Source organism: Macadamia integrifolia, chromosome 11, assembly GCF_013358625.1.
Source record: "Macadamia integrifolia cultivar HAES 741 chromosome 11, SCU_Mint_v3, whole genome shotgun sequence".
Taxonomy (NCBI): Eukaryota; Viridiplantae; Streptophyta; class Magnoliopsida; order Proteales; family Proteaceae; genus Macadamia; species Macadamia integrifolia.
This window is the reverse complement of record NC_056567.1, coordinates 6,631,447-6,703,535: the sequence shown is the minus strand read 5'-3', so window position 1 is coordinate 6,703,535 and position 72,089 is coordinate 6,631,447. Positions and strand designations below refer to the sequence as shown.

The 72,089-nt window shown below is 38.8% G+C and overlaps 2 protein-coding genes, 1 long non-coding RNA gene and 2 pseudogenes across 59 annotated transcripts in view; 1 reads left to right on the top strand and 4 right to left on the bottom strand.

The window, feature by feature from the left end:
• Nucleotides 1-3,936, bottom strand: part of LOC122092832 — a 12,726-nt gene extending 8,790 nt beyond the window's left edge. The window contains exons 1-2 of the long non-coding RNA XR_006144324.1: nucleotides 3,744-3,936; nucleotides 3,017-3,116 (exon numbers count right to left, since the gene is read on the bottom strand). This is a non-coding gene — a long non-coding RNA (uncharacterized LOC122092832). The remainder of the gene's footprint in view (nucleotides 1-3,016; nucleotides 3,117-3,743) is intronic.
• A 3,536-nt stretch (nucleotides 3,937-7,472) lies between these two features.
• On the bottom strand, nucleotides 7,473-21,853 carry LOC122092743 (protein RST1-like). Of its 42 annotated transcripts, none has more exons than XM_042663004.1 (9): nucleotides 21,391-21,845; nucleotides 21,024-21,306; nucleotides 20,790-20,893; nucleotides 19,066-20,656; nucleotides 18,859-18,938; nucleotides 17,094-17,304; nucleotides 16,874-16,939; nucleotides 13,799-13,981; nucleotides 7,473-7,642 (listed from the first exon to the last, which is right to left on the bottom strand). In XM_042663004.1, exons 6-9 carry the CDS (start codon nucleotides 17,199-17,201, stop codon nucleotides 7,556-7,558), a joined length of 444 nt encoding a protein of 147 aa, XP_042518938.1. In that variant the 5' UTR covers nucleotides 17,202-17,304; nucleotides 18,859-18,938; nucleotides 19,066-20,656; nucleotides 20,790-20,893; nucleotides 21,024-21,306; nucleotides 21,391-21,845; the 3' UTR covers nucleotides 7,473-7,555. The 42 variants fall into 42 exon arrangements, 31 of the variants coding, with proteins under 31 accessions (XP_042518938.1, XP_042518939.1, XP_042518940.1 ...); XM_042663005.1 differs by having other exon boundaries at nucleotides 18,885-18,938; XM_042663006.1 differs by having other exon boundaries at nucleotides 18,893-18,938.
• Nucleotides 8,366-9,396, top strand: LOC122092742 (annotated as a pseudogene).
• An 11,762-nt stretch (nucleotides 21,854-33,615) lies between the features above and the next one.
• Nucleotides 33,616-59,864, bottom strand: LOC122094175. Of its 16 annotated transcripts, none has more exons than XR_006144673.1 (6): nucleotides 55,728-56,521; nucleotides 55,609-55,640; nucleotides 55,338-55,477; nucleotides 45,404-45,570; nucleotides 45,257-45,297; nucleotides 33,627-33,876 (listed from the first exon to the last, which is right to left on the bottom strand). XR_006144673.1 is itself a non-coding variant. In XM_042664895.1 (3 exons), the coding sequence occupies exons 1-3, from the start codon at nucleotides 59,350-59,352 to the stop codon at nucleotides 52,932-52,934; spliced, it is 336 nt and encodes a 111-aa protein (XP_042520829.1). In that variant the 5' UTR covers nucleotides 59,353-59,864; the 3' UTR covers nucleotides 52,585-52,931. The 16 variants fall into 16 exon arrangements, 1 of the variants encoding a protein (XP_042520829.1); XR_006144669.1 differs by having other exon boundaries at nucleotides 33,628-33,888; nucleotides 55,728-56,520; XR_006144671.1 differs by lacking the exon at nucleotides 33,627-33,876 and adding an exon at nucleotides 42,383-42,525.
• A 966-nt stretch (nucleotides 59,865-60,830) lies between these two features.
• On the bottom strand, nucleotides 60,831-60,949 carry LOC122094465 (annotated as a pseudogene).
• Nucleotides 60,950-72,089: the final 11,140 nt, after the last annotated feature.

Sequence of the window (72,089 nt, the reverse complement as noted above, 5' to 3'; positions counted from 1 at the left end):
TGAGGCAACTTAAAAATACCAAACCAATAGATGTAGCAAGATTGAAGGACAAATCTGATCAATTCTAGGTGATTGGCATAAAAAAGAAACTTGCCCTTCCAGAGTTGGAGCCTCTTGCGTATGAGATCTAAAATATGAGGGTAGAGTCAAATGGCTCAAGCTAGTGATTCCAACGCTAGTTATTTCCATAACCCACAAGAACATGAACTAATGTCAACTCCATTTCCATTCTCCTTGCTAGAGACAACTCCACCTTTTTAGGGGCGGAAGATATCAAGAGAGAAATTGTGGACTAATTTGTGAAAATATTCAGACCTTCTCCCCTCCCCTCTTTTGAAGCTATCCCCAAGCTGTGTTTGGTAGCCAAGAGAAGAAAAGAAAAGAAAAAAGTACACTTTTTGTCTATCTCAGAAAAAGTACTTTTTTCTTTGGGTTAAGAATTTTTCTTTGCACTTGGTATGTCTTCACCCAAGAGAAGATTCTCCTTTTCAAATTCAAAATTCCTCTTGGGAATTGTGAAATTTTCTTTTGCTCCCCCAAAAATTTTCTTGCCAAAAACACAAGAAAACATGAGAAAATATGAAACATAATAAGGCAAAAAATGAATGATTATATAATGATTTCCTATGTGTCTCTCTCTCTTAAAATTCAAAATTTTTTGAATTTTTTTCTTTTCTTTTCTTTTCTTCTCTTGGTAACCAAACATACATTCTTTTTATTTTCTCACCATTTCTTCTTTTTTCTTTTCTTTTCTTTTCTAGATTCCTTTTTCTTTTCTTTTCTTCTGTTGGCTACCAAACATAGCCTAAGCACCTCCCCAACAACTTCCTCCCCCAATCCTTTCATGGATCCCTTCAGGCTCTCTCCTCTAAGGAAGAGATTCTCGCTACCATCCACTCTCTCATAATGCTAGAAGAGCCTTTGGTCGATATGGCTTCAATATAGTTTTCTTCTCCTCAACCTAGAGCATCATCAAAGGCGACCTCATCAAAGCTCTGCTTAGTTTTTTCTACAATCTCAGTCAGATAGAAGGTTAATCACATTTCACTTTATTTCCAAGAAAGAATGTGCTAATAGGCTAAAATTAGTGGTTGACTTAGTGACAACCAGTCTGCATTTATCCTAGATAGAAACACATTTCAAATAAAATCTCAGAGAACCAATTTGGATTTATGCCAAGTAAATCCACGACAGAGGCTAATGGAAAGTTATAGAGCCTACAAGAAAGTTCTGCACATGGCCTTTATTGACCTAGAAAAAGCATATGAGAGAATTCCTAGAGATCTAATATGGGATGTAGTAAAGAAAGAGGTGTCGAGTACGTATTCAAAGATAATTAAGGATATGTATGAGGGTGTGGTGACTAGCATGAGATCTGTAGGAGGTTAAGGCATAGAATTCTCAATTAGGATTGGGCTACATCAAAGATCAACCTTAAGCCCCTATCTATTTGCCCTTATCATGGATGAGGTTCCCTGGTGCATGCACTTTGCTAATGATATGGTTTTAGTGGATGAGACTAAAACAGGGATCAACACTAAGTTGGAATTATGGAGATCTACCTTGGAAACAAGAGGTTTAAAGATTAGTAGATCAAAGATGGAGTATATGAGGTGTAATTTCAGTCACTCTACGATAGATAATGAAATGATGAAAATCGAAGAGACAGAGATTCCATATAGGTGACTATTTTAGATATCTAGAGTCAACTAAAAGTAAAGAAGGTGAACTAGAGGATGAGTGGAGAGGGGCTTCTGGAGTGCTATGTCATTGTATCTATGTACACCACCAATTTTCTCTTTCCCCTAACTTACTTACTCTGCCCCTTTTATCCCAAATCTCTCTACCCCTCATGATTCTCTCCCTACCTCGATCTCTCTTACTACTCACATCATCTATCTACTGTCTAAATGCCAATAGACCTTCCCATTTTCAGAAATTTGTGTACAAGGCAATCACTATAAAAGGGACCAACATGAGAAAACTAAATACATATTTGAATCTTATATTCAGAATACATATGGAGTACATAATAAAATAGAGAACTCCATATTTGCAAGCTTCTACAATGACAAAAACTAAAGAATTGGAATAATCATCGTGAGTGAGTGAGAGAGAGAGAGAGAGAGAGAGCCTACAAAGTAGAAATTATGGCATTCTAAATTGGCATAAGCAAGCATAACTAGATCCATTATGGCATCCCGAGAGCTCATCAAAATATTATAGTAAATTGACATAAGCAAGCATAACTAGATCCATTGAATTCTTTGAGGCATGAAGCGCTATTTAGGAAAACAACATAGCAATTATTAGCTGCCACCACTCATGTTTGTGGAGAAATATAGATCTATATGTGGTATTCCTCATAAAAAGTGTGAATTCAATGCACGAGGCTCCCACCACTATGGGATCTTAGATCATAATGTATACAGCTTTAGGTCGCAATGGAGCAACCTTACCATTGCAATGTGGCCCACCCCCCTCTATAAGGTTATGAAGTATTTTTCATATAGAAACTTATCAGTCATATCTAATATTAGTATCACTATGAGCTCAGTTATCTAAACTCAACGATAAGTCACATCTAATATTTGTATCACTAGGAGCTCAGGTATCAAAATTCAACGACCAAGGTTTAGAAGAACTGTGCAAAGATGAAAACCTTGCATATGCATATATGGTACTTGGGAACTTATGTTAGAAATCACTGCCTCATTAGAATTGTGCCCTGTTAGAAGGGGAAATCTTAAAAAGGCTGATACAGGAAAGGCACACTGTACTGCGGTTATAGAATTTCTTGATTGAACATGGATTTGGGCCTTCATAGATTCTTTTTAATGTACTCTGATTCACTCCATTAAAGGCAGAAGCAAATTAATGCTTCTAATAGAGTTGGAATGGAAATTAGATATAAAACTATTCCCGCCAGTGTTCACATTTCCATCTTGGTGACTCTTAATTAAAAATACATGCATGCAAAAAAATGCATTTAGTAGAACTAGAGTGAGAATATTACCTATACTCAGACCATATTTCAGTTACAGAACTTCGGGCACAAACAATGATGTCACAATCTCAAAATGTTGTTGGCATTCAATCTCCACCCTCTTCCAGACCTGTATTCCTGTACATATGAAAATAAAAAAAAATAGATATGCTTGAAAAAAAGTTTCATGAGCAAAGAAAAACCATAAAGGAAAATGAAAGAGAAAAGATAAAGATCTCATTGTGATTCTAGTGTACAACAAATCTAGGAAACCCAATTGTAAGTGACGCACTTTGCTAGGACAAACTGAGTGTCAAACTGTCAATAATTGTGAGTCTGTGAGACAAATACACATTAACCAATAATTTATTCAGTAAATAAATGATATATGTTAGAATGCATCTCCATGTGAAGATATCCTGCTTTAAATGCATAAAACTGCACAAATATTTCACAGTAAAAGAATGTCAAATCTGATTGTTCCACACAATACAGCACATCAACGCAACTTTTGTGCATGTGAATTAGGAAACCTACATTTAACTTTTTAAGAATTTGAAGCAAAAGTATGAAACATTAAAAAATGACTTATTTTTTAATGTCTACCTTGTGAAATTTGAATAACATATTTCACCTAACCCCTCCGAATAGAAGTTAATGCAATTGTGATTTAGCTCAAGGTCCAGTAGTAAAAGAAACATAGAAGACAGATTGAGATGTATCTACAATAATATATTAAATAAAACTTTCATCCTACCTGCATAAAGGTTGTTCATGATATGTGAAAATGTCATTTTAGCCATCATGAAACTGCAATTAAGGATGGGGAGGCCAGAAATAAGTACACAATGATCGGTAGAGCCAGCATGAATCCAATCCACACAAAATCAACCCAGATAATGGTAAGCTTTCAGAGGGGGAAAAATAAGATGTTAATAGAAAAATAATTTTCTAGAATTGGACTTATTCATCAGTCAAACAGAATAGCACCACAGTTGTCATGGCGTCAAATCGATCCAAGGCGGTCGAGGGGTGGCTAATCGATTTGGCAATGAATCGTCCATTATGGCGTTGCCATGGCGGCCAAATCGCCCATTATCATTTTTTATTTTCCCTATTTTCTAAAGTTATTTAGTATGCTGTTTTTTTATTTCCCCTATTCTCTAAAGTTATTTAGCATGCTACAAACCTACAATATATACCCTATAACATATCAAACCAACATTAAGCAATATCAAATCATCAAAAATCAACATAGCCCTATCAAAATCACCCTATATTTTATAAAAAATCGACCGCCATTTGTGAGTCACATAAATCGTAGCACTGTCATGAACTTCTTTTTCCGCCAGGAAACCAAATCGCCGTCGTGGTGACGCCTAGGCCATTCAGCAACTATTCAAGCAAGCAAAGTACACAATTAGAAACAAAACCTACTCTAGAAAAATTGTATACACCCCATTTAGACTAAAGACCACATGCCAAATCCCTTCAAAAGCCTCAGATGGGGGGGGGGGGAAGGCATAGATACAAGGGACTGCAACTTGCCGACTCTCACCACACTATGTATCAAACTTCAATCCAATAAAAACAGCAAATTGTGTAAAATACTAGTGACTGATTTGGCTATGAAGTCCTAAATAATAATGGGCCCAATAACACTTCTGGTAACAAGTTTGAACCATGTACAAACTGAAAGCAAACTAATAGAAGAGGGTGGATCTCCTCTTCGTTTTAAACTCTGCAGTTAAAACCCCAAACCAAAGACAATAACGAGAGACGGAGAGAGAGAATTGTACCGCAAAGGTCAGATCTCCTCATTTGTTAGTTTAGCTTTTGCTGCTCTCTGTCAAGCTTCACCTCGCGTCTTCTCAACGGATTTGGTTGTGAAGTCCTAAATAGCAATGGGCCCAATAACACTTCTGCTAACAGTTTGAACCATGTACAACTGAAAGCAAACTAATAGAAGAATAAGAGAAATAGAAGAGGGAAGATCTCCTCCGCATTTTAAACTCTACAACCAAAACCCCAAACCAAAGACAATAACGAGAGAGGGAGAGAGAGAATTGTACCGCAAAGGTCGGATCTCCTCAGTTAGTTTACCTTTTGCTGCTCTCTGTCAAGCTTCACCTCGCGTCTTCTCAACGGATTTGGCTGTGAAGTCCTAAATAGCAACGGGCCCAACAACACTTCTGCTAACAGCTTGAACCATGTACAAACTGAAAACAAACTAATAGAAGAAGAAGAAGAGAAATAGAAGAGGGCGGATCTCCTCTACTTTTTAAACTCTGTGACTAAAACCCCAAACCAAAGACAACAATGAGAGAGGGAGAGATAATTGTACCGCAAAGGTCAGATCTCCTCCTCTGTTATTTACCTTTTATTGTTCTGTGTCAACCTTCCTTCACTTTCGTTATTTCCCTTTTGCTGCTCTCTGTCAACCTTCTCCTCGCGTCTTCTCAATGGTCGAAAAACGAGTATAGAGAATGAAAGGGAAGGGAAGTGAAGAGGGTTATGTACTTAAGCTCAAAACTTTAATTTGAAACTTCGATTACCCTCTTTTTTGTGCCGTTATAAACACGTATTCATTTTTAAAGAACACGTGATCATAAATAGATACCATGTGGTCGTTAACTTAAGTTTTTTTAAGCTTTTTCACGAAATTACTTTATTACCCTCGTTTTTTAGCCGTTAAGAAATATTCAATGGCTTTCTATTTTATTATACTATTGAGTACGTTTGGGATAATCTATGAGCTTCTAGAAGCCAGATTCTTAGGGGCTGAGAGGCAAATCCAACCAAATATGTTGGTTTAGGATCTTTCAAACCTACAGCTTGAGAAACCCATAATCCCACCCCAACTTCTTAGCTTCTGAAATTCAAGGTTAATAAAGATTCTAAACTGATATTTTTCATTGGTCTCACCTCTCCTGAAATAAACTTAAAAGTATGAACTCTATAACATACACTTTGGTTTTGGTTTTGGGGAGACTAGCACATCAACTCACCGCCACAGTCTCCATTGAAATCGAAGATGCACAGATGGGGAATCGAACCTGGGACCGTGCACCTTATCCACACCAATCCCCAATTCACCCTAACCATCTGGGCAACCCACAGATGGGTACCAAATTCTCAAAAGAAATAATCATATTTTATTTTTAATGTTTTAGTCAACAATATGAATGGTAAGTTATATTATTTTTTTATGTTTGAAAGGAAAAAAATGATGGATTTTGGCCCTAACAAAAGGGTTTAACTTCGCCCAAATCGAAAATGAATAAAAATCAAACCAAAACAGGACCAAGTCCATAAAATTCGAGTTTTGAAAAATAATCTTCAATTTTAGTTTGATTCTTATTTTCACACGTATTTTGAATCAAATCGAGTCGAGTGAAAAAAAAATAAATTGAAACCAAATCAATTGACACCCTTGCGTGGAATGTTCTATCTTCACCATAGGTGAAAAAGAAACTAGATCATCTAAGATGGTTTTATAAGAGATTGTATATTCGGACCATAGAAAGAAACTAAGAATATTTTTCTAAAAAGTCAATTGAGTGGAAGTGTCTTGAGAAAGGTTTAACAAAAAAAGGAAGTGCCTTGAGAGGGGGCACGCGTAATAACAATTGGCAGAGATTTTCCTTCACCATGTCATCCATGTCTGTCGTGGAATTTAGAATAAAAACAAAGGAATTTAAACTTCTTCATCGCCATGTCATCCATGTCTGTCGGAGATTCTCAACCTCTTAAATGGTAGAGATGGAGATGCCGAGAGGGAACTCGGTGCGAAGCGCCGACTTCGATAGATGCTTCTCCTTCATGGAGATTAACATCAAACCAGGGAAATCTCTTAAGGAATTGGACATTGAAAAAATGAAAACAGAGATCAAGAAATGGACTAAAGGTGTAGTCCGTTATACTCGTCAAGTTAGTGGTCATCTTAGAGGCACTCGTGGCTAATCAGACTCTCTCTCTCACTTCTCTTTCTCCATTTACGATGTAGCCAAGAATTCAAAGTACGGTTATTGAAGATTGAATGATAACCAGATGTTTCGGACTTTTTTGTTAACTTCAACTCTCAAAGGACGAATGTACAGAGCGGGTGATGCTGAATTGGAATAGTTATAAGCTATCTCCATTGTTGGTTTCCTTCACTCAACTTATCAATTTTGTATATATTAATCTTTAATCAGGCATTGTAGTCTTCTTTCATTTTAGATGACGCCTTTAACAAGACTTTGTCTACATCCTTCCATTCTAAAGATCATGTAGTAGTTGTGGAAGTAACCTAAGAAACCAAAGTTTTGTCTTCCTCCTTTCCCACTTTACCTCTCTCTTTGGAAGTATGTTTATTCTTTTTATACTTAGCTTCTGAAATCAAGTACACTAGCTTTGGTTTCTCAGACAAAGGCTTGAAGTGATAAAAGGTAAGACAATTTTTCCCATGAAATTGAATAAGGGAGAAGAGAATCCCTATCAATCATTGCCAGAAATTACTACTCTTTCTATTTCGAAAAAATTATGAGAAACCCTAAAACAATACACCCGCAAATTCAAGACTAAAAATCACAATAAACATACTAGCTTCTCCACAGTGATCAATGATTCAGACCCATGGCTTCTATTTCCTACAACGATTTCATCCCCATCAGCCTGCACAACTCACCGAAGCTATAAGTGAACCCATGATATATCCTTTCTTCTTCTGCGAAAATATCAATTTTTCTTCCCTAATCTCTTCTCCCTTCTTTGTTTCAAATTGAGAGATGGGATCTAAGAGAGGTAGGTGAGTCTGGCTCCTTCCCTAATCTCTTCTCAAGTTTTTTTCGTTCAAGTTTTTCTCCTTCTTCTTCGTTTTAGGCTATGTTTGGTAGCCAAGAGAAGAAAATAAAAAAAAAAAAAAAAAAAAAGAATCTAGAAAGAAAGGGAAAAAAAAAAGAAGAAAAAAATGAAATGGTGAAAAAATAAAAAAAGTAATGTATGTTTAGTTACCATTAGAAGAGAAAAAGAGAAAAGTTTTTATATTTTCTCATGTTTTCTTGTGTTTTTGGCAAGATTCTTTTTTGGGGAGCAAAAGAAAACTTCACAATTCCCAAGGGAAATTTTAAAATTCAAAAACTAAATCCTCTCTTAAATTAAGACATGCCAAGCACAAAGAGAAATTCTCAAAACATTTGTACTCTTTTCTTTTCTTCTCTTCTCTTCTCTTCTCTTCTCTTGGTTACCAAACACACCTTAGGTTGGGAGACAAAGATGATGGACCTCCTCTTATCGGGTCAGATCTGGAGGAAAAAAAGGGTTTGAATAACCATAGCAATCCACAGCCAGCCATTAGAATATAATGGAACACATGTAATGACTCATAAGTAGAGAAAAGAGAATTGGAGATGAGTCAAATCCGAAAAATCCCAGATATCCTCCCTAGTCTCAAAGGAAAATTCCTGGAAGACATACGGACTCCATAAAAGTAACCCTAACGCGTTTCCCACAGGTCGAAAGCGAAATCCTCCTAGAAGATTGCAAAATTGAATTGGATTTGGGAGCTATATAAGACCATGATCACGAGACGAGAAAGAGAAACTAGCAATTGCAGGCAAAGACTGAAATCGAGAGAAGGGCCAAGTCGTGAATCGTGAACCATAGCAATGGGAAACACCGAAAAGCTAATGAATCAGATCATGGAACTCAAATTCACTTCCAAGACTCTACAACGCCAATCCCACAAATGCAAGATGAGAAGGCCGAGAAGCTCAAGGTCAAGAGAGCAATCGAGAAGGGTAACATGGATGGTACTTGGATCTACGCAGAGAATGCAATTCATAAGCGCAACGAACAGATGAATTACCTACGTTTAGCCTCTAGTCTCGATGCTATTGCCGCTCGCCTTGACACCCAGGCCAAAATGACCACCATCAACGAGTCCATGGGTTCCATTGTCAAAGCCCTTGAATCCTCTCTTACCTTCTGGAATCTGCAGAAGATGTCAGAAACCATTGACTAGTTCAAGAAGCAGTTCATTAACATGGAGGTTCAGGCCGAATTCATGGACAGTTCCATGGTTGGAAGCACTTCGCTTTCTATGCCGGAAGGCGAGGTCAATAGCCTAATGCAGCTGCTGATGATTATGGTTTGGAGGTCTAACGCCTCGAGGAGCTCAAGTCTAGAGGGCTGGTCTGTAGGATTGAGTTAATCCTTGGCCTGGGGATAAGTTTTGGTGTTTCTGTCATGTAATATTGGCGGAATTGTAGAATTCTGTCGTGACAACATCTGTGTAAATAATTGACTAATTTGCACTTTATAATTATGTTCCTATATTTCATCTTATGAATAGTTTATTCCTGGTGTATATACCCACTATGTTGTCTCTTCACTGTTGAATCAATTCGAATCTATATTTTTTTGTCTCCTGTGATTATTTTTCTGATATCCGGTTATGCTTAATTTTGTGCATGTTAATGTTGGTTGATCTGTCAAGAAGCACTTACCCTTGATTGTTCATATTCATATTACTAGAATTTTTTATTGCTGCTAAATTTACAATTTTGTTCTGCATCATCACATTCTGGGGTTTAGCTCAGTTGTAGCCATCTTAGAAAATGTAACAAAGTTTCTTATTGTACTTTAAGAACATCAAGTTATTCCTTTTTTCAATAAATCCAAATTTTTATTGAGAGGGATTTAAAGTTCCTAAGAAAAAGGGCCAGTGGCACTATATGGTTCCTAGTTATAGGGTTCTGGGTTCTGGGTTCTGGGTTCTGGGCTTTGGGTTATGGCCTTTGTGTCTGGGTTCTTTGTTCATGTGTCAGGGATAGGGGTACTGGGTTCTTTGTTCATGTGTCGAGGATTGGGGTACTGGGTTCTTGTTTCTGGTTTTAGGGTTCCTGGTTCTTGGTTCCAGTTTCAGGCTTCTGGATTCTTCATTCTGGTTTCAGCGTTCTGATTCCTGGGCTAAGTAGACCAAGGTTCTGGGCTCCTTTTTTCAATTTCAAGGTTCTCGGTTTCAGTTTCTTCGTTATGGTTTCGGAGTTCTTAGATCTGGGTTATTGGTTCACTTTTCTGGATTCTGTGTTCTGGTCTCTTGTTTTAGGGTTCTAGGCTTTGGGTTCTAGGTTCATGGATTGGGGTCCTAGGTTCTAGTTTCAAGGTTTTGGGTTCCTAGTTTTGGATTTATGGTTCTGATTTCAGGGTTCTAGGTTTTGGGTTCTAGGTTTAGGCATTGGGGTTATGGATTCTTGTTTCTGGTTTCAAGTTCTGGGTTTTGGGTTCTTCATTCGAGTTTCAAGGTTCTTTGATGTAGATAAGTCACTTGGGCTTATTTTATTGCAAATAAGCCTTGGGTTGTGTTATGTATGTGTTGGGCCTTTGATCCCATGGGTTTTCTTTGAAATGGGCCACTTTAATAGGCCTAAAATATGGGGTAGAAGGTAGGAAAACGGAATTTTATTCATTAGTTTAATTAGTTGCTATTTAATTTAATAAAGCCCCATTAAGCCATTAGTTGGTTGTAAAGTCCTATATGGACTATTAGTTTGTTAGTCCTACTCCATGTTGGAGTCATAAAGTCAAGTCCTAGTCCTATTTTGAATTCCTAGTTGTAGTAGAAGTGTCTAGTCCTATTAGGAAACTATCTCCTAGTATTAGTATGATTGTAAACTTCCCCTTTATAAATAGAGAGGCATATGTCCCATTATTGGGGAGATTTGAATGAAAAAAAGTTTGCATTTATTAAAGAAAGTTTACAACTAAATGCTTAGAGCTGCTGAGATAGCTGTGGGTGAGAAGCCCAGGCTGAGATAGCCACTTCCTTTATTCTCTTTCACCCTTCTCAACCCCCATCCATTTTATTCTTCTTTTTTTATTTTATTTGTTGTAACATTCAAGAGGTAAAATTCAGATTCTGATAAAAGTCTACAGAAATTAGAACCGATCAACAATCCTAGTGGGAATAGAGAGAGATCGATCTCCTCTCTTTCTCTCTTCGGTACTCTGTTTAGTCAGGTCTTCAATTAGGGTATTACAGGCCTCATAAGGGTCCCACGATCCTTACCTAGTCGCTGTTGGAAGCATTCAGCTGCTGTTCTTAAAGGTTCTTCTCAGTTTTCTCTCCTAGGTCAGAAAATCAAAAAAGCTTGAAACTTCACAACCAGCCGTCAAAATCCTCTCAACTTTGGGGGTTTTTATACCCTCCCTAGGGACTATCTACACCCAAAAATGCAGCTCAATCGGACTCTCACAAATCTGGCCGCACCTTTCTCTCTCCAACTATATAGAAGGTTTTTCTCTCTCCTATCGGGTTGGGTTTTGGGCTGGTTTTGCTCCTATATGGGTATTGTATCCTTGAGGATTTATTTGATGGTATTATTTTTTTGTTTCTTACTCCTATTTGTATTGTTTGGGGTTATAAACTATGGAATTAGTTACTTGTAATCTACTCCTACATTATTCTTGCTTCTAGGTTTAGGGATCTCGGTTCTGATCTGGGTTCCTGGTTCTTTGTATTGGGTTCAAGGATCTAGGTTCTAAGTTCTGGGTTCTGGGTTCTGGGTTCAGGCTTCAGGCATTGGGGTTATGGGTTCTTATTTCTAGTTTCAAGGTTCCAGGTTCAAGGTTCAGGGATCCCTGTTCTGACTTCCAGGTTCTTGGTTTTGGTTTCAATGTTATTGGTTCTGGGTTCAAGAATCTCAATTCTGAGTACTGGGTTCAAATTTCAGGTTCTAGGTTTGGGTCCTGGGTCTTGGGTCCTGGGTCCTAGGTTTTGGATTTTGGGTTTAGCGGGTTCTTGGTTCTTGGTTCTTGGTTCTTGGTTCTTGGTTCTTGGTTATTGGTTATTGGTTCTGGGTTCTTGATTCTATTTTCTAGGTTTACGCTTTTGGTTTTTGGTTCTGACTTTTACAGTTTGGGTTCTTAGTTATGTTTTCATGTTTCTAGGTTCTTAGTCCGGTTTCAGGGTTCTGGTTTCAAGGTTTCGGGTTCTGGGCTCTAGGTTACGGCTTTGGGGTTCTGGATTCTTTGTTCTGGTTTCAGGGATTGTGGGTCTGGGTTCATGGATCAGGTTACTGGGTTCTAGTTTCTGGTTTTAGGGTTCTAGGTTCTTGAATCTGGCTTTAGGGTTCTGGGTTCTTCGTTCTGGTTTCAGGTTTTGGGTTCAAGGATCAGAGTTCTTGGTTGTTTAGAGTTTCAGGGTTCTGGTTCTGGCTTCTTCGTAATGGTTTCAGGGTTCTTGGTTCTCATTTCTGGGTTCTGTGTTCAGGGTTTTTGTTTCAAGGTTCTAGATTTTGGGTGCTAGGTTTATGGATTGGCATTCTAGGTCCTAAGTTAAATGTTTCAGGCAGGGGTTCTTGGTTTTGGATTCATGGTTCTGGGTTCTAGGTTCAGGGATCTCGGTTTTGATCTGGGTTCCTGGTTCTTGTTTTAAGGTTCTTGGTACTGGGTTCAGGGATCTCGATTCTAAGTTCTGGGTTCAGGATTCAGGCATTGGCGTTATGGGTTCTTGTTTCTGGTTTCATGATCTTAGTTCTGGGTTCTGGGTTCTGGGTTCAGGGTTCAAGGTTCAGGGATTTCAGTTCTGACTTCCGGGATCTTGGTTCTAGTTACGGCTTTTGGGTTCTGGATTCTTTGTTCTGGGTTCAATGTTCTTGGTACTGGGTTCAGGGATCCCGATTCTAAGTTCTGGGTTCTAGGTTCAGGCCTTGGGTTTATGAGTTCTTGTTTCTGGTTTCGTGATCATATTATGGGTTCTTGGCTCTGGAAACTAGGAATTTGGCCAGCAAGACAGCAAGAGGAGCTCGATTTGAGAAGTTCTTGAAGGCATTGAGTTATTTCCTTTTTAGTTTATTCCTTTTGTAATCAGTTGCTTGTCTTTACAAGCAAATTGGTTTCCTTTTCTTCCTTGTTTCCTATTTCCTATTTCCTATTCCTAGTTTCCTTCTTTATGGCAAGCATTCTTGCTTATAAATTGCAACTAACCTCTACAAAGTCCCACATCAGGGTGAGAGGCACAACTTCATATCCCTCTTCTCCCCCTTCCATCGATTCTTTTCTTTCCTCTCTTTGTTCTATATTTTTTGAGTGAGGGAAAAATGGTCTGAAGAAAAAGTGGCATCATCACCAAATGTGAAGCGAGGGAAGAACTTGAAGAGGTTTTATCTACAAAATAAATGGTACAATATTAAGATGAAAATAGGAGGAAAACAAGAAAAAAAGGAAAAGGAAAGTAATTTGCAATATATATTCTGCGCTAAGTACAGAATCAAACAACTGGACAATGACAGCTTACCGGAATTTCACAGGAGCTACTCTTATTATTGTAGAAAACTTTATTATAAAAAATAATGACTGGCAACAACAGGATGATGTTGATTTTTAAAATTTTTTTTTACAAACATGCTTATAAATTATCCCATGTTTTGTTTATAACAACAGTATGTTGATTTTTTTTTTTTTTGACAAAAATGCTTATAAATTATCCCATGGTTTCTTTATTATGTGTTGGTTTGTATATAATGGTCATTACTAACATAATTATAACATAATGCATTGATATGGCTTCGATGTTGCATATAAGCATAACAATATAAAGTTATCCCTGATATCTTACATATTCATACATGTGTAAAAAACTATGCTTGTTGGGCCCAAAGCAACCTAATTAGACTTGTTTCGGAACCCGGAGTTGCATTCCTTAGGCATTCATGCTTCGTTCACCTAAACAAGAACTTAATTTAGCAATTCTTTCCAATAGTCGTTAATGCCTCCAGCAAACCATTTGCAAGAATGTTACATAGAGAATTGCTGCAGAACTCTATGTACCTCAAGAAGTCCAGCAATGATCTGAAATTTTGGCCTGCAATCAATTGCATATAAACAACGAGAGACCAACCCTAATGCAATTGCAGCAGGCCATTGCCTGTATTCATGTTCATACTGAAACAACCACTTCAGTAGGAATTTTGATGCAGTCGCTGTTATTTCATGAGCAGATGGAGGCAAAACCTGGAAATAACAAAAGGAATTAATTAATTGAGAGCATGAAGAAGCAGCAGATTGCAAGATCAAAATGAAAATTAGCAGTAGCTGTTGTTGCAAGGGAAGAACATGATGACCCCTGAGAAGGTATGCACTTCCAACATTCATAATTAGCAGCATACATAAGAGCTGGGACCCATGTTTGGATCACTAGCAAAAACAAAGACGCCCCATGTTAAATATCAGCCTGATAGACAGTCACTACATTAACCCTGTAATCATTAGTTATAAATTTGGACATCCACCACTTATTTCCGTTGTCAAGACAATATTACATACATCCTGGGAGATCTCTACAACGGAAAAAAAAAAAAAAGAAGTAATAGATGTGCAGCATACATAGTGACTGTCTATACCATACATCATGTGCACCATGTTTACACAATATGTATGGTATAGGATAGTAAGTGGAAATACTTAATCACCAACGAACATGTTGGGGCTTAACTACTTAGATTCAATGTCGACCATGCAATTTATGATTGTACCTGCCCCGGGGGGGACCAGTGGAAATAAAAAGGAATTAACAAATAACTTGTGAAAGTCAGGGAAGACTTCAATCATTTCACTCTGAATCTTGTCCTTGGTTTGGATTTGGACATTTGAGTACATCTATTATGAGACAAATGTCTTCAAAACAGAAGCATAAATATCCAAATCCACCTAGTTCCACAAATATTTTGGTCGACCATGGACCCACACTAATGGGCTGAGTCAAATTCTGATGACTGGGTGCAAAAGCACTGAAGTAAAAATTTGGAGTTCAAAATAAGTTCTACCCAGATCTGACCTGTTTTTCCAGAATGCAACAACTTCAGTGACCAAAATAAAGTAGTTTCACCTGCAAACCCAATGGGGAGAGGGAAAAATCAAGCAGTGTCTAGTAGGTTTTGGATCACGAAGCATTGAAATCTACACAATTTAGAAGTTTTTTCTGGGATCATCTCTACCGGCAGCCTTTCTCATGGAACTAAATCTCTGTCAATTCTGACCCAAATCTCCATGTTGTCTCAGTTTCAGGCCTGGCCGGAACGAAACCCAGGGTAGAAACCTCAAAACGAGATCTGGCATGTCTCAGATCCTTGGCCTTTCTAATAGTGAATGTATAACATAGTAAAGACAGAAATCCACACACAAACTAGCTTCCACCACTGCATATCCTATAACATCTAGAACCTAGTAAGTCCAAAACATTAATATGTTCCACTATAATTTAAGTTCTTAAGATACTATTCTATTAAAAAAAGGTCAATGTTTTATGACCTAGCCAACAGACATGTTGTTGTCAATTAAGTAACCCCACATTTGAAAAATAAATAAATAAATAACAAAAAAGAAGGGCAAGAGAGAATGAGAGGAAATAAGTTGACCTAGTTTCAATAATTAAAAGAAAATAAAAAAAAAGTGTGACAAAAAAAAGTGTGACATATTCCCATACTTTTCATTTTGTGCCAGGACTAAATTTCCACGGAATAAATAAGCATACTATCTACTTCAAAACATGTATTTGAAAGCCCTTTTGGCAGGAAATTGTAAAGGAAGTTCCTCACCCCCTAATAGAAGGAAATATACGGAAACATAATATCCTTTTCTAAGCTGCAAATCAAAAGCTACTACCTCAAATAACTAGTAAATATTATATGAACCATCACTGCTAGTTATCGGAACAACTCCAGTAAGTCTAGCTATAGCTGCAAATTTACCAGCCTTACCTGACCCACATTTGGAGGCCAAGGGTAGAAGGTCTATGCTGTTTAACCCAAACAGGGACGGTATGGGTTAGTTTTATAATATTTAGCTAAAATGGTAGGGTATAGGTAAGGGTGTTCTACACTCCCTGTTTACCTGTTTATCCATAAAAAATTAAAAAATTAAAAAATTAAAAAAAATAAAAATTAAAAAAAAAGAACATATTGCTAAAGTTGTGGACTCGTAGGATAGTGCTGCTTACTACCCGTGGTGACAGTTAACTATTTATGGTGGTATTTATTATATATGGTGTTGTTTAAGTTATTAGATTAAGTAGTCAACTGTAGGGGGTCACCGTCTTTTCATCATTTTAGGTTTTATTAATCTATTACCCTAGTATATATTACTTTCCTAGGCTCATGGTAGATAGATACAAACAACCATGAGCTATGTTTTCCTAGTTCTCTCTTCCATCTTCTCAATCTCTTCTTCTTATCCTCTGTTTTCTACATCGTCATTCCATACGCAGGTGTTGCCACACATAACACATACAAAAATTGAATATATGAATTATAATAAACATTTTTAGTTTTTGGTTATTTTATAGTTGTTTATGGAGTTTTATGAGGGAATAATGTATTATAGATTTATAGTATTACATATGCAGGATTATATATACTAATGGTTAGGACTTAAGAAAAAAATTGGACATTTTATTAAACACAGGTTTCCCCACCTTAGCCGTCTACCCTCCAGATAATGTGAATTTCTAATACAGTGTATAGAGTTTTTTTTTTTTTTTTTTTGGGGTGGGGTGGGGGTTGGGGGTGTGTGGGGGGTGCTAGAAATACAGCCTATAAAGTAAGGATGAGAAATTATTTCAACCAGGAAGGCATGTATCATTACCCAACCCCATCCAACATGTTTATAGCCCAAGGACTACTTGCACACATCCACCAAAGAGTATACCAGTCAAGGCAACACACAAGATTAGGGTACAATTTTCTAGTGTCATAGATAAATTCATGTTTCCAAACAAATGACAGCATGAAACTGTGTGAAGCTTCACATTCGCAATTCATGTTTCCGCTCAAATGATAGCATGAAACCGTGTTTCACATTTCCATGTAAAAAATATATATATATATAGAAAAATACAAAGACTCTTACCATACAAAATGCCCTAATGGCTAGTGCAATATTCTCCGCACATCGAGGAATGATTCTTCTGCAATTCTGCACATTTTAGTGGCATTGCATTAACCTGCCAAAAGCTACACCAAATAAAGAAAAAAGAAGCCTCAAGTGCAATCTGTGAGTACAGTAATCTACTTGATATTTACAAGAACAAAGCTATTATTCCATGCATCAACCAAATAAGATGACAAACCTTCAGGATATCATTCGCAATCTTCGAAGTTTTATCCAGCGCTGTGGATGGCAATTTAGCATCAACACAAAGACTGCTCTCATCCAATGCTGCATGAATAGTTTCCATGATTGTAGTAGAGAAGTGCAACCAGAATATTTCTTGAGAGCTGCAAAGACTCAGCTACTTCCACTAGAGCATTTTCATATGTTGTGTGCAAGTTTAACAGCTCCTGACCCAATTCAAATCTATAAGAAAATCTCCAAAAAAACCATTTAAGTATAAAACATTGTGGTTAAAATGCACCAATGGTGTCCGTTGATTATGTACAGTTTTAGAAGTGACAAAAAGTAACAGAAGAGCTGCACCAGGAAAATTTCTATTGTAATCCATTCCTGCTTACAAAAAGCAAATAATGACTACGGGAACAAGGATATATGGAAATATACAAATAAACATAACAAATATAAAAATCAGAGAAATTAGTAATTATTGATTCACTGAACCAAAAATACTAACATATTTTAACATCAATCAGCCAAATAAAAGACAATAAATTGTGAGTATAATACCCATAGCAGGTTTCTATTCAGATGAAATCATGAAAAGGGAAACATATATCTTCTATTACATAGCCTTCAATATTTGTAATAGTATATATAGAAACTCGTAAGAAAACATTGAATATTTCAGTCCAAATTACAGCATAATATTTTATCTAGAGTTATGAGTAAATGCACTCATCAGCCAACATAAAACATCCTTTCAACAACTATAAATTAAGAAAATAAAAGGAAAAACTACACAGTATCCATGGATGATAGAATACAGAAATTTCGACCAAAAAGATCTATTGATAGTAATTTATTATCTTCCTCTACCCCATCCACAACAGTACCAACTTACACCCCCATCACTTCTGCCCAATACTAAGGCCTGCTCGGCTGTCCAGATATTAAAGTAGAGGAAAGCTAGATCAGAAAGTGAAGGAAAGGAAAGTAAAATAAAATAAAACAAAACTCATTTTTGCAATGCTGTTTTGTTGGGAAGGAAAGTAAAAGAAAGAGGCAAAGTTTGAAGGATTTTTGTCCTATTTTAAGGTTGGAATGAATTGGAAACGCTGTCCAGGCTCAGGAACAACCCAGGAATTAAAAGCTCTCTTTCCAAAAAATCAAGCTTCTCAAATTTGTGAAAACCCTTCCCATATCACCCTTCACTTTTGGTCCTTTCCTCATTCTCCATACAATCAAATATAGGATTGGCGTTATTAAGTTATAATCTGGAAAAAAAATAATTCAACAAGTCCATGTTGCATGACTACTTGACTCAAACCCATCAGCATGTCTCACCTGCGTTATATGTGGCTTGCATTTTGAAAGATGATACAAATGAGGGAGAACTTCCACTCCACATTAATGATTTGAGGACTTATCTTCAGATCCCTACCAGTCCACCCTAAGTCAAGTTGCAAGCATACCCTTTTTTTTTTTTTTTGAGCGGTCAGGATTTACTCGAGGATACCAAATACCAACTTCTAAAGCCTCCATCCGTCGTCTTATATTATAAAATATTGCAAAAACAATGAGAAGATCAAGGAAGCCCATACCACTGAAGAAAGCTGTTAAGAAGGCACCAATACAATAAAGTAATAAATGACAAAATCAAGGTGCCAAATGACACACCAACCTCCCGAGTAATGTAGGAAAAGATGGTTTTTCTACCTATTTAATTATGAATAAAGATTAAACAAATTCCAAAACTTCCTGATACCCGAGTGGACAATAACCTAAGGAAAGATATCAAGCAACTAACTTTTCAACCTTATTCCCCGCAGTTCTTTTCTCCTTCAACAGTCGGCGTCGATTGCTGGGTCAATTGAGAAGAGTTTATCAGTACTGTCACCTTGTCATATTCTTTAAGCTGAGACAGAAATAATAAGCAGACATATTCCTAACATGTACTCAAATGTTATAATATTGACTTCAAATTTCACCATGGCTCTCAATACATCAGATTATCTTCGGATATAAGCAAGTCTACGTTCCTTTTCTGGAAATCAGGAATCCTTTTCTGAATGTTATCTACCTGGAAAACATAGTACAGCCTAGGAGTAAAAGCCCTACAAAGATAACCAAATAAAAATCTAATATAAAATGGGAGTAGTTAAGAAGGGGGGAAGCAAGAGAAAAGAAGTACCCAGACTTTACGGACATTTAAATTGAGGAAGGCATCAAAGAAATGGAGAATGTAAAATTTGTTACAAGTTCAACAATACCCAGAATACTCTATTCACTGCACAGTTTTCTGATAACAGTGTCTTAGTCTTTCACAAACATGTAGAAACAACTAAGGAAGCAAAATAAAAACAACAATGAAACAAAATCATTTTGTTTTTCCTTAGACAAGCACATCTAGAGAGGTATCTTTTGACAAGAATGTGGTCCTCCTATACAAAGGATTGATATGACCAATCTAAAATGTTTCCTAAGGCCTAGAGAGGGGGGAATTTTTTTTTTAACAAAAAGCATAATAGCATCACAGCATAATTCTTCATATATTGATACAGCACCCACTGCCATGGCAAAGGAAGTATCTATGCTATACTGACACAACAAAGGATGGGAATTTTTTAAGCACACAAACTACGAGACTGGCAAAAGCACAGTATTACAAGCACATGACTAGGTGAGTTCTGTCTAAAAGAGTAAATTTAAACTTGAAAAAAATAAAAAAGAAGTTCCCCACAACACCAAGGTACTATTTACCTCACACAAGGTTTTTTATTGTTTTCTCTCATGCTCTGACCATATGGGTCCCATGTGGATGATACCGTTCTCCGCACCAGCATTGGTGTTGCGTGCAGATTCCTCCCCAAACTAGCACCATGAGGAATTCTCTCCTTTAAACTTTCAGTCAATCAAAAAGTCAACCAGTCCATAGCCAAGCTGGCAAAGTAACGTGGCATGACTTAATTGTGATTATTGCCACTAATGAAATTCTCTAAAATAAAACCATGAGCAGGATTTTCTAATAATTGTCCAGCAATGTAACCAAGACAGTTTTAACCAGAAAAAGAAATTAATAAAGCTCTGTAATCTACGGTTTAATAAATTCAGAAGCCTATTGATAGAAATCAATTTTCTATTTCTGAATGCATTGACATTCCCTTTTTTCATTTTAGTTATTGGCATGCCTAGGGGGTGAAGAGGATTAAAAATATAATAAAGTATCTTTAACTAATTCTCGTTCCCACTCAGGAAGGGGAGGGGAATAGAACACTGAAATAGAACAAATTCAGCAAGCGCTGGTCAGCACAAATAAATGAGACGTACCAATTTCAATTTTCCACTTAAACAAGAAAACTGAGAGTTCATGTTCAAATTCTGCTTGAGTAAGTAAGAGAAATAAGGACATCTTCACTGATAACAATTCTGGTATGTACGGCCATCCAAGCTCTTTCTGAACGAGCAGTACACTCTTTGACAGTTTGAAAATGGGCTCACACCCACCAGAAAGCTTGTGAAATCATTATAAAATGATAGAAGAGTTTCCAAGACGCAGCATAGTTGAACCTCTTTGATCAACTGCTAAAAAAGATTGAGAGATAAATTAACACAGATAAACCTTAAAAATGAAATTCGGATATGTGACATAAGGTGACAATTCTAACACATCATCTCTTGCTAAGAGTAACCCAATGAAGCTTCATAAACATACCGATCCAGTTCCAACCACCTGCCTCACGTAAATGCATCCACCAGATATTCAGCAACGTCAATGAGATTTTTCATGTCCTGATAAATCCTTCAAACTTTAAGAATCTGGGTTGAGTAACAAAATACGCATGGCCAGGAATGAAGGAAATAAAATGAGTAACTAAGATGAGCAAACAAAGCTGTCAAAAAGTGCCAAAGGAGTAAGGAGGATAACTTGGCCGACAAGTACACTTACTTCTGCATTTTTTCCGCGGAAAATATTTGAAGCATTCCATCATCAACTTGACAATGAGCATAGCTTCGAATGGAAACAAACAAGACAGTGACGCAATGGAGGAAACCAAAAGCCTTGTGAACGAAAACGATGAAGCAGATGAAGATACCCTCAATATCGAGAAATTCAAGAACGGCCTCAAGAATTTACAAACTTCCACAAGTCCCGTGCGCTTGTTCTGCGCTATTAACAAGAGCACTTGCTGTACGAGCTCCGCTTGAATCGCAGTTCGACATGAAACGACCTGCAATAAAACTCCACACATTACGTTAGAATTCAATCTTCGATAACCATACGCAATTAGACCTAGTCAAAAATCTTTCAAAACCTTGACGAAGGGATGAGTCTCCGGAGAATCCAACCGACACAACGTATCGTTCTTCTGAAATGCTAAGCGAACAAGAAACCCTAACCCTTTGACGAAAACATTGACGAAACGCGAGTCGCAGCCGTCGAGATCCGATTGAAGTTCAAGTAAACCATGGGGAACGAAGCGGCAAAGTTCCCGAACAGACTAATCGACGACGACGGCAGCAGAAGTGGAGTGAAGACACTGAGAAATAGCATCTCTTCCAGAATCGGAGTTTGCGCCTAGGTTTGACGGAGCAGATCGGAGTTTTTCAAAGATGGAAATCACTGCATATCTCTGCATTGAGGGTTGAGGAACACGAATCCTCTCGAGGAGAACAGGAGCCCAACCCAGAAAGTATACGACAAAGGGGGAGAAGAGGAAATAGCAACTTCGGGGAAATGTAATCTAATGTTTCTTGATAATACCTAAAAAGAAGGGAGTCTCTCCGATTCCATTTGTCTCATCTAACGTTTAAAAATTGGGCAGCCCGTACGGTCAGATCTGTTCAAATTTTAAAATTTTAAAACTTGAGTCTGTTTGATAACGTAACCAGAAACGTGTTTCTGTGTTTTCTTGTTCTCAAAAACACAGAAATGGCATAAATACCGTTTGATAAAAGTATTATGTTCCACTTATTTCTTGAAGCATAAATTGAAATTTATAACAATTTATGCTTCAAGAAACATGAATGACGAAACAAATTTTACTTGTTTCCCTTGTTTCTCGAAACAAAAAAGGAGAACAATTCATTCGACAAATCGACACTTTTACTTAAAAATCTATGAAAAAAGGGGAGCTTCATTCGAAGATCGACAGTGGCCTCCCTATACAACCGTTGAAGAGGAGCTGCAACTGCTAACCGAGAGCTCTGCTCCTCCTGCGTAACCGACGACGGAGAGCTCTGCTCCTCCTGCGTAACCGACGACGGGGAGCTCTGCTCCTCCTACGTAACCGACGACGGGGAGCTCTGCTCCTCCTGCGGTCACCCTCTTCATAGTGAAAGGAGAAGAAGTCGAGATTTGCCTACGAAGAACGCAAGCTACGACAGAAATTGAACCTCCTCTGTCTCTGAAACCGTACGATTCCTTTCCCATCTTCATCTCGTGAACCCTAGATTGGTCAATCTACTGCTCATCTCGTGAACCCATACGGTAGATTCGCTTCATTCGTGCAGAGATTCGTATGGTTTCAGAGATGTCTCACCTCCAAAGATAAAAGCCAGGTTTTCCCCTCAAATCTGAAGAGTATACCATTCCGAGGACTCTGTTTGAACTTCGGCTACTCCTTCCACAACCGTTCACTCATAGGAGAGCTCGGTAAGTGATTTTTTTCATATTGGATTTATAAGTTCGGCCACTGCTTTTGTTCGATTTAGGGTTTTTTTTTTCTTCTAATTCTCGATTTAGATTGGTATTGAATTTCATCTATGGGTTCATCTATGGATTTCACCGTCGAACTTCTAATTCTCGATTTAGGGTTCATCTATGGCTTTCACAGTTGAACTTCCTAAAAAGATGCTTAAGTTCACAACTGCCAAATGCAGCCCTTATTAGCTTCAAAGGCATGAAACTGCTTCAGATTTTGAGTTTGATAACAAGTGGACTTGTGTTCATTGATCCATCTCTTATATGCGAATTTACAGAGAAAATTGAAGTGGGTTCTTGGTAGATATGAATATTATTGCTTGCATTGTTATTTCTGTTAGTAATCTGATGAGAGGGGATGCGATTGTGAGTTTTTGGGTCCAACCCTTTCTTGACAGGGGCTACCAGGACGGGCCTTTATTTGTATCTCTTTTTCTTCTTTTTCAACTGCCATTATTGAAGAAAATGGATTTTTCCTTCTTCAAATTGTCATTTTGGATTTTAATGTACTCCTTGTTTTTCCTGTGGTAGCTATTTCAGTTTTTGATAGTTTAATCGCAGGACCTTTGTAGGGTTTTAGAAACCTGAACAATATATTTGGAACATCTTATTGAGTTAATGATGAGTAGCATGGCCTCTTAAGTAAAATCCATGTACAAAATTGCAGATTCATTATATGAGGATACATGCATCTCTGGCTATGCATGCCATCATCATTTGATGTGTCATGTGTGGAAAATATTAGGTTCAATCCTAATCATTCATGTCATTGGCATGATTTCTATTCTGCTCTGTAATTGTTCTTTTTTCTCCCTGGTTGGTGGTATTCTTTAACTCTATTCAGCTAGTCTGATGGTTTACTTGATGTGTGTCCATGGAACTTTGATATGATTCTGGTCTCTGTTATACTGAACTTTGTTGCAGTGTGATTCTGTTGACATCTTCTGGATGGAATACATTAAACTAACTTGTCAAAACCTCAAATTCAGTAAGAATCCCTCTTAAATTCTAGGATTACACCAGACTATACAATGAAAACTGATATTTTCTCTCCCGATAATCTGAAGACAAAAGGAGCCAATTTGGATTAATTGCAGATTGAGATTATGGGTGCAATTGACTAATCAGAGGATGCTGACCGTGACCACACTGTTCAGGAGGACTTCTGCTTCCCTCCATCCCAACACAGGCATTTTAGGTATTTTACTGTACTGTTGGTCGCAGGTTTGGAATCCCTAAGCCGCAAAAGCTCTCCCTAGAACCTGCACTTTCTAGAGTTAGTTTGAGTTAAAATTTACATATGGTTAGATGAGGATATGGTTTCCTCAACTATCCACCCAAAGAGGTTTCTACAACAGCTCCATATCTACCATATGGTAGATTAGATGGAGCCCAGGTTCTATGAACAAATAAGATTCAATATCTCTCATCTTTATGTCAAATTTTAACACGACAAAATTGGTTATGGATTAGTATAAAGCTCTATAGATAGCCTCACAGTATCCATGGATGAGCATGGCATGCTCTATATGAAATTTGATGCAGCACATTCATATCATTTCATAGACATTTCACAACCAACATTATCAAATCATTTTTCTAAAGTCCGCCATGGTGTAATATTACTTTCCTATACAAAAAGATGATGCTGCCCCTGAGCCAAGATGTATAGTTAGGATGTGTTTGGTTACATAATTCAATGGAGTTTTGCTTCGGATTTGGCAATGAGTCTATAGAGAGTGTTTATGTCGAATCGCATTTATTTTTAAGATTTTTTGGAAAACTGTTTGGTTAGTCATCCCAATTTTTATTCCTATTTCTTTGAATTTTTTTTCTATGTTCTTGTCTGTGTTTGAATGTGTTACCTTCACTCTAATGATTGTTCAGAGATATGAGATCCCCAAGATCCCCAACCCCCAAAAGTACTACTATAATCTGGAATGAAGCAGAGCTAGATCATTCATCAATCTCATGGTTGATAATGTCCGAAACGGATTGAAGACAAACTCAACATTCACAAAGGTTGGTTGGGACAACATTACAAAAGGGCTTGAAGCCGAATTCAAAAGGCACTTTGCGAAAGTACAACTGCGTAACAAGATGAATAAGTTACGCAAGGAGTACAACAGCTTCAGGGCTTTGTTAGAAACAACTGGTTTCGGATGGGATGCGAATGCTCGGACTGCCACAGTTGATGATTCAGTATGGGAATCTGCTATTCAGGTATGAGTAGGATCTTTGGTTTATAGAACAGTTTTTTGTCAATTTTTGAAAAAAATGTGATGATTAATTGAAAATATTTTGAATAACAGGGAAACAAGGATTGGGCAAAGTATAGAAGAAATGGTCTCCCCATGTGGCCAGAGTTGTTAGAGATCTTCTCCGACTCTAGTGCCCGTGGGGATAGAGGTCTGTCACAGGCAACAGTTATAACTCCAACGTCAACTAACCTTGAAATTGATGATGATTTACATGACACTGATAATGATGACAGTGATGCTTGTACTGGGACACCCAAGGGGTCAGCTCCTCTGAAGCGGCGACTTGATAGGACTCCTACGGATTGTAGGAGGAAGAGCCACACACGGACACTGACGAACTTCGTTGAGGACTTTAGAACCTTTGTCCGATGGAGGATGGAAAAGGGATCAACCTCTGCCACCTCAGCAGTTACCCGACCACTTGACCCTATTGTTGATGGACCACATAGCATGATCAGCTATCAGAAGCTACTAGACAGTTTGGAGGATATCCCGACAGATTTGTATGTGTTAGCGCAGCGTAAGATACACAGTGACCCTGGATGGCACATGTCTTTTGTTGAAGTGAGACCTGACAGGAGGTTATGGATGCTACATGGTCTGAAGGAGTGAAAGTAACAGTTTCTGAAATGAATGGTTTGAAGGGAGCATGAATGAACAGAAATCTTTTGTTTGGATTTTATATGTCTCATTTTGACTGACACACTTATGTCTTTTATCATACTATGGATGATGTTGATGTTTGACTCATGTTGCTTTGTTTTATTTTGATTGCGTGTGCTTCAGATTTACACTAGTGGAGATGACTGTTTATGATTGTGAAATATTATGCTTTTTATCTTATTGTGTGTTTCTTGATCAGCTTTGGGATATAAGATCCTGTTAATTTCACTATATTAACAGAAAAATAAGTAGTTGTCAATCATGACAATTTCAGGATGGATTGTTGCTTGTTAGTAGATTAGAATGCTATTAGATGGTACATTTATGGACTCTATTCCTTTATATATTGAATGTGTCTATTCATACAGGGATGTCAAATCAATTTCCAACCGACATCATAGGGTCATCGTCAGACAATGATGACATGGTTATAGTACACCAATTCCAAAACATTCTCAGTATGTATAGGATGAGAGAACCTCTGAATGATAGTAGTTACATAGGACCTGTTAGGGTAGCTGAGGTTCTTGTATGTCATGCTGACGTGTGTTACCAAGAGTTTAGACTCAAGAGACATGTATTTCTCAACCTGCGAGACCGAATGGTACATAGAGGCTGGCTAGCAGACAGCCGTTTCATTCAAGTAGATGAGTAGCTAGCGATGTTCCTCATGATAGTAGGTCAAGGTTTGAGTAATAGACAAATGCAACGTCGATTCAATCATTCAGGATAGACGATTAGTGTTGTCTTCCACACGGTGTTGCAAGCAATGCTAAATTTATTGCTAGAGATGATCAGGCCACCAAATTTTGGTGTGGTACCTCCAGAGATAACCAACAATCCAAAGTACTATCCATATTTCAAGGTAACTGAGACTTTTGATGGTGATTATTTATTTCGATGTTTCCAATGAAATATCAATGCAATTTACACAATTATATGGACTAACTTATGTTCAATGGAAAATAGGATTGCATTGGTGCTATTGATGGTACCCATATAAGTGCCATCGTACGTAGGTCGGAAGAGACACGTTATCGTAATCGAAAGGGTATGATCACACAGAATGTTATGTGTGCATGTTCATTCGACATGCAATTCACATTTGTGTATGTGGGTTGGGAGGGTAGTGCACATGATGCAAGGGTATTGGATGCAGTAAGAACCAATGATAACTTAGGGTTTCCTCATCCCCCATCAAGTAAAAATGTATTATGAACTTTTGTGTTGTCTTTCCGCATATAGTAGACAGGGAATATAGATCTAATCCCATAAATGTTTTCATAATATTTGAAGGCAAATATTATATTGTTGACTCGGGCTACGCCAGTCAACTGGGGTACTTGGTGCCATTCCGAGGACAACGGTATCACTTGCAAGATTATGGTGAAGGTAGGCCTGGACCAAGGACAACTAAGGAATTGTTCAATCACAGACATTCGTCACTGCGGAATGTTATTGAGAGAACATTCGGTGTATTGAAAAATAGATTCCACATATTAAAAAGTATGAAGGCGTACGATATTGAAGATTAGTCAAGAATCGTGGTCGCTTGTTGTGGGATCCACAATTACATTAAGGAACAAGCTATTCAAGATCAGTTGTTCAATGAGCTTCGAAGTGAACAACAAATTGATGACCCAATGATCCTGATACTCCTGCGTACTATACTTCCGCATCTGATGTCTCCCAGAGACTATCTGCGAGACAAATGTCTATAATGCGTCTTAATATAGCCAACCAATTGGCAATTTCAAGGAGAATGTCTACAATTTCGTTAAATCGATCCTGAACTTTTGCTAAATGAATTCATTATGTATTAAAAGGTAGACACAAAAATTAGGTCACCATTTTTCCTTCGAGTGTGTGTATGGGGTGTTAGTAAAAATACTTCTGTTCGCTTCATAATGTTTACATTGGGATGACTTGTAATCTTTGTGTTGTACAGATGTCTTCCACTGACACCGCAATGGCAAGATGTGACTACTGTAATCATTTGTGCGATAAGTACACAACGAAAAATGGGCCTAGTAGAGGAAGACCGTTCTTCAAATGCCCAAGGCATAATGAATATTTTATGTGGGTAGATGAATTTTGCTTATGTGATTATGGCGAGGGACAGTGCAAGGTACGCGTCGCGAAGACAGCAACGAACTTTAATCGTCGTTTCTGGTGTTGTCCTAAATCCAATGGGGTATAATTATTTTATTTTATTTTTCAATCAGCATACTATTTGACCTATATTATCTGAATACATTTCAAAACTAAATTGATGAGTAATTGCAGCCCCTTGATCGAGGTTGTAAATTTTTTCGATGGATTTATGGAGACAACAATTTGACAAGTGCACAGTCTTCCGATTGTGGAACAAGCAATTCAATGGTTGGAGCTTAGTCTTCTCCATCAGCACCTTCCTCTGATTTTGTGAAAGGTTACTTGGAAAGAGTAATCAAAGGTGAAGAGGAGAAGTCTAGAGTACTGAAAAACGAAATGGATGTGTCTGAGGAAAAGCGAAGGATATACCGATATCCTAGAGTCCATTAATAACATAGACATAAATAAAGGTGGTAGTTAGAGGGTAATGACCAACTATTGGGAACTTGTAAGACATATGGCATAAACATGGGAGTATTTGCATTTTAATATACTATTATTGGTTGACATTTCTTGTTTCGTAAAATTATGATGTAAGTTCGAAATAAGGAAATTTGTAGTTGTAGGTATGATTAAAATGAAGGGTCATGAGTTTCTGAAGAAAGTAACAAAAGTGGAATTATTTTCATTAAAATTTCTTATAAACATCATATTCTGTCCGAAATGTTCCCAGAAATAGAATTTATCAAACACCTTCTTACCCGTTTCTGTTTCCAGAAACAAGAATTATCAAACACCCTTCTTACCTATTTCTGTTTCCAGAAACAACAATTTCTGTTTCTGCTTTTTCTTGAAACAGAAACAGCAGAAGCGTTATCAAACGGGCCCTTGGGGTCCTTTGATAACGTTTCTGCCGTTTCTATTTCAAGAAAAGGCAAAAACATAAATTTCCGTTTATAGAAATAGAAACGGAATTGAAAGTGTTTGATAAGTCATGTTTTTAAAAGTCGATGGTAACTAGTGAAAGAATTGCCACAAGTCGTTTCTAGAAACGGCAACTTGTTTCGCCTGGGTCGTTTCTTGAACCATAAATAAGTAAAAAATTTCTATTTCTATTTCTAAAAATAAGTGAAACGAAACAGTTTTATCAAACGCTTTTTGCTCCGTTTCTGCTATTTCTGGAAACAGAAACGGCAGAAACGCGTTTCTTGAAACGTTATCAAATGGGCCCTTGGTCTTCAGTAAAATCCCCAGCACCGGTTCGTTGTTTGCTTCAACATCGACGATTCAGTTTTCGTATTTCACAGAAGAAAACACTTGGAAGATAAAATTAGAAGGTATAAGTAATACCAATGAAGGGTTTGAAAATGGGCGGTGTGGGAAGCTATGCTTCTACCCAAAAAAAAAGAGAGAGAAAGAAGCTATGGGTTTGACATTTTTTCATAGCTTAGTTCATTTGGATGGTTTATAATGATTTTATTTTCAATCAGCGGAACTGGAACCTTATTGAAATTGCATCAGTGGCTCAAAACGCTCATATAGAATTTATTCAAGTTATCAAGTCAAAAAGCTCAACCAACTCATCAATTACCAGGACCATTACTTACAATATTGTTTGTCCTTGGAGTCCTTCCACTCTAGGCACATTTAAAGTTATAATTATGATGCTTTAAAGCATCCAAACTCTCAGAAAGATGGTCTTGGCTTCTTAGTTTGTGATTACTAGGGCATGTGTAGGTTAGCGGTCTTCAAACCCGCAAAGTTTGGGGCAATTCTTATTGGGGAAGCTATATATGTCGGTTCGTAATACTCTCCTCCACTGTATTGTGGAATGCCATGACAAGGTTCAGGTGAAGACCAATAATATAAAGCTTGTTATTCTCATCAAATAAACTTCCAAACCACCTCCTATGGAAATTGCTCACATAAATATTGAGGATATGCATCACCTTACTACTTGCTTTTTGGAATATAATGTTTCACATGTTTATAGAGAGACTAATAGCATCACTGACTCTCTAGCTAGAAAGGCTCTGTCTTTATGTGTCCGACAGTTTGGCCCACTTCCATTCCTTAGCTCCAAGAATCATGTAATCTTGAGGCCTCAGCGATGCCATGTTCCTCTTCTCAATGAATTCATATGTTACCAAAAATAAAATAAAATAAAATTTAAAGAGAGAGAGAGAGAGAGACAGAGAAGGAATCTATATGGCATATCAGTCAGGGTGAGCTTTTAAAAGGGCGGTGTGAGAAAGATTCTATATGATAAACCAATGAAGGGTTTGAAAATAGTATCATTCATAAGGAATCGACAACAAAGGCCACATATGATCATATTGGAGAGAGAGAGCATATGTGTGTGTGTGCACTTGCTTTATCAAAATAAGTATGGTCCGTATGGGTGTGGGTCACTTGCTTTCTTTTACCCAAAATAAAAAAGAAAGCCTAAGTTCCTCCTTGCCTAAGGAATGGATTACCCTCGAGCCATTACCATGGCTTCTCTCCAATCACATGAAAGTATTACCTATTTAAAAAAATAAAAAATAAAAACACTTAAAAGTATTTTCGAAACAAAACTTGTTGAAACAAAACTAAAGTGGAAGCCATAGGGTCCAATGGTTCCTACAAAAATCTTTTGCATGATAAAGTAGATGAATTTACCGAAGGGGCTAGTAAAATCAGATGGTAACATTTTCTGTTTGTTGTTGAGCAAACTTGGGATCAAATTTTACCTTGATCTTATTCAATATTTACCTCTCTCCCTTCTGGTATTTAAACTAGTCACATTGCAATGTTTGTACTGTGTAGTGTGTAGTAGTTTAATTTTTTTTTTCTCGGCAAAAGAATCCGATCTTGCTAGTGTTTTCAACACTAGCATGCAAAAACAATGAGAGGGCACATGCCAGCATCTTCAACGCCTCGGGCATCGGGGACAATGTGGTCCTTTCATGCACCCTGACTCTACGCAATTCTAGTGCCAACAGAACAGGGTTGTTTTTTCTATTTATTTTTATTACTAGCAAAAATGCACGTGCATATGCACGTGTGACCTTAGACTCGAAGAGAAAGAAATATAAGGAAGAAATTGTGGAGAAAGGGAGTTAGGAAGCTTATTTGAAGATTGAAAGATTTCCAACAAATGCTAGGAAAAGTACAGGTTAAGAGCAAGTTTGTAGAAACAGAATATGAACTGAGATTTTCCCAAACCTAACAAGCATTAATGATCACATGATCAGTGAAAAGGTCAATTACGTATCATTCTTGAGAAACACAATGTTTGTGGGATTAGAAGAGAACATAATGTGAGGAGGGGGAAAATCCGAATGTTTCTCACGGAACTCCCCTATAGCTTCTATTCTTACTAGAGCTTTGATTCCATCTTCCAAAGATCAAAAGAACATTAAGTAGAGGTGAAGTACAAAAGATTAAATAAACTAAATCACTCTACCACCTTGATGCAAACAACTATTAAAAAACTATACTGCCTAAGAGCTCACAACCGCTTGAGTGCCAAGCCTCTCAACACCATGTTTTGTCTCACCCTAATTCTCTTAGTTGCTGAATACCGTAATAAAAGTTTGAAAATAAGATTTTTAAAGATTTTTTATTAATAAGGTAACTAAAGAAATTAGGAAAGGATTTTTTTTTTTAATTGGGTAAGGATTAATTAGGAAAGTAATTGGGGGAGGGAGGAATTTTTTTTTTTTTTTTTATAAGTTTCATGAATGTGGAGGGAGGGAATATATAAAGATATAGATTGAGAGATAATGAATAAAGAGAGAGAATATATAAAAAAGATATTTCACAAAAAGAGAATGGAACGTGAGAGAGGAGTCTTACCAAAAGTAAAATAAGAACATAGGAGAGAAGGGGAAGTGTTTGAAAGGAAATGGAAAGTGGAGAGAGAGAGAGAGAGAGAGGGAAGAGGACGTGTGAGTCTTCCTAGGCAGAAGGGACGGAAAAGGAAAGTGAGAGAGAGTGTGTAAAGAAAGGATAAAAGTCTGAAAATAAGATTTTTAAAGAGTTTTTATTAATAAGGTAACTAAAAGAAATTAGCTTTACCAAAAAAAAGATAAAAGAAATTAAGAAATGAACTTTTTTTTATTGGATAACGATTAATTAGAAAGTAATTGGGGGAGGGAGGGAATATAAAAAGATATACATTGAAGAAAGATAGATGGAGAGATAATGAATAAAGAGTGAAAATATAAAAAAGATATTTCACAAAAAGAGAGTCCAAAGTGGAAAGTGGAAAGTGGAGAGAGAGAGAGAGAGAGAGAGAGAGAGAGAGAGAGAGAGAGAGAGAGAGGGGGGGAGATGGAATAGATACTGCTGAAGATTCCAATACTGTGTCTATGGCCATGACTGCGATCCATAGTCTTTTCAAAAACGCGGAAATAGTGAAAGAAGAGAGGAATTTATTTGCTGAAAAAAAAAATAGAAAGAAATTAAGAAAGCAAAAAATGCTGGATTTTTTTTGGTATCTAATGAGAGAGAGAGAGAGAGAGAGAGAGAGAGATGGTTTTTGATTCAAGAACAGAATCTGAGATGGTCACTGATTTGATTTGCAAAGAAACAGGGAGATAGGGCAAGATATATGTGGTGAGGAGGGAGGTATCGTTTTGCATAGGGGCTGTTGGGGAGGTGGGCGCCAGTTCAGGGGAGAGAGAGAGAGATAGAGATTCAACCTCAAGCAACGGGCCAATAGGGGGTATTCATGAGAAAACAAGGAGTAAAAAATCTATTATAATGGGGATAATATAGTCAACTTGAAAAGTTTGCCAAAAAAATTAATACGTACTTTTATAGGATACACTAGTAAAGGTGCACGTACAAATGCACATGTGGTAGAGAGAGAGAGAGAGAGAGAATGTTCAAGCAAATATTTTTAGAGATTTACTTCTCAATGTGACAAAGGAAATATATGATGTAGTTATTACAAAGCATAATCAATAAAGCTCTAACGGCTACATACTTCAAAGGATTGAATTAGTTGGAAGACCATTTGCAATACAACTTGATTGGTGATAAAGATGATATACACTGATGGAAAACCTTAACAATAAATATGAAACTTCCAACTCCAAAAGCTTTGGGAAGCACCTATTGGTTGGCATTGCAAATGATTTTTCAATACTTGGGACAAAATTCATATTCATTTATGCCCACACCATATTTTATAATTTAGTCACATCTCAATAATTAAATATCTTAAGACATAGATCATTTAGTATCATCAAAGGTACAACGCAAGGCAAACTAATGCATATAGCATCTCCCTTATGTGAAGTTGCTCCAAGTGAAACCCTAGACTACTGTGATGAGGCATGTGTCGTAATTGATATATGTTCTGACGGCCTTTCTTTAACAGTTAGTACCCATGCTACTTATTAAGGGAAGAGTATAAAGATAGAATACTACACAATTTACTCCTCCTCTCTTAAGCTATTAATTTTACCATAAATTGTCTGCATATAGTCATATTAGGTGGCACAAATATAACCATTAGAGAAAGCTTATTTGCTTACCAAAAAAAAAATATGAAGGAAAGCTTCTTGTGCACCGAAGAGAGTAAATCATCAGTCAAAAATAAAATAAAACCATTATAAGATTTAATGAGTAGACGTGGAAGTCCACTCCCAGCAGACCCAACTTACCATTAGGAATACTGATAGTGTGAGTAAGACACGTACCTGTCTTACAACCTACCAAGATCTCTTATAGCAGTACATTAACATTTTCACAATCTCATATTACAATCCAGTATAAGCAACGGAATCAGAGTATAGTAGCAGAATTATAAGTAAAATGGAGAAACATCTAATGGTAATATAATAGCAATAACCAAGTTATTCTGTTACACCCATCCATAACATATACTTATAACCTCAAGAATATATACAATCCACAGCTATATCCAAAAATATCAAAATATGATATACAATCTCACAGTGCGGCGTAAGCACAGTGGTCACAAGCACAGTCCTGGTCATGCTCCTCCGCTTATGGAATCCACCAATCGCTCACACCGTACTTCGACCCAGAAGATACTGGATCACCCGCCATGGGCACCACAGTACCTGTATCATCATCTAAAAAGGGGTGTATACGTGGACTGAGCTTTCCAACTCGCTCAGTGAGGGGTGGGGCAAGCACATCCAAGCAAGATAATAACAGTAATAATTTATGATGCATGATTGTGGAAATTAAACACATAGTCCATGATGCTCGTGATGCAGTTCAATTATTTATTATCCACCTAACAATATAAACTAAGTCTGGTAAATGCTACTACGACGCATTAGGCTGTATCCCTTGTCTCGGAAACAACATCGACTATGCAGTGATATAAAGCCTAGTCATGATTAGAAGCCTATCGATCCCCGCATGTGTCCATGGGTCACCCAGAAAACCCCTGATAACCCCTCCTAGCAGTCACGACACCGGTAACACATCAACCACACCGGATAGGTTCCTGCCTCCGACAACAATCACATTATACCACATGAGTGGCACTTCAGAAAGTCTCATCAAACATACCACAATGGGTTATCCAACACCTCAACCCCTGTTGGCAAGGGTGCGTAGCATAGGGAGTGATACCTAACCACATATATACTACATTCCTTCATAATGATACAGTTAGTATGGATTACACAATATCGGAGAGACCTCGGCCACAAAGTATAATCCATCTCCAAGTACAATCCCGGGTACACAATACCAGAGAGACCTTGGGCACAAAGTGTAACCCTAGACCGTTTATCTAATCTAGCATACATATCAAAATTGAGTATGGACTATGCAACACCAGCAAGACCTCAGCCACGAAGCGTATCCATTTTCAAATGTAGTCCCGAGGTAACACGATACCAGCGAGACCTTGGCCACAAAGTGTAACCCACGACTACAACTAACTCTAATGCTCATAATCAATGCATGAATGCAATATACATACGGCAATCACGGCACTGGGACCACCTCGACCATGTCAGATTCCATCTTACATACATACATGCATCCAAACACACGATGATCACGGTACCGGTACCACCTTGGCCACACCGAATCCCATTATACATTTTCATACAATTCATATCATGATCGTAAAATGACAATTTCAATTAAATATATAATTCTAAGCATATCAGCAATTAAATAAACAATAATCATTTCAAAAATAAACACAGTCCATCTCTTACCTGTTTTACGATCCGCTGTGTTTGGGTTCAAGTACGGTCACCGATCGATCAATTCAATTTTGGCTTCGGGGCACGTGCGCATCACTGTCCTATACACAAGGGAATTGTACATCAGTATGAGTCGAAAACATCAGGAGGGACCCACACAGGCCACCCCCAAAGGGTATAGACACAGTTCTTAGGTGACAGTACTGTCACCAGAAACACCCACCAGAAATAGGGCATTTCCACCGAAAATATCAGTCCTATTTTAGGTGGAGGTGACAGATAGCACATTAGGCTCATTTGTCCACCGGAAAAAACCCACCAAAAATAGCTACAGTGCTACCTATGCCATATTTTTGGTGGACACAGAAAGGTCCAACTCGAACCCGATCGTTGGGATTTGTTCCATGGAGTTTGTAGGGGATGTTTCTTACATCATTCTAAGCCAAGAAAATCCCAATTCCATCGAGCCATTTGGAAGATACATTGATCGAACGATCGAAACCCTAGTTGGTATTTTGGCATTACATGTTGCTTGAACTCACCAGGCTTGGTTCGAGCTCCGCAACAACACCGGAAGGGTAGAACACCCATCCTACAACCCTAACATGGTGTGTACACCAAGATTCCATCCATTCCTAGCTTTGTCTAGGTCGAAATGAAGAGAGAGAGTGGCATGGGAGGTTGCACTTACCTCCGACAGCGATTCCGGCAACAAGGCAATAGCTGGCACCAAGGTGGGCCTTCAATCCCCTTCTCCTTCCTCTTCTTCTTCTTCTTTGTCTCCTCTTTCTTTCCTCTCCTACGTTGGTCACAAGGGAAATGAGGAATCACTTCCCAACTTATAACTTAAGTTGGGCCTAAGAGTCTGTTTGGTTTGGGCCTCTTATGAACCAATCGAGTTAAAATGAGTTTCGGGACACAAGGACCCGCGCATTTAGGTCCATAAGGTATTCACATCAAGAGGAAGGTGTGGAGGATGATTTGGGATCATCTGAAACCATTTACGATGTGAGTGGTGGGACCCACGGGCATCGAAACCTTGATAACAGCAGTGTACCCACCGGAAATAGGCACCGGATTCATACCCAGGCTACTTCTGGTGGCTTGTTTTTGGTGGTCGAGACAGCTTGCTGTCCTATAGTTGGCCTTGCACGGGTTGCTGCCCTCGGACATGCTCAAGGCCTTTCGGCAATTATGACGCTTGCCAGAAATTAAGTGTGGGGAGTCAGGTCACTTATCATCTGGGATCAGAAGGTTTTCCCCTCCAGTTAGATAGGTATGCAATGCATGAACATGTGGGGTCATCCCTACCCCTTCGGCAATGCACAACCGTGAGCCAAAACCCGATCGTACTTCTGATCTCCGATCCAAGGCCTATCACAACAGTTTCAAATTATACTGGATTAGGGCACAGGTGTAACATCCCCCCCCCCACCTTACAAGAATTTCGTCCTCGAAATTGAGCATACCTGGCAAATCAAACAATCCAGGATATTGCTTCATCATTTCATCTTCTCGCTCCCAGGATGCTTCCTGTTCAGGGTGGTTCATCCATTTCACCTTGACGAAGGAAATGATGCAGTCTTCTGCAGCTCTGCATCAGTAATCTGAGCTGCAGTGATCCTATCCACTATACTAGGTTATACCACCAATGTTGATAGTGACAAGGTGACACCCTCTACTAATAGCTCCAAGTCTAGCTTCCTGGCCTCCTCTAGGAGATACTCATTGGTGGTCAGTGATGCCAAAGTTAGTGACTGGGATTTCCAACTAAGTGCATCAGCTACCACATTGGCCTTTCATGGATGATAGTGAAATAGTACAATCGTAATCCTTCATCAGCTCCAATCAACGCCTCTGTCTCATGTTGAGCTCCTTTTGGGTGAAGAAGTACTTGAGGATCTTATGGTCACTGAAGATCTCACTCTTCTCACCATACAGGTAGTGTCTCCAGATTTTTAGTGCAAAAATCACAGCTGCCAACTCCAAATCATGGGTGGGGTAGTTCTTCTCATAATCCTTCAACTGACAGGATGCATAGGCAATGACTTTCCCGTGCTGCATCAATACACAACCCAATCCCAGCTTGTAGGCATCACTATAAACAACCATACCACCTGTACCGGTCGAAATAATCAAAACTGGAGATACCAACTTTTACCTTAGCTCCTTGAAGCTTTTCTCACAAGCATCAGACCACTCAAATTTTACACCCTTTCATGTGAGTCGGGTGATCAGAATAGCAATGCGAGAGAAGTTCTCAATAGGCCTCCTATAGTATCCGGCCAATCTCAGAAAACTATGTATGTCTGCTACACTCTTGGGAGTCTCCCATTCTAATACTGCCTTCACCTTGCCTGGGTCAACCTCTATACCCTTAGCTGAACCAATGTGGCCTAGGAATGCTACCTGTGACAACCAAAACTCACACTTGCCGAATTTGGCATAGAGTTGCTTCTCTCTCAGCCGTTGCAGTACCAACCTCAGGTGAACATCATGTTCCTCTGTACTCTTGGAGTAGACCAAAATGCCATCAATGAACACTATCACAAACTTGTCTAAGACATCCTGGAATATCCGGTTCATCAAATCTATAAATGTAGCCAGTGCATTGGTGAACCCAAATGACATTACCAATAACTCATAATGTCCATACCTTGATCTGAAGGTTGTCTTGCTGACATCACTATCCTTGATCCTGAGCTGGTGGTAGCCCGATCGAAGGTCGATCTTGGAGAACACCTTGGCACCCTGCAACTGATTAAATAAATCATCTATCCTTGGCAAAGGATACCGATTCTTGATGGTTAGCTTATTAAGCTCTCAGTAATCGATGCACAATCTCATACTTTCATCTTTCTTCTTGACGAACAAGATTGGTGCTCCCCATGGAAACACACTAGGTCTCATAAATCCCTTCTTCAGAAGATCTTGAAGTTGTACTTGCAATTTCTTCAACTCTGTGGGGGCCATGCGGTAAGGGGCCTTTGACACTGTTGCCGAACCAGGGAGTAGGTCTGTAGCAAATTCCATCTCTCGGTCTAGAGGCAAACCTGTTAATTCATCCGGGAATACATCAAGAAATTCCCTCACCACATCTAGCTCGATCAATGGCCTAATCTCTATCTCAGTATCCATCACAGATGCTAAGTAGCCTTGACATCCCTTATCCAATAGCTTCTTCATCTGGAGTGTGGATATAATAACTTTCTTGGGTTTCTTGGGCTTATCCCCTTAGAACACAAACTCATCATCATCATGAGGTCTGAAAATGATAGCCTTCTCTGCACATAGCACATTGGCTCTATATGCGGACAACCAGTCTATTCCTAAAATCACGTCGAAGTCGATCATATCCAACTCGATCAAGTGAGCATTCAACTCGTGATCACCTATGGTCATTGGGCAAGGCTCATAAACATAGTTCAAACCCACTACACTTCCTGTAGGGGTGCTCACAGCCAAACATTGAGTCAATCCCTTAGGTGGAATTCCCATATTCTTCGCAAATGCCGGTGACACGAACGAATGCGAGGCTCCTGAGTCAAATAATACATGTGCAGGCAATAATTATATCAATAATGTACCTATCACTATACCGGGTGTAGCCTCAGCATCTTCTGCAGTCATAGCAAACACTATGCCCTGTGGTCTCTGGCCCTGTAGGGGCTGTGTTGGCCTAGGGACTGAATATGTCTGCTGGGGCCTAGGTGGCATAGTGTAGGGTGCATCACCTGGTCTTCGGTGGGGGTAGGTCCTCGCCATGTGGCCCGGCTGATCACAATGAAAACATCTCGGGCTTGATCCCGAAGACTGTGATACTGCACTAGATCGGGAGGATTAGGAAGTCTGACTAGCATCAGGCCTCCTAAACTGCACTGGAGTTGGGTTGGCGTAAGGCACTCGAAAAGGTTTGCTGCCTCCTCTAGAATCAGTAGATCCCATTCCTTGCTGAGCCGTGTAGTTATCCCTATGCTGGTCTTCAATAGACTTGGCCACTTGGACCACCTCAGCATAGGTTTGCAGTTTCAACCCCACAATGGTTGACCCAATACCTGGCCTCAACCCTTTCTCAAACTTCTTCGCTTTAGCTCTGTCACCTCTGAGATGCTCAGGAGCGAAATGAGAGAACTCACTCTCTCTCCTATCTCGGAAGCTTTCAAAAAATAGTTCTAAACAAAAGCCCCTTTGAAGTCTGCCCAAGTAGGGTTCGGGTTACTGGCCCTCATAATAGGCTCGAAGGCACTCCACCAATTATCTGCTTCATTCTGTAACTGATAACCTGCACACAAAATTTTCTGCTCATCGGCGCAGCCCATCAGTCTAAAAACCTTCTCCATTCCACCAATCCATCTTGATTGGATACAACGGGTCTTGCCCCACCTTGAAGAAACATGGGGGCCTAAGCCGTTGAAACTTCTCCATCATCTTTGTCAAGTCTGTCCAGCCCTCTACATGGGCTTGAACTTGTTCCGAAATCAGAACTTGCACATGCCCATGCACTTGTGCCCCACCAGATGTTTGAAGGGTAGCCGATCTAATGGGTATTAGAACAGGTGCCAGTGGAGTAGGAGGTGTGGGTGGCACATTGCGGGCCTCCATTGCCACCTGGATTCTATTATCAATACCGACCATAAACTGATTTGTCTTTCTTCCACTTCTCGCATCATGTTATTCATGATGGATGCCACATCCTGGTTCGTAAGTACAGGCGAGGCCAGAGGCTTATTGCGGGGTCTACCCCGATTCCATGTAGGAGCAGCGGGAGGTGACGGGCGTGATTAGGATCGGGATTAGGTGTTCCGACGCAACATGATTCCTGTGAAGGAATCCGATTAGTACACATACATAAACAAGGTTGCATGTAATTGGAACACACGCATACACAGTGGGTCTCACACGTATACCATAGTCAAAATTAGGGATAGGGCATGCATAAGTGGGATCCACACATAATAAGATCCGATCGCGCATACATCCCAAAGAGGCACACCATCAAGGACCCAAATAAAAACTTAGGTTTGAAAATTTAACATGATTTATTTTTTAATTGAATCCATCGGAAATAGGGGGTCAAACCACTAGAAATATGGATTAACCCACCAGTAATATCAGTGGTATTTCCAGTGAGCAAAACAGAGGCTAAAACCAATTTTTCCCTTTCACTGGAAATAGGCACTGGAAGTATGCCCAGTGTTTCCGGTGGCACCAAATCGGCCATAAATAGGCTCGAGCCTTGGGTTATTCACACAAAACCCTATTTTCTCTTGTGAGAAAGGTGTGAAAACAGCCAAGGAGCCTTTTGCTACCCATTCCCTACCTTCCTCGTGCTATTTCACGATCGATTGGAGCCGCATTCGCATCCAAGGTATGTTTTCTCTCTCTAAAACCTAGTTTTTTTGTGATTTTCTTCTCTGTGAGTTTTGCATGCAGCCATTTAACTAGGTTTTCCATTCCAAATCCTTAGGGATCATCTTGCAACAATGTTTGGACACCGTGTACGTACCCGACGTGCTCTTATACAAGAGGAGCAAGATGTTGTCGAGTAGTTCAACCCAATCCTGTTCCACTCTGTGGTTGAGCGAGACCGTTGGAAGTTCTTTGAGCGCCGCAACATTGAACCAGGAGTCTATGTGAGGACCAACGACTTCCGTTCATTCCGTCTTCATCAACGGTTTGAGGAGGTCGGGTGGTACCGCATCTTGAAACCCGATCGATACTACTACCCGACCCTGGTCAGGCTATTCTACTCCAACATGGAATGCGTGAATCGGGGTACCGAAGAGATGCGGATCACCTCCTATGTGAAGGGGGTGGAGATCACCTTTGACATGGGGCAGCTGGAAAATATTTTGATGATCAGCAACACAGGTGATCTAGTGTACCACCTCAGACTCCGGCATATGAATTTCAGAGTCCCGATACCTTCTAGGAGATCAATGACATGCTTACTAAGGAAGCCCAAGGATGGAACCGTTCAGTCAACTACTTTGCCACTCCCAAGATTGTTTTCTATATGATTCAGTTGAATGTTCTCTCTACCTGTGGATATTATAATGAGGTATCCACCCTGCAAGCCTACGTGACATACTGCGTGTACATGGGGGCGCAGATACGCCTGCCTTACCTCCTAATGTGGACCATGGTAACTTGGTCTGAAGGGCAAGATCGTCGAGTAGGGAACCTATACTATAGGAGGATATTGACTGATATCTTCTGTCGCTTTGGGGTGGACTTGGAGGGTGAGGCACGCTTGGGTGAAGAGGTCACAGACGAAGATGACCATAGATCTATGGGAGGTGACACCTATTCCAGGAGAGGGTCAAAAACCTATAGAGGTAGAGGGTGGCGGTGCCAGTGAGGCAGGAGGAGAAGCTGCTAGGGTTGGTGGGGCTCCACCACCTAATCCCTAGGCTATGGGTTTGATGGCAGCTTCTACATCCCAGAGTACTAGGGGTGCGAGGCCCTACGGTCTTAATGGCATTATGGCCCGTCTGAATACCACTATGTCATTGATGAGGAGCATGGATAGCCGCCTCGAGAGCATGGATAGGACCTATTGTCTTATGGACAATAGAGTGGCCTCCCTAGAGGCATAGATGCAGGCGATGGTCTTCCACCTCGGCATTCCGGTGCATCCACCAGGAACGCCTGGTCCAAACCAGGCTTAGGGCCAAGAACATAACCAACACCAGCAGCAGTAGCAACAAGAGTGGTGGCATGCTCACCACTATAGTTTTTTAGGATTTCCCTCTTTATGTCTTACTTGAGTTTGATGTTTTAGGTTTAGTTAAACTTTTTAATTATGTCATATGCTTAAGTTGTTTAATTTCTTAGTCTTAGGCTAGTTAGGATTTCCTGCTTTCCGTACTTTAAATTTTCCATAAAAGTGTAAGTTGTGTATTCAAGTTCTTTATTGTAATGAAACGGCTTTAACACCTATACTTGTCTCCTAATGTGCAATTGCTATTATTGTTTTCTTGAGATTTTTATTAAATCCTAGTTTCCCCAAAATCATGGTTTGACTGAGATTGTAAGTTAAGGCAGAGCTTCACGCTCTTATACCACAGCTGTCACACCCCACTCCCAGTAGACCTAACTTACCATTAGGAATACCGATGGTGTGAGTAAGACATGTAACTGTCTTACAACCTACCAGGATATCTGATAGCAGTACCTCAACATTTTTGCAATCTCACATTACAAATCAGTATAAGTAGCGGAATCAGAGTATAGTAGTAGAATTATAAGTAAAATGGAGAAACATCTAATGGTAATATAATAGCAATAACCAAGTTATTTTGTTACATCCATCCATGACATATACTTATAACCTCAAGAATATATACAATCCACAGCTATATCCAAAAATATGAAAATATGATATATAATCTCACGGTGCGGCGTAAGCACAGCGGTCACAAGCACAGTCCTAGTCGTGCTCCTCCACTTCTGGCATCCACTAGTCGCTCACACCGTACTCTGACCCATAAGATACTGGATCACTCGCCATGGGCACCACGGTACCTGCATCATCATCTAAAAAGGGGTGTATACGTGGGGTGAGCTTTCCAACTCGCTCAGTGAGGGGTGGGGCAAGCACATCCAACCAAGATAATAGCATTAATAATTTATGATGCATGATTGCGGAAATTAAACACATAGTCCATGATGCTTGTGATGCAGTTCATTTATTTATTATCCACCTAACAATGCAAACTAAGTCTGGTAAAAGCTACTACGATGTATTAGGCTATATCCCTCGTCTCATAAATGACATCGACTACGCAGCGATACAAACCCTAGCCGTGATTAGAAGCCTGTTGGTCCCCGTATACGTCCATGGGTCACCCAGGAAACCCCTGATAACCCCCTCCTGGCAGTCATAGGCACCGGTAACACATCGGCCACGCTTGACAGGTTCCCACCTCCGACAACAATCACATCGTACCACGAGAGTGGCACTTCAGAAAGTCTCATAAAACATACCACAATGGGTTCTCCAACATCTCAACCGTTGTTGGAAAGGGTGTGTAGCATCGGGAGTGACACCTAACCATATATATACTATATGCCTTCATAATGATACAGTTAGTATGGATTACACGATACCAGAGAGGCCTCGGCCACAAAGTGTAATCCATCTCCAAGTATAGTTCTGGGTACACGATACCAGAGAAACCTTGGCCACAAAGTGTAACCCAAGACCGTTTACCTAATCTAGCATACATATCACTGTTGAGTATGGACTACGCAACACCAACAAGACCTCGGCCACAAAGCGTATCCATTTCCAAATGTAATCCTGGGGTACACGATACCAGCGAGACCTTGGCCACAAAGTGTAACCCATGGCTACAACTAACTTTGATGCACATAATCAATGCATGGATGCAACATACATACGGCAATCACGGCACTGGTACCACCTCGGCCCCACTGAATCCCATCATACATTTCCATACAATTCATATCATGATCGTAAAATGACAATTTCAATTAAACATATAATTCTAAGCATGTGAGCAATTAAATAAATAATAATTATTTGAAAAATAAACACAGTCCATCCCTCACTTGTTTTACAATCGATTGTGTTTGGGTTCAAGTATGGCCAACGATCAATCAATTCAATTCTGACTTCAGGGCACGTGCGCGTCACTGTACTAGACATAAGGGAATCGTACATCAGTATGCGTCAAGAACATCAGGAGGGACCCACACTCGTCACCCACAAAGGGTACAGACACAGTTCTTAGGTGACAGTACCGTCACCTGAAATAAGGTATTTCCACCAAAAATATCAGTCCTATTTTTGATGGAGGTAACAGAGAGCACATTAGGCTCATTTTTCCACCGGAAACAGCTACAGTGCTTCTTGTGCCATATTTCTGGTGGACACAGAAAGGTCCAACTTGAATTGGGGCTTTTTAGCTCAAACCCGATCGTTGAGATTTATTCTATGAAGTTTGTAGGGGATGTTTCTAGCATCATTCTAAGCCAAGAAAATCCCAATTCCATCAAGTCGTTTGGGAGATACGTCGATCGAACTATCGAAACCCTAGTTGGTCTTTTGGCATTACATGTTATCAGAGCTCACGGGGCTTGGTTTGAGCTCCGCAACAACACTGAGAGGGTAGAACACCCATCCTACAACCCGAACATGGTGTGTAAACCAAGATTTCATCCATTCCTAGCTTTTTTTAGGTCAAAATGAAGAGAGAGAGTGGCATGGGAGGTTGCACTTACCTCCGTCAACGATTCTGGTAACAAGGCGATAGCCGGCACCAAGGTAGGCCTTCAATCCCCTTCTCCTTCCTCGTCTTCTTCTTCCTCTCCTCTTTCTCTCCTCTCCTACATTGTGCACAAGGGAAATGAGGAAATGATTCCTCATTTCCCAACTTATAACTTAAGTTGGGCTTGAGGGTCTGTTTGATTTGGGCCTCTTCTGAACCAATTGGGTTAAAATGAGTTTCGGGACACGAGAACCCACACATTTAGGTCCATAAGGTGTTCACATCAAGAGGAAGGTGTGGAAGATGATTTGGGATCATCCAAAACCATTTACAATGCGAGTGGAGGGACCCACGGGCATCGGAACCTCGACAGCAGCTAGTGTACCCACCGAAAACAGGCACCAGATTCATGCCCAAGCTACTTCCAGTGGCTTATTTCTGGTGGGACAGCCTGCTGTCTTGACAGCTTGTTGTCCTATGGTTGGCCTCGCACGGGTGGCTACCGAAAGTCAAGTGTGGTGAATCGGGTCACTTACTGTCTGGGATCAGAAGGTATGAACCCCCTCCAGTTAGACAGGCATGCAATGCACGAACATGTGGGGTCATCCCTACCCCTTCGGCAATGCACAGCCACGAGCCAAAACCCGATCGTACTTCCGATCTCTGATCCAAGGCCTATCACAACAGTTTCAAATTATACCAGATTAGGGCATGGGTGTAACATAAAAACAAATCAGATTTAAATTTTTAACTATAACATCAAGTGCAACAGATGTAGGCATGCTCTTGCAATTATTGATTCCAAATAATATAGTGATTTTACCAACAAGAAAATAGTTCACGAAGAACTCAAAAAATGTACCAAAATATTGTCTAAAAAAAATGTAAAAAGATATTCCTATAAATAAAATAGTGTAACTTGTGCTCTTAGCAGCACAAAATGGTATAAATATATATTAAAGTAATCAGTGTTTCAAAATAAATAAAGATAAAATTTTAAAGAGCAAATAGCAAGGAAAGAATGCAACATATACCTCGCAACTCCCTTTAAACCAGCAGAAAAGAAAGGAATGGCCTGAACAGAGTTTGCAGCAACAATGGTAACAAAATCTGAATGAGTCACAAAAATCTAAAGAAAAAAATAATAATAATAAGTTCACAAACAGAAATTGTGGTAATACCTTTTACCATGGTCGTGTTATGGTCAGCACCACCGTTAGTAGTTGCACCAAATTCTGATGGTCCCTGTTCAGTTTTTTTTTTTTTTTTTTTGTCCTAAACTCATGTGAGCAATCAACTCCTTTGCATAGGTCCAGTTGGAATCTAGATGCCCTCCACCAACGTCTTCCTGTTTGGACAAAGCCACCATTATAAGTGCAATAAAGAACTATTAATGATCATAGGACATAAGAAGGTTTAGTGCAACACTTTTATCTATTACAAGCTTTTTCCCCCAAACTTATAGTGTTTCTTGCCACAAAATCATGAGAAGCAATAGATTTTTAGTTCAAATAATAGATCTTGTAGCAAGGTAAACCCTCAATGCAAACTTTTCAATAAAAATCTCAATTTTTTTTATTGGTTAAAAAAAAAGAGGGGGGTGGTTGGGAATTGCATATTCAAGAAATTTTCTAAGGTTTTAGGTACACACCAGATTAATGTTAGGATGTGGCCAGATTGCACTCAAGCCCGGTAGAGATGCATACTAAGGTTTGAATCCTCAAGTTGTATTAAAAGTTAATGTGCCCATCCAAACTCTACAGCTCATGCCAACTTCTATCATCTAAGATGATCAAGTTGCTTTACCAAGCAACAATTATAATCATGGCTCTATTACATGGAAGCTCAGATGGGGCTTAAAACCAATAGATATAAGATCTGAAGGTTACCCAATCTAGGAGATACACAAAGCATGCACATTAACAGACCCTAGGTAATTTGATAAAGAGAACACATTTCACCATGTTCAAAGCACCTCTAAGCTTACCGGGTCACATGAGAGACACTTCCTCGGAAAAGATCTTGAACAATCGTCCTTGCTTTGGAAACATTGGAATGGCTCAGAGACAGTTCAAGCAAAGATAGAAGTAATCTGATGAACTCATGGCTATTCTGTTGAACACCATTGTCCAACTCCAAGGTCTTAATGAAAGGAGCAGAATCAATAAAAGCCATTTTACTGGAATGTAACTGTGCAAATAGTTGTGGAAGTTGATCTAACACAGGTTGTTGCTTTAAGAGATATGGTTCAACAGAAAAAATGCCTTCTCTGAATGATGTGTTCATGTACAGGGACTAAAGAATGCTATTAGCATAGCACATAGCAGCAAGATTTGTCAAACCAACAGGTGATTCAGTGGAAGCACAAAGATCCTTACATAGATCTGGACCAAGAGCAAGAATAACATTTGACATATTTCTACCATAAACCAGATTTTCTAGCAAATACGTCATTTATAGAGAGACATGGACTTCTATTCATATTTGACAAAAGGATGAGAAAAATATGAGAGAGAGAGAGAGAGAGAGAGAGAGAGAGAGAATGGGTCGGAGGTAAAAGGGAAGATTTTGTGATTTTGTTTTATAAATAAAATCTATAAAACAAATACCTGCATGCGGCCACACTTTTCACAAGGATTGCATTGGCCACTGACTTGCCACCCACACCACCTGTCCTCTTTTCCGCATCTCCCTGTTACCATCTCCTAAAACTACAACCAACCCTTTTGATGATCTCGTATAACTCCAAGCCCTTGAAGCACAATCTGATCAAGAATTTTCAAGGATTGGGAATGCAATGGAACATATATTAAAAGAGAGGGCCAGTATTTTTGGCCGAGAGAGTTAATGTAGGCAAAGAGGGGCAGTAATTGCATTAGTAATGAGGAAGAGTTCCCTGATGCAAGGAGAGAAGTTGAAAGGTGTGGATGTGGTGGTAAAAGTGAGTGTATGTGTATGTGTGTGTGTGTGTGTGTGTGTGAGAGAGAGAGAGAGAGAGAGAGAGAGATTTTACTATAAAAAAAAAAAAAGAATGGGAAAAATCGTGTGAGAGTGGGAGGGAGAGAAAGAGTTTTAGGGGGAAAAAAGAAAGAGAGAGAGTTTTAGTAAGAAAAGGAAAGAAGGAGTTTTGATTAAAAAAGGAAAGTGGATTAAATCGTGTGAGAGTGGGAGGGAGAGAAAGAGTTTTAGTAAAAAAAAAAAAAAAAAGGAAAGTGGATGAAATTAATATATGGTATTAGAAAAAAAATAGAGAGAGAAAGAAGGGGGTGTGGGAGTTACTAATTAATAAAGAAATTAATTAGGAAAGTAAATGAATTAAGCAAGCAATTTGGGGGATATTATTCTTCTCTATGTGCGTGTGTGTGTGTGAGAGAGAGAAAGAGAGAGAGAGAGAGGGAGGGAGGGAGGGAGAGAGAGAGAGAGAGAAAGGGGGTGTAGGAGTTATTAATTAATAAAGAAATTAATTAGGTAAGTAAAGAGAGAGAGAGAGATAACTACAAGATTTAAATATGGAGAGATGTTAAATGGGGGCATTAATTAAGAAAGCAATTTGGGGGATATTATTCTTCTCTGTATGCATGTTTGTGTGTGTGTGTGTGTGTGTGTGAGAGAGAGAGAGAGAGATAATTATGAGATTTAAATATGGAGAGATGTTAAATGGGGGCATTAGTCATAATTTAAGTAGTAAATGGGGGGTATTTGGGTCAGATGGTAAAGTTTGCCAAAAAACACCAGTATGTCCTTTTATAGAGTACATAGATAGGTTATTATTAGAAAAAATTTCTTGTACCACCCCTAAATTTAAAATTTAGAGAAAATTACAGTCACCCCCTGAACTTTGTCCTCAAATCAACGTCATCCCCTGTGTTTTAAAAAATGACACAACACCCCCTTTAGCTTTGGAAAATGACAAAAGCACCCATGCTGTTAGTCTAACCAGTTAAGTGATGATGTCCTAGGGTTCTTGGACTGCCATTGAAGCTGTTCAAAATGCTTGAAAAAAATAACCCAGAGATGGGTTGGTAGATATATAGATAGAGAAACAAAGAGAGAGAGAGAGAGAGGTAGATCTATGTATCGCTGGTCGAACTGCCCTAGTCATCTTCCCTCTCCAAGGTTTAGGGTTTCGGATGGAGGACTAATCGAGCTCCTCTTCTCAAGTTGTGAAGGCTTTGTTCAATGGGTTGAGAATAGATGGTAGTTTCTCAGGGTTTTAATTAAATTCAAGGGTAAATAAGTAAAGTCATGTTCAATGGGGATGTTTTGGCATTTAGGAAAATAAGTAATAATTACATCATCACTTAACTGGTTAGATTAACGACATGAGTGTGTTTGTCATTTTTCAAAGCTAGAGGGGGTTCTCATGTTATTTTTGAAAACGCAGGGGAGGCATTGACTTGAGGGCAAAGTTTAGGGGGGTGGCGATGTAATTTTCTCTAAAATTTATATCTTATAACACCCTCGTTTGCTAATAATAATATCGAGTACTTCCCCTCTTTTGTAACGGAAATTACACTTAAATCCATTATGTTAGAGGAAAAGCGTTGAGTGATGACGTTGTGTGGTAGCTATTTTCAAAATGGCTAAAGGATAAACTGGCTGTTTTACCCTTCTATATAAAAATCCTCAAATTGAACTGATCAAAACATTGAGTTGTAGGTTTAGGGCCTCTCTCTCCCTCTGTGTGTGTGTGTGTTTGTGTTTGTGTTAATTAATTGCGACCTTATAGAGCTGAAGCCAGAGATTAAAAGTTGTTGCTCATATTCTCTTAACAGCCAATCTATATGGTCTTTCTATCTCTGGTAATTTTCTCTTGGTTTCGGATCACCTTGGCTTGAAGAGAAGATTTCAAGAATTGTGACAATCACCTCGTAAACTCTGTAATTTTTTGTCTTCGACCAAAAAACTTCTCTCAACAAGATAAGATATGGCAAGAAAATTGTCTACACTATGTGTGAGAAGAGAGAGATCAACAACCAGTTCTACCTCAGATGATGGAAGGGAATCAAATATCGGGTCGTTTGTGACAATGAAGAGGATGATGGAAGCATAGTCGTGAATTGTGATTCATAACATCACCCAAACTTGCTATTGGTTCTTCTCGAGAAGCACGATCAGAAAATACATCGGCAAGAAAATTGATGTGGGGTCATTCGTGATGGTGAGACCGATGCCAAAAACATAGCCAGGAATCACAGCGGTGCTGATTGTTTTTCCAAAATCGAAATTCTTTGTATCCATTCTGGCATTCCTAGCAACCCACTTGTATCCATTCCAGCATTCTTAGCAACCATTCTTTGGTACATGTTAATAACGCGGATAACGAAACAAAGAAGATGAAGCTAAAGAGGGACATAACAGGGTCAAAAGGGTTTTTTCCAGTTATAAGATGCCGGCTTTATGCTTCAGGGTGCGGTTGATATTATAAGCAAATTAGTGTTATATGATATAAGATTTCAAATTAAGGGTGGTACAAGATAATTTCCATTATTATTATTATTATTTTGGTGCTTAAACCCCCAAAGAAGGGGGAGTACAATAGGCCACATTGGGCAAAAAGCGAGATACAAAGATCCAAAAGCAAATTGTGTTACTAGTTCCATTTGACTAAAGGTGATAACTGCTCTTGTTGGTAAAGTCTATTGCTTTTCATAACACAGATGTGGGATCAAGTGCTTCCTTCACTAATTCCCTTTTCCTGCAACATGTTAGATTAGAAAAAAGTTTTTGATATTTTTCTATCCATTGGATTGATAAAACCCATCTCAACCGTATGATACATCATATATAAGGAATATTTTCCCCATATTCTCTATGTGAATTTTGCTCTCAAATAAAAGTCTTCCAACACAATTTCAAAAGTATTACTTTTGAGTCAGGCTAGGGATGTAAACGGATCGGATACAAATCTAATTTGAATCAGATGTGATCAAATCTGGATTTTTCTTAACCGGATTCAATTGGATACCCTTAAATAGATACAGATGCGGATCGAATTTGGATTTTTGACTCTGCGTTTACTCTATGACTTATGAAATCTGGACTTTCCTCCCCCTAATGAATACAGTTTGCTCTTAATTGATCTTTCTAAGTCGTCTTAGCTCTTTTCCTTCTTCTCTAGAACAACCTGTCTAAACTTCAAGAACCTTCAAAATTATTGATTATCTAATAAGATCAGATAATTATTTTTCAGATATTTTAGATTTGGATACCCTTTGACCGGATAGAGATACCCCTAAACGAATTGGTTTACAGATTCAAATTCGGATTTCAGCTATCCTTTTACATACATGCATTCAAACCTTGTCCTACGAGGTCTTGCGTTCACGCCTCCACAAGACCATAAGTGACAAACCCCACCTTCATCTCGACTAAAAGAAGTGACAAACTCTAGCTCACCCGATCCAGATCCTCTACCCACGTGGGATGCCTCCCCACATAAGTAATTACTAATGAAACAGAATCTCCCTGGGCAGAGAATCTAGACCGTTCACCCCGACTAAAAGAAGAATTTCTTACATTTTAGGTGGATCATGTATGAACATGTATGCCCATGGATCAGTATTACCTCGCTATAGCGAGAGCGACTTTTTTGCATTTTAGGTGGATCATGTATGACCATGGACCAGTGGCCTTGTGCACTGGGACTTGGTAGTGGGAATGATCACGTTTGTGTATATGAATGCCAATATTACTAATGAATATAAGTATTTCTCCTTCTTCAATCTTTGTCATCTCCTTCACCCTCCTTATTCTCTTTTTTCCTAACTCTATCAGGTTTCTCTTTTGCATTGTCATGGGTAATTTAATCTTCCAACTGCTTATTTTCATCTTAACATATTGACGGTATAAAAATATTCTGCTTCTTCTTCTCTTCTAATCCAATTTTTTAGTCTTCCTTTTTGTTTTATAGGTTCTGGAAACATCAAGATCGTAATGAATGGTACTTAAGTCTCATGCATTCTTTCCTTTTGGTACAGTACTGAGCTTCTTGAATCCTTTCTTCATTTTTCTTAAGGGATGAAAGCATGCCCAACCTTTTCCCTCTATATACAGAGCTTATTTTCCTATACATTAAGATTGTCATTGTTTCTCTGCTTCCTATTGGTAATTTTTGCAGGTGGATCTTATAACAGAGCTAAGAACAGTACAAGGATAGAAATATTAATAATTCTCAATGTTTTGATTTTGTTTTCTCTTCTACTTCAAATGGAACTTACAAGTTTTCTTCAAATGGAACTTACAAGTTTTGGCTGGTTTTAGTTTATACAGATTTATGTGAATAGTTGAAAGCTTATTCCAAGTTTTCTAGTAGACTTATCTAACGATTCGGTGGCATAAAGAACTTATCGCCAGTTTTAATGCTTTCGCTTTTTGGAGCTTTGTAGCTCTAGTTTCTTGAGCTTAGCTTTGAATTTCAGGAAAATTTTGGGTTTTCCATTTATGGTTGAGCTTTTCTAGTTGGTCACCCCATTTAGGAATAGTCTCAGGTGTTTGTTTGGAATGTACAATCTAAACATATTAATACCATGTTGATTTGAAATAAATAATATACAGTATAATTACAAAAAAAAAAAAAGGATGCATATGGTATAATCGATCGAAACCCCCATTTGGTTTTCCTTTATTCTTTTTTTAGTGAATCATTTTCTTTCCTTCACTCCTGAAATCCCAACTATGATGGCAGAGCCACAGAGGTGTTCCTACCTGGTTCATTCTACCTCCCTCCCCTTCCTCGTCAATAAACTGTTGGAGAAGAAAGAAAAGTTTGGATTTGATTCATGCTCCCTCCTCATCAGGAAACTGTTGGAGATGAAAGAAAGGTTCTATATTTTCTTTCTCTTCGATAAGCTCCAAACCCCTACCCTCCCCTCCCTCAAGTTGTCTCTCTCACTCTCTAGTCGTTTTGCATTAGCGGCTAAAATACCCAAGATTATCCATGTCTTCGAGGATTCGCATTTCGAATATGAAAGACTTTTATTGAAGTTGTTACTGTTAGTATATCCTAGAGATTGCAGTTGTTATTGTTCGCACTAATGAGGATATTTATCGTAAATTGCTTGGGGTTCTTTGTAGAGTTGGGTAGGTGAAGCTATGTAGGGTACTTCTTGAAGAGATGAGGAAGGTTGGATACAAAATATAGAGCTGACAAGTGTTAGGCTATGAATCTCATGAGGAGATTGGTAGAGGAAGACATCGTTTCTACCGTAGAAACCCAGAGTAGCTCTCGAACTTATCAAGAAAATGCCACATTCTTTTTATGTTAATGGTGATGTTTTTTGCATCACTGATCCATGGTTGTGGGAAAATTGGATTGGTTGACAAAGCTAAGAACATATTTGTTGAATTTGAATCTTCTAAGGGTATTGAAAAGTGGGAATTGGTTTATTCATCTATGCTTTGTGTACTCAATAGAGAAAATGAAAAGGCACCTGCAAGATGGTTCGTAATGAATTAGAAAGCTTGATGGGTTCTAGAGTAAGTGAAGAAGCATTGTTGTCGAGGATGTCCCCGTATGGGGAACTAGGCCTGATCAATGATGTGGTACGAAAATTCAATTGGTAAAAAGAAAAATATAAACTCCATCCCACTTTGCTAATGGTGGTGGTGCTGCTACTGCTACTTCTCAAGATGCTGCCACTAGATTCGTCTATGTGGGGTCCAGACCGCGTAATGTACACTGGTGCTCAAGGCATGCCAATGGGTACTCTAGCAACAGTCTTGGCAACTCCACTGTTGAAACCTTCTTCTCAGCTGGAGCTTCAGATAGGACATTGCTGGAAATGGTACAAGCACAACTCCCATTGGGTCAACAACACAATCGCATATATCATAACTATGCTACATATCAGACAAATCAGCAAATATTATTAATCATTGTCTTAATTCACAAAGGCTGATCAACACTTGGATAGCTCCCCTACTTAATTAGACACATCAAAATCAATTCTATTGAATTACGACAACCATCTGATATATGGATAGCATCACCAACATCTTTATATTAGCCCCATGAGTCTACAAAATGCTTGAATAGATGGTTCATGCCATCCAATTGCCAAATCCATATTGTTAACTTTCATAGCAACTCCTCCGTCCAAATCATTGTTCAACCAATTTGATTGGATTTTTATTGAACATGACCACAGTCATAATTAGTTCAGCGTCAGGTCACATTGCTGTAGTTGTGGATTGTGTTTGATATCCAGTTTCTAAAGAGTTTAAAGAGAGAAAGAAAGGTACAAAATTTTCTCAAAGCAAATTAATTTCACAAACCCCAAATTTATTAACAAGCAACCACCTTAAAATAAACAATGGAGCATTAGGCATTCCACTCGATATAATTTTCTTTTACAATAAAAAACAAAAGACCAATTAAGCTGGTGATAAAGAGTAGAAGGAATTCATAAAAAATAAAATAAAAGAAATAAAAGAAAAAGAAGAAGAAGAAAGAATTTAAGGGAGAAGAATAATAAATATGAACCTCATAAAACAAGACCAGCCCATGGTGATCCTAAAACATTCCCAGGCCTTCCCTTCTACAATTACAAGTCACAAAACATCACAAGTACGTAATAGTAACATGATCCCGAAAGGGTTGGACCCATAACCCATTGATTTGGATTGTTGTATCAGTAGTCCAAAGTACTTAGATGAGAAACTTAAAAATGCAGCTAACATCCACATCCTACATGATCTAATGAAAAATTAGATTGTCTCTCTGACGGGAAAAACTATGATACATGGGTAGTCTTTGGGGGTAAAGAAAAGGAGGAAAAAAGAAAACACTATGATACAAAGGTCAGATCTGGACCTAGATATAGTGGATTGGCAGAACCTTGTTTGTGTAGCTGACGTAGTTGGGATATTGCCATGTTGAGTAAAGTTCTATAATTGCCATTTCTCACTTGAACAATTCAGGGTGTTTTGATCCCTTTGGTGCTCAAGATTGGAAATAGCTATTTGGCTCTCGTGCCAGGTTGCGTTGCAACCTTGCTAGATGTGAAACTAGCCACTGTTTCCTTGTTGTTGAGAAAATCAATGGCACCACACTTTCCCACAACAGACACACCCACATTGGACACAAACTTTGAAATTCATTATAACTACATGGTCAAAGCAATCAGTTTCTGTGCCGCATAGGCTAAAGCTAATAAAGATGATACAGAAAATCATCTAACCTCAATCAGCATGGAAAGCTTTCTCCAAATCTTAAAAGGGAAAAAAAATCAAGGCCTATATACTCTTATGGATCCATACTCTAATGGATAAAAGTAGGGACAGGAAAATTAGAAGAACATTCTACCATTTGCATATATGCAAGATATCACCCTAACACTTATCATCAAATATCCTAAAGATCAATCAAAGCACAATCTGGAAGCCCGTTCATGATACCTAGAAATGTGATTTAAATATAAAGCCATTCAAAATATGAGATATTATCAGTAAATTGGTAAGTGAATTGACTAAAGGGCCCAAACTACAAACTTTTTCTTAGGTACATCACACATATTTCCCAACCTCCTTAAAAAATGGCTTAAATTCCATTGGTAAATGAAGTCGGAAAAGGAGTAAGAGGTTGAAAGACATGCAGAGATGTCTCTCCTCCCTCTCTTCTCAGAATTCCTTCCAAAAGAAAACAAGAGAAAATATTTTGGTTAACAGCTCTCTCATGGATATGTACCTATATGCATATTCCAGATTATTTGGCTAAGCATTTGAACCAGATAAAATCCTTCTTTATCCAAGCAAGGGAATAGAGCAACCAAAAAAGAGGAACTTTAGGGAAGGAAAATACTTGTGCAGATTTATCTTATGCCTATATTTTCTTGCTTGAACAATTCAAGCTATTCTGATAGACATGTGCCTAACATTTTTCTTTGTATATTTAGAACTCTGAAGGACGGTTTCATCCGTTATACTATAAATGCCCTTCACTTCTTAATTTTGTAGTCACTATGGCATTTAGAGCTATTCTGGGCTCTTGCCGATTTCCATCGTAAAGAGACTAAATACACTTATCAGAAAGATCCTTTTCCATGCCTCAAGAAAGGGGAAATTCATTTGTTTCAAGAAGCCCTATAAATTGCTGAGAAAAGAAGAATAGCATACCTTGGAAAACTCCTCTTTCAGTTGGAGAGGAGAGTTAATGTTTCTGTAACCGACAGAGTCCCAGAACTGTGGAGAGGGAGAGAAAATGGCTCTACCCTAGTGTGTTGGAGAGGGAGAGTAGCTGCTACCCGCTAGGGTTTCTGGCAGTGGGAAAAAAGTCAATTAGAATTGTACTATTGAAGAAAATGAAAGGCACTGAACCTATCTCTCCTTTAGAGCCTATGAATAAAAAAGAACCATTGCAGAAATATATAAAAATGCAATGACAAACCTGACGTTGAAACCTCAGAGCTAGCTATGCCACTTCAGAATTTAGAGTTTCATCAGAGTTTATCGAGCCTCAACAAAGATGATAATAAAGAACAAAAAGAGTCGGCGATCAATCCTTACCCCTTCCGTTCTTGTTGCTTTGGGCGTGATGTTGATGAGACTCACCAGTGACCACGAAGACCTTCCAGCTCTGCCATAACAACGTTAGGAGTTACAATTGATGATATTCGTAGGAACAAGCAGAGAAGGGAGAACAACGGGAAAGAAGGGTGTTGGAAGAACAACGGGGAAGAAGTCTAGGGCTTGCAGCGATTTTTTATCGACTTTATCAAGTATGAAATACGATAAGTTTACCAAAAAATCTCAGGGAACATTTTATGGGGAAATGAGACGTAAAATTTATCAAAGCCTTTTCCGAGAAATGAATGGGTCTTTGTAAAATTTTCCTTAAAAAAAAAATTATTTATGGGTGCAAAACTAATAGCGGAAAATTTCATTTTACTATAAATTTTGTTTTTTGGAACATTTTACGTTGAAACAAACAGATTCTCGGAAAAAATGTTGAAAATTTAACAATCACCGAACACGATACACTTGTTCAAGCAAGATTGATTGACAATGTCGGAACCCTCGTCACTATTATTTAATTTATTTGATGTAAATCTATAGTGTCAATCAGAAGCATTGCTCAGTTCTAAGTTCTGATCTTTTTATTTTGTTGGGTTGAATATCATAAGTAGATTTGGATTTGATCCCTCACACGATACAATGGAAGCCTTTTATAATTAAACAAATGGGAAAATTCATGGTATCAAGGAACAAAGCCAAATTGGAAAATTCATAGTCCAAAAGCATGTAGAGATTCGGATGGGACGGTGTAAAATGGCATTCTTTTATTTTTTTAGCGATTTCTTATGTGATCATGTTTGAGATCTAAGAGAACAAAGCCTCTACACAATGCAAATTAAAAATTGAGTTTGAATGAAATTGATGGAGGACAGGGAAGGTGGGGCGGGGTTGCAGGACAAGGGCAGGGGTAGGGTGAGGGAGGAAAGGGAGTGGTGCAGGGTTGAAGAGGAAGAAGAAGAAAGAGAAGTAGGATAGAGAAAATGATAAGAAATAGGAGAGGCATGATAGCTAGGGTACCATGCCAGGCACTCATGTGAAGAAAGCAAGCTGAAAAACAGATGCGCATGCTCGCACTCTGGGCTTTGAAGCTTGATCTATTTATTTCCATCTCATATTCATAAGTTTGGGTTTTTATTTTATAGGATTATATCATTCAAATGATGGATTTGTTGGATTTGCTATGAAACAACAAGTATCTTCCACAAAAGAATTTGATAGCTGATGAAAAGGAGATGTAACTTAAGTGTTCAGAAAGAGCAAGGGAGAAAGAGATGAAAAAGTTCAAAAGCAGGGAAGTATCATTAAAAAAGTTTAAGGTAAGGGAGTTATAGTAAATATATGCTAAATGTAAAGGAATGATAGTAGTTGTCCCAAATATATATTAAAAGAGAGAGATCCTTATGTCTATAATTTCTGTAGTGGGATTGATACAACCAGGGTACTTCACCAGAAAATGGACAAAAAAAGAAGAAGAAAGAGGAAGAAAAAACAGAATTAATGGAGAAAAACAGAACTTTGTCATTAATGCCCTTTTACAAGTGGGTGCTCTGGTATTTATAAATCTCAGTCGATTCCCCCCTTACCTAACCCAACTACACTCAGTAGTGTATCACCACATTAACAAACTTTATTCCCTTTAAGTGGGGTAGCAATTGCTTTAGATTTTTAGGATCGGGCCTTTCAAGCATCGCTGGAATTTTTACTGGATCAAGTTGCACTCCTTGCTTAGAAATGATGTGCCCTAAGTATTCAAGAGATGTCAGACAGAAGAAACATTTGCTAGCTTTGGCAAAGAATGGATAAGCAAAGTAAAACCTCTCTTAGGTTTAAAATATGATCTTCCATAGAGGCAATGTAAACCAAAATATCATCAAAGAAAACAATCACAAGTTTCCTCAAATATGGAATGAAGATGTTGTTCATGGTTCCTTAAAAGGTGGCCGGAGCATTTTTCAAACCAAAGGGCATTATTAGAAACTCATAGTGACCCTCATGAGTTCAAAAAGTTGTCTTTTCTACATCTTATTTTTTAACTCAAATCTGATGATAACCAGCCAGTGGATCTAACTTAGAAAAAACAGTAGCACCACCTAATTCATCTAATTCTTCATCGATGGTGGGGATGAGTTTAACACAAAATCTCCATGTCCCATCCTTCCTCTTTACTAATAAAACTGGGGATGAATAGGGGTTGTTGCTATGCTGGATAATGCCTTGGTGTAACATCGCTTAAACAAGCTTATTGATTTTATTTTTTTGAAAGTAAGGGTACCTGTAGGGTCGCACACTCACATTCACTGATTGAGCTCTCGGAACCAGGTGACTACCATGATCGTTGCCTCGAGTTGGAGGTAGCAGAATAGGTTTCTCAAATACCATCGGAAAAGCATTGAGTGTTAACTATATTGCCACAGGTAGGTGCTTCCAATTGGGCCTCTCTTCTTTATTAGCCTCCAAAACCTTAAAATGGAACAAGGAGGCTATCTCCACCTTTCCAATTAGCTTCCTCAATTGACCGATAGGTAAAGCTGCATCCTTAAGAGATGACTCCTCTGTCAACTTAATCTGTTGACCTTGCCAGGTGAAGGCCATAGAAGATTCCTTGTAATCAGTAAGAACATGGCCCAACAATTCCAACCATTGAACCCCTAAGACCACATTAGCTCCTTGAATGGGAAAGACAAATAAATCAAATGTGAAAGCATAGCCTTGGATTATGATGGAAATGTCCCTGCATTTCTTATCACAGCAAAGGTGCTGCCCATTTCCAATGTAGACCTTAAATGATGGAGGACTGATAGGGCATCCCATTTTAAGAGTCGTGGATTCCTGGATAAAAGTTATGAGTGCTCCCACTGTCCACCAAAATTTATAGCTTGTGTTCCCCAAATCTCCCGGTTAATCTAATGGTTTGAGGACTAATATGACCAGCTAAAGCATGAAAACTGATTTCTGGAATTTTTTGCACCAAATCATCAATGTTAGAGCATAAGGGTTCTTCAATCAACTCATTGTCAATGATCTCTAATAACTCCTCTTCGTCAGTAGAGAGCATAAACATTCTGCCTTTACACTTATGGCCTGCCACAAACATTTCATCATAGTTGTAGCAAAGACCTTTATCTCTTCGAACCTTTAACTGAGCTTGGGTCAATCTTTTAATCTGAAATTTGGGGGTTGGTGTAGGTAATTTTTTTGGTGATTCCGTAACATGGGTTTCTGATCCATGCGATCCTAATCTTGGCAAGGGAGTTCTAAAAGAGGATCTGGTTTGTATAAATATATCCTCATGTAATCTGGCTAGACTCATGGCTTGCAACAAGGATCAGGGTTGAGCTACTAAGAGTTCATTTTTTAGCACAGGTTTTCAACCTAGAAATAAAAAGCTGATTAAAAAGGATTCGGATAACCCGCTGACCTTCATAGACAGAGCCTCAAATATTGATTGATAATCAGAAACAGTGGATTCTTGAACAAGCTTAGACGGAGCTCCCTTGTAATCTTCATATAACGATGGTCCAAATCGGGTCATCAAAGCATCCAAGAATTGACTCCAACCATGCAGTAGACCATTTGAGGACATCCATTGGTACCAAGATAAGGCATCTCCTTGCATATGAAATGAAACAATGAGCAATCTCTGATCCTCCAGTGTGGCATGATAGTCAAAAAATCTTTAAGCCCTGAAGATCCAACCAGATGGATCTGTACCATCAAAACCAGGCATCTCCATTCTCAAGAACTTAGAATGGGAAGAAGAATTGAAATTGGGAGTAATCGGATTATCCCTGATTGAAGTATGGCGCTCAGCATCTAGAGAAGAACTAGAATGGCACTTCTGTAAAGATCGAATATTGTTATCCAGAGATGTCATCATGGCTTGAAATATTTGCACTATCTGCTATAATTCAGAGAAGTTGGTCTCCGTTTACTTGCGAAATTCATAAGCTTCTTGCGGGTGTGAGTTGTGAAGAGCCTGAAGATTCTTTATGGCTTCATCCATCTGGTTCAGACAAGTGCCCTCCGCCATTGAGAGCAATAAAAGCACCAAGATGATACAGCTATGGTAGCTCACCAGAAAATGGACAAAACAAGAAGATGAAAGAAGAAGAAAAAATAGAATTAATGGAGAAAAACAGAACTTTGTTATTAATGTCCTTTTACAAGTGGGTGCTCTGGTATTTATAAATCTCAGTCAACTCCCCCTTACCTAACCCAACTACACTCAGCAGTATATCACCTCACTCACAGACTTTATTCCCTTTAAGCCCCTTATAGATGATTGAGGACAAAGTCATTTGTCCACGTAGGCTTCCTCCTAACCCTACTGGCCCTTATCTTATGCACATGCTCTCCCATTATGTCATCACTCTATTCTATATCATCAGATCCAACCAATTCTTCCATTTGTTGCCTTACTGCCTCTTCTTCAAATTGGATTGTGGCTAGTATATTAGGGATTTTCATTGAATATTGAATTCTCTGTGAGAGAGAGAGTAGAAGACGATTGTGAGAGGGAGCAAAGATGTCTCTGGGTTTCATCTCAACATGGCAAGGAACTGATGGAGCTAATGAGCTCACAAGAAGTAGAGTGATTGAGGAGTGAATATAAACGGGTCACTAACTCTAGGCAGTGAGCTGATCCAAGATTGTTGAAAATCCTTGTTTGGGACAATTACTATCATTCCTTTACAAATGGGTCTCAATTTCTCTTCTTTCCTATGGTTTTCCTTTTAAAGTTATAGTACTTTGCTTTTCCTTTGAGATTGGATGCCACTGTTTTCTATAAATTCTGCACAAATTCAATTCATGGGATGCATTCAGTGGTGGGCTATTGATTTTCATCTTTCTCACAATTTTTTTCATGGATTTTGATATAACACCTTAGTCTGATGTTTATACCCCTACTTGTGGACATACAAGAAGAAAGAGTAGAGGAAGCCAATGCTGGCATGGTTGGCAGTTGTGGAGTGCCAAGAAGGCAGAAGTGACCCCACTTGTTCCTGTTCAGCTTGCCAATATCACTGGGGAACTCATCATGAGGACAAAGAGGTAAATTAAATTATGAGACCTAGTACAAGAGAATAAAGAAAAGGGGTGTAACACAAGGACTTCTCAGGGGGTCACCCATCCTAGTACTATTCTTGTCCAAGCATGCTTAATTGTGGAGTTTTGATGGGATTCGGAGCATTAATGTTGGTATGATCGCACCCAAACCGGCAGGTCCAAACCAGCCTACTAATTGGACTGGTAGAATGCACTTTTTTGGGTTTTTGCACTATGTTGGGCCCACACCTTTGTTGTGCAATTCCCCATTATACCCCTTATGGAAAGAGATCTGATTGAGATACAAAATACATATTTTATGCCAGTAAATAAAAAGGGAAATTTAAATACATATTAGTTTAATTAGGTATTATATGCAATTCCCTGGGTTTTAGCACTGTGGGGCCCACACCCCTACTGTGCAAATCCTCATTCAGCTCCCATGTAAATAGGTCTAAATAAGGTATGAAATTTATATTTTAAAATTAGTAATTAAGTGGGGGAAATAATTTATAAAATTAATTATATATTAGTTAGTTAAGTATTAATATATATAGGGGCCAACCATACAGACCCTTAGGTCTGTAGTGCTGCCCTATATAAAGTCTATTAGGGCTGAATATCACACCTTATAACCGTGAGCTATTGTAACAGCAAGAAGAAAATAAAAGAAAAGTGAAGGAGAAGAAGAAAGGTAGAAGAAGAATTAGGAAGAGAACTTCTTCACCTAAGGCTACAGCTGGATCAATACTGCCCCCAAGTGAGTGGATTTACTATTGCAGTAGGGTTAGTTAGGTATTTTGCATTAATTGAATGGTTAGGGGTAGGGTAGGATTCTACCCAATTGTTTGTTGCCTAGGGAATCGCTGTGAGCTGTGCAGCTACCCAGTAGAGGAAGCCCTAATTTCTGTGGGCTACTGGGAACTTAAGTGGTAGGAAATCTATCCCTAAAAATCCCTAGAACTTAGTGTTTCTACCAATTCAGTAGCACTATGTAAAATTAAGACCAAATTCTGATAAATTGAGTACATAATTTCTAAGCCCTAGAGCAGAGATTATTTTATCACCTGATCTGGTAAAATGGGTTAATTTCTCCCTGAGAATTTCTACTGGGGATCTAATAGAGGCTAAATTAATTAGGTTAGGCCTGTGTTCATAATTATTCCCTCCCAATTTGATGGCCAAGGCATGAAAATATTTCAATTGTGCAAATTCCTTTAAATTCTCAATTACTTTCAAAATTTATGCATAATTGGAAATATCAGCCTTGGGTGTAACCAATTGGAACCCTGGAATCTAGGGTTTCAATGGTTAAAAGGAATTTAAAGAAAAATAAAAATGAAAAAAAGGTAGGGATGGGATTGATTAGGCAGAAATTCTGCCAAATACTTTAGGGAAGAATTTTATTCAAGATTGGAAATGGGATCTTTGCAGATTTTCATTCAATTTTATACAAAATAAATTATGTGCAAGCTTGAAAACGGTTGGAACATTTCTCACATGACTAAAAGCACCTAAATCCAACCTCAGTTAAGTGAGAGATTGGGGAAAGAGATTTAGTTCTACAGATTTTACTATAAACCTTGAAAATTCTGTAGGAACTTAATACCTAAGCTAAGGTCAGATAATAGAATCAAAAATGGGTCAATTGAGAGTCTAATTCATTCCTTACTGATCTTCCAAATGAAATAAAAATAAAGATTGGAGGTTAAAACCAAATTGGAAAGTATCTGAACAAGGAACAGTGCTTAAGGACTCCATAAATGTGAAAAGTTGTTGGTACGACCCCGGGACACCCTATCCAAGTGAGGGACCCACTAATGATTTCCCTTCTATGACCTTAGTAGTGAAAGAGGTTGGAAACGCAAATTGTGCAGTGAAGAAAAGTCAAGTACCCAATTGGAATTTTGGGAATTGAGTTGATTTACTTGTATAGGCTAGGGTAGAATTGTAAGATTTATTCTAAAAATAATTATTTAATTATTTATGAAATAGAAAATATAAATTACGGGGAGGACATACATTTGAATCGGGAACCTGGATTTTAGGAAATTGGACACCAAGGTGAGTGGGTACCTTGACTTATTTTATTAAGTGTTTTATTATTGTACTCTTGCTTGTAGCTCATGCATTATGATTGTGTGCATATGAATATTGTTATTGTTCTAAAACTGAATCATGGAATGGGAGACTGGAACATGTAAGGCAGATAAGATGGGACACTGGTAGGTGCCCAATGATTATTGTGAGCATGTGATGAATGGTTGATGGATGGTTATACATCATGTAGAATTGTTGGGTTAGGTATCACTACCCGAATGCTACAACCTCTTGTCAATAGGGGGATAGGTACTGACTAATCCCGACCTGTGGCTGCCTGATCAGTAATACACTTCTGTAGTGTGACGTACTATACCTAGAAACGGATAGCAGTGAGGTACGACGTACTATACACTTGACTGCTCGGGGTTACTAACCTAGGGGTTAGTCGGAGGACCAAGGTTCTTTCCGGGACTAACTGACTCCTGCCTACAATGAACTTGTATTCCTGATGCCCAATGTACAGGGTAGGGAATGCCACCTACATTATGTAGCACTATACCTGTGATTTTAGACTTAGTAATAGACTAGAAAGTAGTGTAATATTAAATGAACTCATGAGCATCATATAAGGTGTGGAGTATGCATTACATCATTTGTATTGTGCTTGCTTGCTTGCCCCCACCCCCTCACTGAGCATAATGAGCTCACCCCTTTTATTTACTTTTCTAGATGACGAGACCGATGTTTTGTCGACTGCCAACCTTGATCATGAGACAATGGCCATGGATTACCTAGCCAATATTCCAGAGGATGAAACCGATCATGGACCCGATTATAGATGTGACGACTATGCCTATGGAGGCCAGTTCTTCTAAGGAATAGGATAGACTATTCCTATGTCTTTTTGTGTATATATTTTCGTTGATGCGTAATCTATTATATATTTTCTACTACTGAGATATTGTAAATTGTGTAAATATTCTCTTTTTGTAAGGTATGTAACTCTCACCTGGATAATTATATATATCTTATCACTTAGTTGGCACTGGAGCTTATGTAAAATATCTTATTGTTAGACTGTGCATGTATATATGAACTTTGATCTTTGGTAGTGTAATGGTGGTGTTATGATTTGCCCTAGTCTAGATCTTGAGGAACATGCTAACTAGATATGGTGAGGTGTCCAATGCAGCATGCCTTGGCCTATTGAAGGCAGGGTGTGACATTTGATCTACCTTATCATTCAAAAGACCTCTCTCTCTCTCTCTCTCTCTCTCTCTCTCTCTCTCTCTCTCTCTCTCTCTCTCTCTCTCTCTCTCTCTAAACATTATCAATGGGCATTGAGATCAAAGCCTTGTACTAAAACTTTAATTATAATTTGTTAGGAGAAAGTAAAATAGGATATTAAGATTTTTTTTTTTTTTTTGCTAACAACGGGTTTCCAGGCCTTCGGCCTAACTAGTCCCATGGGCCCATACTGACCCCACAACCGCATGGACCAGGTCATAGCAAGGTTGAATGAGAACCATTCAACTTTCACTGAAAGCAATGAAGAGTACTAAACATCCCCATGTGAATGGCCCAAGGTGTGCCTAGTGGGAGTCAAACTTAGGACGTCCGAGTTTACGGCTCGTACCAAGTTCGTTGCTCACCAACTGCGCTAGCCCCTTGTAGGATGTTGAGATTAAAACTAAGGAAGAAGTAGATAAACAGATAGAAAAAATTAAATCCTTACTCTAGTTGGAGAGACAATAAGATCAACGCTGCTACCGTGTGGTTTGTGGTTCCCCTAGCTATGTAGTTTTCTTCTCCTTTCTGCCTTCTTATAGTGGCAGAGCCAATGACATGACCATGTAAGGAATGAAATTAAAAAAAAAATTCTTTGTTTGGGAAAGATCAAATAATTAACTTATTTCTTGTGACATGTGGTGAGATATCACAAAGAGTAGGCCAGGAGATTTGGTTGTGGTGCATGTCAAAGTAAGTAGATAATCAAAAGAAACCATATCTAAAGGAAAATGTTTGTTACCCGCACATTGTAGGAACCTTTCTCACCATACAATTTCTCTTTCTCACATGTATAGGCTAAATCTCAAATTTTGAGGTCATCAAATCCTTTGATTTTCAGAAGTTCCTTTTATTCAAATAATTTTTCTTTTATCAATGTTCATGAAATTATGATAGTATATGATTAGATGATTATATAGACAAAATGTTCATTGAATTTGATCAAACAACCATATTTACCAGAACTAAAAATATATTATCATATTAATGTGCTGTTATATATGGTGTCTACGCTTAACCTCCAATGTGTACTGTCTAAAAAATAAAAGGAGAAAAAGATTAGTACCTAGTTGTGTTATCTGCACCCAGAAACAAGCATCATGAAAAGATGCTCCTACCCTAATTGGATGTTCGTGCATGTGTTCCCATAGTTAAGGGTGTCAATCGGCTCGGTTTTAGTTCTGTTCCAAGGGATGATGAGATAAACGAAATCGAACTAAGGACTGAGTCAGTTCCATAGTTGAATACTCAAGCCAATTTAATTCAGTTTGGCTCAGTTTTGGTTTCGATTCAGTTCTGTAATACGGTTTTATAACTCTGTTTTAATTCGGTTATGTAAATGGTTCCACTCTTGGACCATGATTGTAATGGACTAAAGGCCATGATGGGCTCAAATTATGGATATTATGGTCATTGTCAACTCTAAAATTATCTTAGCATGTGAATATGTGTAATAAATTGCAAACAACACTTAACACCAAAAAGAAAAAAAAAACACAAAAAAAACAAAGGTGAATGTTCATATACTTAAACCAGTACGAATTCGGTTTGGTTTGAACCGACGATTCTCATACCCTGCACCATAACCAAACTGAACCAAGGGAATACTCATATACTCAAACTGTATTGATTTGGTTCGGTTAATTTGGCTCGGTGTAGACACCTAATTTTGTCACCCTCCCCCGACTATGATGACTTCTGGATTGTGGACATGACCAATAGCTTTCGATCGATAGAAATGACAACTGACTGAGGTAACCCAAACCTGAAACATTCTGTACTCAACCAAAAACCCTATAAGCCCCGTGCAGGAGAAAAAAAGGGTCCAATTATGACTTATCATATACGAAGAAATCTGGTCAAAAGCGACCGTACGGATGGATAGTACTCGGAATCACGATTCCAACTGTATGCGGTACTTCAAAATCGGACCATCAGATCTCCCGTAATCATCCCAAAAGATAGAACATGCACACCCACACCTCACCCATACACACCCACACCTAACCATGAGCACCCAAACCTAGGGGTGTCAATTGGTCGGTTTCGATCTCATAATGTGTGAATCCGAAACCAACCCATTAAGGAATTTTGGTTTTTGGTCGGTTTTGGTTTCGGTTTGGTTAGGTTTCAGGTTAAACCACAATGTATTCTTTTTCAAAGAAATGTTCCAAGGATAAATATCTGTAAAGGAGATAACCAAAGGAGAAAGACAATGGCCAACAATGTTTATCCATTCCTTAGTCCCTAGTGCTCTTCAATATTTTTTAGTATATATGATATTTTCCTTTGTTTTTCATTACAAAATACTTTTTATTTATGCAACACAACACTTGCTGAACAAATAATATGCAGAGAAGCTACAAAAGCAGTGGTACCATCACCCAGTGAATGCCCGACAATTTGCAGAGAAGATAAGAAAACACTAATGATTAAGCTCTTCACAAAGATGGAATCGACTTAAACTCAAAGAAATATGATTTTTCCACACCAAATTTGGGGATATTTAAACTCTAGGTTTACTTACAAGATCTATAGCAAGACCTGAGCTATGAGGACTTAAACCCATTCGAAATACATATATTTGAAAGAAGAAAAAATGTTTGCTTGTTGCACGCAACATGAGAGGAAGATTCCAGAGAAAGAGGACCACAGACAATAGGCGATAGCAGAGTTGCAGGGAGATTGTAGGCGGCAGAAACGAGGTGCAATCACAATCTTAGGGCCATTTGCCTTTCACAAAATCGCAGAATGAGAGAGAGGCTAACTTGAACGATGTTGTGACTTGCGATGACTTCAAGCCAAGGCGATGAAGAGTAGTAGGCAGCCAGCAACAGGTGGCGAGCAGCGATCAGAGAGCTTTAATTTGCGATCTGCGATTTCTCTTACTACATAAGGTTCAAAGTTCAGCCGCTGGGCTAAAAAATGGAAATAGTAGAATGGTCAAACCTCAAAAGAAGCCTATATACCATATGGTTTAAACTATTAGGTTGAACGTTTGGTCCCATCGGGCTGGCCCAATCCAAACCAAAATCAATAATTGATAAGCCCCTTGATCCGAAACCAATCTAATAAGGATTCGGTTCAGTTCGGTTCGGTTTGGGTTTTTCAGGCCGTTTCGGTCGGCCTTAATGGTTCGGGTTCAATATTGACACCCCTACACAATCCCCGCCCATGCAAGCAACCACACCTTGCCCATGCACACCCACACCTAGCTATGAGCACCCAAACCCAGCCCATGCGAGCACCATGCATGCCCATACTTAGCCTCGCATGCCCAAGCCTCACCCATGCGAGCCCCTAGCCCCGCCCATGCGTGCCTCGTGCCTCACTATGCACAGCCCCGCACTCCTGCATGTGCCCCCGCCCACGTGCTTGCACCCCCACCGGCATGCAGGTCCCCTGCCCCTCATGCACGTGGCCCCACGCTCAATTGTGCATTCCCGTCGGTGACCGACACCCTCACTCCGATGACCAAATTTTGGATGAGATTCCCTCTTCATCCGCTTGTGTACTCTGTACCCCCCACTAGTGTACCCTACACCATGACCTCCCATTGGCCAAAAAACACTTCCTTCACCCCATTGGCCAAGAAAAGCATCTTTTCACCTCATTGGCTAAGAAAAGTATCTTTTCATCCCATTGGCCAAGGAAATTCATCTTTTACCCCATTAGCCCAAAAATCTACTTTTTTACCCCATTGGCCAAGAAAATCCCCGTTTCACCCCATTGGCCCAAAAAATCTATAAATACCCCCTCCCTTTAGTTTTTCACACACAAGCCTCCTTGTGAGCACCCTTCGTAGAGAATCTCTACCCTTTCTCCTCCCCCCCTTTGAAGTTCTTCAAGTCTTCGAAGCGATCTTCATAAGTCTTCGAAGTGTTATTCGGACCTTCATAGTTCTTCAATCATCCGAAATTTTCCAAGTGAACATCCCTTGTAGGAGAAACTTTGCTTTCATTTCCCAACCCCTCTGAGGTTTTTCAAGTCTTCGAAGCAATGTTTATAGATTCGAAGTGTTCTTTGGGCCTTTAAAGTTCTTCAATCATTCGAATTTCTTCAAGCCTTAGCATAGCCCTCCCATAGCCTATTCCTAGAAGAAGCTCTATCAGATGTCACCTTAGCCTAGACCTCCCATAGTCTATCCCCAACGGAAGCTCTGCTGGAGTGCCATCTTAGCCAAAATCTGGAAGTAGCCCATCCCTAGCTGAAGCTTTGCCGAAGTGACACCTCAACCTAAGCCCAGAGTAGCTTTCCCTAGCCGAAGCTCTGTCGAAATTCAAATCCAAAAGTAACCAATCCTAGCCAGAACTCTGTCCAAATATTACCATAGTCAGCATCTCTCGAAAAAAGAAGTTGGTGGTTAAGACCATCTTCCCCTAAGCCAGGAGAATCCATAAGAAAATTCGTGCCAACACTAATCAGTTGGTCCACCCCTCTTGACCCGAAACAGGGGTCAAGCTTAGGTATAACCTCTCATCCGAATTAGCATAATGTAGACTTTATATTGACCTTGTTTTAGTGTACATAATTATTTAAATTCAGTTAATATATATGTGTGATAACCTAGCCATGCATGCGGAATAGGAATAATTGTAAAAAATGTCCGTTCTCAAGCATCTAGTAGAAAAACCGGTTGAACCAGGTACATTGGGTGCCTAACACCTTCCCAATTCTACAACCTAACATGTAACCTAAATCTCTGGACCAGACCAATTTTTGGGCCCTTTTCTCAGGAATTGGGCCCACCCGAGTCCTAGGCCCATAGGCCTAGGTGGTGACTCTAAACCCTTCTACATGATCCCAATCCCTCGTATTGGACCATCATCAAATATCCGTCTCAATGACGACCTTTACATAAGGATGTGAATTTGAAACCGAAACCATTCATCAAAACCAAACCGAGCCGTTTAAATCGAAATCGCAAAACCGTTTAGTAAATGGTTCAATTATGGTTTCAAGTTTCAGGCCGATTAGCTAAACAGGTTGAAACCGAACAGAGCCGTTTAACCCATGGTTTCAAACCAAATTAAAACTGTGAAAATCGAACCATTTAAACCGTCAAAACCGATCTGATTAACCTATTTAAAGATTAAATAAGGTGGTTGCAAAATATCATTAGTATCTCATTTGATTCAAAGATTGAGTGTTGTAAGCCTGCAAGTAATTCTAGAGGTAGCTTGCTCATGGTTTGGAATGCCAATTAAATTAATCCAACGCACTAAGTAGAATGTATACTGATAAAAATACAATTTTTGCTTATACCATGACATATTAAATATATATTTTCTAATATTATAGCACATTATTTGGGTGGGGGGAGAAGAAGAAAATCCCTGTTGTAAGCATTACTTACTGACTTGTTTGATGCGCTTACTATTTTCTGTCAAAATATTTTCTTTTACTTAGTTGTTTGGTTCTTTTAACAAAAGATAATGGTTGCATTTCACATTCTCAAGATTGAATCGTTTATCACCGAAAGCAAATTTTAGTAAACATGCGAATAAACTAGCAAACCGATTGCTAATCGTTTAGAAACCGTATGGAATAAACCAAAACTGAAGCTGAAACCGTTTAAAACTGTGAAACCAAAACCATTTAAAAACCGTGGAAACCAAAACCGTTTACTAAATGGTTGCGGTTTCAAAAAGTGTAACCGTTTAGTAAATGGTGTGGTTAATTGACAACCTTACCCACAGTGACAGGCATTGATGCAGTAACTACATAGCCATGTAGCCTCTTTCTTTAAATAGTAATAATAATAATAATAATAATAATAATAATAATAATAATAATAATAATAATAACAAATTAATTGTAACCACAAGGAGAATTATCTACGGACCATCTCAGGAAAAAAAAAACTTTGGATCTACTACAGTTGTCCTGTGTCACACCTCTCTTTCCGTTTTCCCTCTTTTTCTTCCATTGGGTTCCATATGGGGTGCAACTCATAAATGAATCTTGTCACCACTTTGATTTATCTACCAAATTAATTAATTGCCTACAGTGACGGGTCTTTCTAAATTTGTAATCTTCATTGGTATTCTAGTTCAAGGTTCTATTGGTTATTACATAGTAGACCCACATAGGGGCCAAGTATAGACTCACGGTGGAGTCAATAGGGACCCAAGGCTACACTTTTTGGAAAGCAAGGAAATTGATGCAAATCAAGCACTAATGCACTTGAAAGGAGTTGATTAAGTGACCAACCCTCAAACAGATACTCCACTAAACACTGCAAACTGCCATGCCAAGGCCCAGATATGCATCTTCTGTAACACCCTGATTTTAGAATCCCAGCTTGAGTCATAGAAAGTTTATGGTGAAGGGTACATGGTGGTGGAAAGAATTTATAATCAGATGCATAGTAGGAAATAAAGAAGAAAAGATACATAACTGTAGTGTATGGATGGTTTAAGGGTGCCTACAAGAGTGGGGGAAGGTCCCACATGAGGTGGGGTAACTTGGGCAGAAGAATGGACAGCAGAGGACCAAAAAGAGCCTAACCTGCTGGAGAGCTTCTGGCCAACCAGCCCGCCTGTTCAGTGGCAGAATGCCCAGAGTTGGTGTTTTTCTTCTGTGGGCCCCACTATTTAACAAGGCTTTTCCACCTATCTTTTACCATGGTTAGAGGTATATTTAAGGGTTTTTATGCAGGTGGTTTCGTACTAAACCCTATTTCATGTCAAAAGTTATTTTAAGTCAAAGAAGGGATAAAATGTCTTTTTCTAAAACATATTTTAGCCAAATAGACCCTAAGGTTTTTTCAACCTATAAAAGGGGGGAGGGTCGGTTGTGACTCATATGTTGCTGTGTACAAAATAAAACAGAAAAGAAAAGGAAAGGCGAAAGAAAAGAAGAAGGGAGGAAGAAAGGAAATGAAGGTAAGAGAGAGAGAAAGGGTACTGTTTCCGTGGCTATGGATGTTGCTAATACCATGCATGCATGCACTCTTTTGCTGTTCGCAATAAGAAGATGTTGCCAAGGTGCTGCTCCAGCTGAGAAGTGAAGTTCAGAACTGCATAGCTATTGATAGAGCTGCATGCGCGCCTCAAGAACACAAAGAATGTGAGAAATCATAACTTTACCCTATGAATTGAGTTAGGGTAGGAATCGGCCAGGCTAGGGTTAGTTCACTGACCGACTTGATTAAAGAAACTTGCCTATGGGAGTCAGGATTCATCTTTCATAGTGAAAGCCCTAACTCATAAACCTTAATTAAAACCTGATTCACTATCCAATTATCCCAGAGACACTAATTCATGGGGTTTTTTTCCAAATTGAGTAAATAATATGAAATTGAAGGTGGGAGTGACTTTCGCACAAGTTTAATATTGCCCATAGACTATTAGAACAAGTAGCCGAAATGCTAATGGAAGAAATTGGGTAAAAGTGAAATTCAAGTAACCCAATCCAAATTGAGTTTGGAAGTTAACCTATTAGACCTAGAATAATTTAATTAAATGGGTATAATGCAATTTAGCGATTGGAATTGCTCAGAAAAATTGATCAGTAGGAAGCTTGGCTATAAGGCTGAGAACAACTTATTTTTCCAGGCAACCGGCTAGAGAGCCCTTGGCTAACAGACCAACCGGTTAGGGCCTGACAAAATAGGATCCTTCAAGTAATTCTATCAACACTTGGTCCATGTCTGTGTGGAAGTGTTATAAATTGCTCAGAACTATTCAAGTGTGGTATGACCATGTTTTGTAAGTTAGAAAGAGAAAGAAAATGGTAGGAAAAGATTAAAGATGGTATGAGGTTGAAAATGACCATATTGTCCCTGTAGTAACCCGACAGTCACTTAGAGGGGGGAATCAGTGAGTTTAATTCCGATCCCCACAAACCCTGATACACCTGTCCCTATACTTCTCCATGTTTGTACATAGTCGCATAAACACTCAACCTCATAGGCACTTCTAAGTGTGCACACCCATTCTGCATTCTACGGACTTCAATATAAAATACAAATGA

Coding starts and splice junctions, on each gene's coding strand:
- LOC122092743 (XM_042662988.1), bottom strand. CDS start 17,201: ATGGAAACTATTCATGCAGCATTGGATGAGAGCAGTCTTTGTGTTGAT. Junction 16,940..17,093: donor TTGCGAATGATATCCTGAAG/GTTTGTCATCTT, acceptor TAAAATGTGCAG/AATTGCAGAAGAATCATTCC. Junction 7,643..13,798: donor TCATTGCTGGACTTCTTGAG/GTACATAGAGTT, acceptor TGAGTTGTGCAG/GCTGATGGGGATGAAATCGT.
- LOC122094175 (XM_042664895.1), bottom strand. CDS start 59,352: ATGCAAGGAGATGCCTTATCTTGGTACCAATGGATGTCCTCAAATGGT. Junction 55,798..59,154: donor TTGAGGCTCTGTCTATGAAG/GTCAGCGGGTTA, acceptor TTGTTATGGCAG/AGCTGGAAGGTCTTCGTGGT. Junction 53,000..55,727: donor AAGCAACAAGAACGGAAGGG/GTAAGGATTGAT, acceptor TACCATTTCCAG/CAATGTCCTATCTGAAGCTC.